The 70,729-nt window shown below is 50.3% G+C and overlaps 1 protein-coding gene and 1 pseudogene across 4 annotated transcripts; both read right to left on the reverse strand.

Moving 5' to 3' along the window:
* Positions 1-27,095: 27,095 nt before the first annotated feature.
* Positions 27,096-56,621, reverse strand: INCENP (inner centromere protein). Of its 4 annotated transcripts, none has more exons than XM_008274395.4 (19): positions 56,460-56,621; positions 53,365-53,515; positions 52,950-53,063; positions 51,474-52,234; positions 44,976-45,027; positions 44,173-44,227; positions 43,946-44,063; positions 42,845-42,896; positions 42,371-42,488; positions 42,168-42,302; positions 41,682-41,693; positions 35,655-35,764; positions 35,461-35,581; positions 34,989-35,111; positions 33,998-34,152; positions 32,242-32,320; positions 31,986-32,093; positions 29,478-29,628; positions 27,096-27,633 (listed from the first exon to the last, which is right to left on the reverse strand). In XM_008274395.4, the coding sequence occupies exons 2-19, from the start codon at positions 53,502-53,504 to the stop codon at positions 27,419-27,421; spliced, it is 2,619 nt and encodes an 872-aa protein (XP_008272617.3). In that variant the 5' UTR covers positions 53,505-53,515; positions 56,460-56,621; the 3' UTR covers positions 27,096-27,418. The 4 variants fall into 4 exon arrangements, with proteins under 4 accessions (XP_008272617.3, XP_069925711.1, XP_051689170.2 ...); XM_070069610.1 differs by having other exon boundaries at positions 53,365-53,511; positions 56,460-56,616; XM_051833210.2 differs by lacking the exon at positions 56,460-56,621 and adding an exon at positions 55,793-55,911.
* A 13,826-nt stretch (positions 56,622-70,447) lies between these two features.
* The window catches only part of LOC100341380 (heterogeneous nuclear ribonucleoprotein H3 pseudogene), a 972-nt pseudogene continuing 690 nt past the window's right edge, over positions 70,448-70,729 (reverse strand).

Consider the following 70,729-nt stretch of genomic DNA (forward strand, 5'->3'; position numbering starts at 1 on the left):
TATATTAGGGAGAAGTCACAGCCCTGGGCAGAATCTTCCAATCTTGGCTTTACAATAAAATCACTTGGGAATAGTTTTAAAAATACAGATTCCCTGGTCTCCCCCTCTGGAGATTCATCCAACAGGTCTGGAGTCCAGGGCCAGAAACCTGTGCTATTTAAATCTCCTCTAGTGATTGTGTTGGGCAGGAGAACTGAGCACCACTGATAAAGCTCTCTACTAACAAAGATAGTCTCATAATTCAAAGTATACATTTGATCGTTATGTGATGTGACACAAGAATTCAATACTAAAAATTACTTGCCTATTAAAAATTTTTGTAAACATATTTATAAATATGAGTATGCAAACTTTAAAAAGATATTTATTCTCAAATTAGCCTACGCATTTAAATAGCTCCAAACAGAATCTTAATTGAATGGTTGCATGCCTGTTTTGAATTTTTAAGTGCTGTTTGGATTTTTTAAAATTAGAATGCATTCATTGACTGAGGAGAGGGAAGGTGCCCAATCTGGGGGCAAGAGCACCTCGATTCAAGTTCAGTTCTAGTATTTTCCACTAGTAGAATCTTCAAGAAGTTGCCTAAAAAATATCCTACACAAAGGATCTCTGTGAGACCCCAGTGGAAAGAAGGGGCCATCAAAGAAGGATGTACTTTTCTCTGAAGGGAAGAGAGAACATCCACTTTGCTTATGACCATGTCCAAATACTGATGGAGTCTATGGTCACAAAAGGCTTCCATAGCCTTGGCAGCTCATGGCAAGAGCCTCAGGTAATCACTGACATCATAAATAAGAGTGTTATTTGTTAAATGAACAACAGAAGTCACTGTGCACTTACTCCCCCTGTAGAATCTCTGTCCTTAATGAGTTGTACTGTGAGAATTAACTGCAAAACTTGTTCTCAAACTGAACTTTATATGTTGGGGGGGCACAAACTGTTGAAATCTGTACTTAGCATAGAGTTGATCCTCTGTGTATAGTTAAACTAAAAATGAACCATAATGAAGAATGGGATGGGAGAGGGAGTAGGAGGTGGACGGGAGTTGGTGTGAGAGGGTGAGTACGGGAGAAAGAACCACTATATTCCTAAAGCTGTACCTATGAAAAATACATTCATTAAATAAAAGCTTTTAAAAATATATACAGTGACTCTAGAATGCAAAAATTTTTTGGAAAGTCTCATATATATTACATTTTACAATACAATAAGAAGGCGGTATTCTTTCTCTCTTATGCTACCTCTTGTCAAATTTGTTAACATGATTATCCTATTTTCAAAAGTATGGAGCTTAGATTTAAAGATTTCTTTTCAATTATAATATTTTAATGTAAGTCCAAGAACTATATATGACTATGTGTAAATTTCTACATAAATTTTATTCTCTTTCATTATCTATTAATTGCTTATGATTTTTGCATTCGCATCTTTTAAATCATTTTAGTGACATATTATTCAAATGTTAAAAATAAAGTGACTTTCGAGCCGGCGCCGTGGCTCAATAGGCTAATCCTCCACCTTGCGGCGCCGGCACACAGGGTTCTAGTCCCGGTTGGGGCGCCGGATTCTGTCCCAGTTGCCCCTCTTCCAGGCCAGCTCTCTGCTGTGGCCAGGGAGTGCAGTGGAGGATGGCCCAGGTGCTTGGGCCCTGCACCCCATGGGAGACCAGGAAAAGCACCTGGATCCTGGCTCCTGCCATCGGATCAGCGCAGTGCGCCGGCTGCAGCGGCGGCCATTGGAGGGTGAACCAACGGCAAAGGAAGACCTTTCTCTCTCTGTCTCTCTCTCTCTCACTGTCCACTCTGCCTGTCAAAAAAAAAATAAATAAATAAAGTGACTTTCAATCACTTAATCTGTATCTATATAACATGCAAAGCTGTGGTTAGAATATAAATACAGCCATTGGGGGGTGAACCAACGGAAAAAGGAAGACCTTTCTCTCTGTCTCTCTCTCTCACTGTCCACTCTGCCTGTCCAAAAAAAGAAAAAAAGAATATAGTTACATAAGAGTTGAAGGATTACATAAATAAAATAAAACCAGTTCATTTTCCACCTGTGGAAATTAAAGTTGCCTAACCTTGTAGTGTTTCCTCACCTGTGGAAAAAGAGATGATAATAATAGTTCCTGTCTCATAGAAATTGTGAAAGAAATAAACGCATTAACAGAAAAAATATTCAGCACAGTATCCGTCAGTAGAGGTCAATTACTACAATTTTGCAACAAAATGCAGGAGAAAGTCAAACAAAATAAATCACCTAAATCCCACAGTAAAATATGACACTGGATTTCACTGACTCAATCAACAAGGGATGTTTCTTTATACGGAACATTTATTTATACTAAATGTTAACGAAATATGCTTCAGACTCTGGCTCTCATACCACCGACATCCTGCACACTTAAGATGAGATGATAAATTTTTGATAACTTGATTTATTGCTTAAAGTCAAATATAAGGAATATTTTTAAAAGGTAGTCTCATAGAAGATAAAAGTATAGTGGTGGTTACCAGAAGCTGAGCAAGAAAGGGAAAAGTTTGATTACCGGGTACTATATTACAGTTAAATAGGAGTGAGACATTCTGGGGTTCTATTTCTCAACAGGGTGACTATAGACAACGTCAATGTATTGCGCCATTCTCTATTAAAACCTAGAAGGTATGATTTTGAATGTTTTCACCATAAAGAAATGCTGAATGTTTGAGTTGATATATTTACCCTGACTTAACATTATGCAATGTATTACATAAATATGTACAGTTTGTATGTGTTTGCCAAACACTTTAATAAAGGATTAAATATTTTGAAATAGACATCATAATGAATATTAAAACTCAGGATGCAGGCCGGCGCCGCAGCTCACTAGGCTAATCCTCCGCCTTGTGGCGCGGGCACACCGGGTTCTAGTTCCGGTCGGGGCGCCAGATACTGTCCCGCTTGCCCCTCTTCCAGGCCAGCTCTCTGCTGTGTCCAGGGAGTGCAGTGGAGGATGGCCCAAGCACTTGGGCCCTGCACCCCATGGGAGACCAGGATAAGTACCTGGCTCCTGCCATCGGATCAGCGTGGTGCACTGGCCGCAGCGTGCTGGCCGCGGCGGCCATTGGAGGGTGAACCAACGGCAAAAGGAAGACCTTTCTCTCTGTCTCTCTTTCTCACTGTCCACTCTGCCTGTCAAAAATAAAAAAAATTTAAAAATTAAAAAAAAAAACTCAGGATGCAAGTGGGAGATGAGGAAGGGTAGATACTGTTTCTTCCCAAGGAACACAAAGTCTCTGAACTCATGTTCTCAGCAGGATGTGCACAGTCTTGTTCTCTTTGGCTGAGAGTACAGTCCCAAGGGTTCTCTAAATATTGGTCTTCCAAGGGATAGACATGTTTGGCGGTTGCAGGGCCTAACGTCCACAGAGATCTTTAATACACATGAATCATGAGCTCACTTGGGTTCTTGTTGCCAGATCCACTTTTACATTCATTCTTGTTCCAATTTACCAAAGACAGAGGTACATACATTCTCCATTTGAATCTTGACACACAGCACTGGCTCTGCATGGAGAAATCTCTAGACTTCAGAGACAACTTAAAGTAATATTTTGTGATACACAAAATTTTTCTATATCAAGTGGTTTCTGTTTCCTTGCTTACAATAAAATCAAAGGAAGTTTGACTTCCAATGACTGAGAAATCATTGAGAATAATTTTTCCCAGAAACCTTTTATTGAAGGTATTCAAACTTCATGCATTTCATCAACACAAATTTAGGAACACAGTAATTCTTCCCACCCTATCCTCCCTCCTACTCACACTCCCACCCTTCTTCCTCCTCTCTCTCCTATTCCCATTCTTATTTTTTACTAAGATTTATTTTCAGTTAACTTTATACACACAGATAACCCTACACTAAGTACAGAGTTCAACAAACAGTATGGAAAAGAAATTGCTCCTCAACAGTCAAGACAAACAGTCTGTTCAAAGTCATCGCATCTTAAAGTAACAATTTCACTTCTATAGATTATCTTTAAGGTACTCTATTAGTTACCACAGATCAGGGAGAACATATGGAATTTGTCCTTTTTGGACTGGCTAAGTATGATGTTTTCCAATTGCATCCATTTTGTTGCAAATGATAGGACTTCATTTTTTTACCACTGTGTAGTATTTCATGGTGTACGTATCCCATAATTTCTTTATTCAGTTCAGTTGACAGGTATCTGGATTAATTCCATATCTTAGCTATTGTGAGTTGAGTTGCAGACAATAATTTTGAGGGACATATCCCAGTCATTTTTACCCTATAGCTCAGAGGAATTCAGAGTAGAGGATATCATGACCACAAAATTCATTCTTTTCTCACCTGCCTATTTATATGATAATTATCCTCAAAGTTTATGTATAAAGGAGAAAGCATGAATTTCACAATAAATAACATTAAATAAATTTATTTCACAATAAATAGCATTATTCATGGATATATAATTCAAAAATGCTTTATTGTGCTCATTATTAGATGTACTAACATTTTACTTATTTAATGCTTGTCAAATATGAAAATATATATGTCAAGTCAAAGTAGTCATAGTCAAAGCTGCGAGAATCTCTGGTGGGACCCAAATCACCAATTCACCTTACATTGCAAACTTCAGGATGTCACTTCATTACTTTTCCCTTTTACCACTGCCACCCTGATTCTACAAAAGTCATGCCATGAGGTTCACTGGAGAAATGTGTGAGTTGATACGGCCACTACCTACAGCTCTCACTGACCAGCTGCCAGCAACTCTAGCAGATCTAATGCCCTCTGAGGCCTTTCGCTGCAAGCTAAGGGCTGCAGAGTAAGGCCCATGGCCTTGTAAGGGTCATTAGACAACTGAGATTATTTCCTTCACCTATTCGCCAACTCTTGCTATGATCACGTGGTCTCTGAAGTCTGTTATGCCCAAGCAGCAAGAATGAGGCGGCAAAATCAGAAATGTCTGATTTTTCCCTTAATTTCCAGAATAAGTGCACTGCCCTACTTATTGTCGCTCCCCCTCTTCGTGGAGGAATGACACTAAACCCTGCCTAGGCTTCCTATCCGAGTCACGGCACCATTATGTCGCTCCCTGTCTTCGTGGAGGAACGACACAGGACCCTGCGCTGTTCTTTTGTCTGCTCGGCCCTCCCCGGGTTTGCTGCTGGTTCTTCCCAGGTTGACTACCGACCCTTCCACCTCCGTGGAAGGGCGGTTCCCCCTGCCACTTTCCCCACTTCCGCGGGGGAGCGGCACACCGCCGGCCGGCTCTCTCGGGGGCTGCTCAGGTGTTCCCTTTAGATGTTCCTGGTGCATGTTGTCTCTCTCCTCCTTTATAGTCCTCTTCCACCAATCCCAACTCTGCTACCCACACGCCGAGTACGCTGCTCTCCTCCAATCAGGAGCAGCATCAGCTCCTGCAGGTCATCACTCAAGTTGGCGAGAGGCAGCTGCGTAGAAGTTGTTACTCCCTTCTCAGCGCCATATTGTGGGAGAGCAGATGCATAGAATAAGTCTTAATTCCAGTAACAGTCTAGCCCGAGTTGCTCCCCACACTTATGCTGTTCATAACTCTGGGAGACAGTCCTACTTCCATTTGAGCCACACCTAGGATCTGGGAACATTCTATCCACCAGAAAATTGGCTTCATGCGTCATCTCCTACCATTCAGGTACCCTCAAGACCCAGCTGTAACTTGTATGTCTGGATGGCCTACGTAGTCTCAGCAAAACAGAAGCTTTCTCATCAGGATACATTTTGTCTCAATCATACAAATCTTGACTTTGTATTTGGAAATAATTTCATAGGAACATTGCAAGAATATGCATCGTTGAATACCTGTTACACCTTCACCCAAATTCATTTATTGCTAATGTGTTGTTCCTTTTACTTCAGCAATACAGTTTCCTTGGAGAAAATTCTACTCGACAAAGACCTGGGGCAAGGTTCTTAATTCACAAGAAAGATTTCCCAACAGGTACGCAAAGCCTTCAACATCAAGTTACAACCATATAATATCCCACACCATCCCTAGAGCTCTTGCAAAGTCATGCACCAATCCCATAGCCAAAGATGAAATAAACTGCAATGAACATGCCTCCCTGAAGCCTTCCCCATGTTATGATGGACCTGCAGACTGAATCCAGATGAGCTGTGGGGTTCTGATCGTGTGATACTGTCACCAGATCATGAGAGATCCAAGTAGCATCCCAGTGATCTTCCTTAACCACACGGAAGATACGTACATGTCAAGGACACTCCTTCCATACTAAATTCTTTTCCCACATGAGTCAAGACTGTCAGACTGATCTGAGCCTCTGTTTCAGCACACATTCTACCTGGGAGACCAAATTGCATAATAATTCCAGAGGGCAAACTGCATTTCCATGATCTGTTCCAATCCAGTTCCCTGCTAATGCACCTAGGAAAGCAGGTGGCTCAGGTCCTTGGATCCCTGCACCCACAGGGGAGACCCAGGTGAAGCTCCTGACTTTGGCCTGGTCTAGCCTGGGCCATTGCAGCCATTTGGGGAGTGAACCAGTGGATGGAATACCTCTCTATCTCTCCATCTCTCTTTCTCTGTAACTCTTCCTTTCAAATAAGTGAAATAAATCTTTAAAAAATAAGAAGAATGGGACCAGAACTGTAGGTTAATCCTCTGCCCGTGGCACTGGCATCCCATATGGATGCTGGTTCTAGTCCCAGCTGCTCCTCTTCCAATCCAGCTCTCTGCTGTGGCCTGGGAAAGCAGTGGAAGATGGCCCAAGCTCTTGGGCCCCTGCACCCATGTAGGAGACCCGGAAGAAGCTCCTGGCTCCTGGCTTTGGATCAACGCAGCTCCAGCCATTGCAGCCTTTTGGGGAGTGAACCAGTGGATGGAAGACCTTTCTCTCTGTCTCTCCCTCTCACTATCTGTAACTCTATCTCTCAGATAAATTTTTTTTAAATCTTTAAATAGTAATAACAATAACAACAAGGACAAAGTTTGAGGGTAAAGGAAAGAGAACATTTAATGTATTGATAGATAAGGACAATAGCAGACTTCCATCTCAAGAACTACTGTTCCCCTTAGGATTGTCTGGGGCTTTTAAGGAGGCTGCAAAGGATTTCAGGATACTGAGCCTGGTGCAGGTCTGATAACACGTATCTCAGGCATTAGTGCAGTTTCTTGGGAAACCTGATGGCTTGACTTTATCATGGGGCAGGAATGGCAGGATATTATATACAACTAAGCAGCTACAAATCATTATTTGGTTGAGGTCTGCAAGAAGCATAGTATTGTAGGGCCGGCACCGTGGCTCAGTAGGCTAATCCTCCACCTTGCGGCGCTGGCACACTGGGTTCTAGTCCCGGTCCGGGCGCCAGATTCTGTCCCGGTTGCCCCTCTTCCAGGCCAGCTCTCTGCTGTGGCCCGGGAGTGCAGTGGAGGATGGCCCAAGTTCTTGGACCCTGCACCCACATGGGAGACCAGGAGAAGCACCTGGCTCCTGGCTTCGGATCAGCATGATGCACCAGCCGCAGCGACCATTGGAGGGAAAACCAACAGCAAAAGGAAGACCTTTCTCTCTGTCTGTCTCTCTCTCTCTCACACACTGTCCACTCAGCATGTCAAAAAAAAAAAAAAGAAGAAGAAGAAGAAGAAGCATAGTATTGTATTAACATATTCCAGTGACTCCTGTGGAACTGTGGTTTGTCTACTTTTTACTTATTCAACATTATGGATAGTGGTGCATTAAGCCTGTCATCGTGGAGTGGATTGAAATTATTTTTTTGCAAAAATTACAAAACAAAAGGAAGGAAGGAAGAGGGGATTGAGGGAGGGAGAGAGAGAGAAAGAAAGAAATTCAGTTAGCTTCTTAGAATTGTATCTATGAAATACATGAAATCTGTTCTCTTTATATTAATAAAAAAAAAACTTTTTAAAAAGGCCAGCATTGTGGCACAGTGGGTAAAGCCACCAACTGTGATGTCAGCATCCAATATGGGTGCTGGTTCATGTTCCCACTGCTCCACTTCCAATCTAACTCCCTCCTGATGAGCTGGGGAAAGCAGCATAAGATTGCCCAAGTGGCTGGGCCCTTGCTACCCATGTGGGAGACCTGGAAGAAGCTCCTGGCTCCTGGCTCTTGGTTCCTGGCTCCTGGCTTCAGCCTAGCACAGTCCAAATCATTGCAGCCATCTGGAGAATGAACCAGCAGATGGAAGACCTCTTTCTGTTTCTCCCCCCAACTCTTTCTCTCTGTAGCTGACTTTCAGATAAACAAAATAAATATTTTTGGAAAAAATTAAATAGAACAGATTGCAGTGTTTTGTTAATCAGGATGAAGTCCACTCAGTCTAGAGCCCATGTCCTTAGTTATTCATACCTCTGCGTTTTGTCACAACAATTTCAAACATCAGGCCCTGCTAACCAGGGAGGGCCAGATTACCTTGTAACCATAGCTGGCTTTCTCAAGACCAGTGTCTGGAATTCACAAGCAAGCATTATTTATCTGTTTGAACAGACACTCTAGTCATCACAGATTCAGAAGTTTGCCTTTGTTCATCAGAATATGAAAAGGAAAAGAAACACATATATTGGTCCAGTTCCATTAAGACACCATGTCCCACATGACAGTGCCTGGGTCCAGTGCCTGGCTCTGGCTCCTAACTCCAGTTTCCTGTTAGTGCAGACCCTAGGAGGCAGCAGTGGTGGCTCAAGTAATCGGGTTCCTGCCACACACACAGGGGGAACTTTGATTGAGTTCCTGACTCCCAGCTTCAGCTGTGGGCATTTGGGGAGCAAACCAGTGTATGAGAGTTTGCTGTTTCTGTCTGTCTCTCTGCCTCCCAATTAAATAAACTTTTTAATGAAGTAAAGGAAGAATTCTGGGAAAAACTGCTCAGAGAAGCAGGCCAAATAACCTCAGAGCTTGAGATAGCAACAAAGAAACGTCTGAGCTGACACTCACTTTGAATCCTTGGTGCTGTCTGCTTTGATGAAGTGCACAGTTTGCTATCATTGACAAGAAAGACCTCTCTCCCCAGTGCTCCTTTGCTGTCGCTCCCCCTCTTCATGGAGGAACGACACTAAACCCTGCCTAGGCTTCCTATCCGAGTCACGGCACCATTATGTCGCTCCCCCTCTTCGTGGAGGAACGACACAGGACCCTGCGCTGTTCTTTTGTCTGCTCAGCCCTCCCCAGGTTTGCTGCTGGTTCTTCCCGGGTTGGCTACCGACCCTTCCACCTCCGTGGAAGGGCGGTTCCCCCTGCCACTTTCCCCACTTCCGCGGGGGAGCGGCACACCGCCGGCCAGCTCTCTCGGGGGCTGCACAGGTGTTCCTTCAGATAGATGTTCCCGGTGCATGTTGTCTCTCTCCTCCTTTATAGTCCTCTTCCACCAATCCCAACTCTGCTACCCACACGCCAAGTACGCTGCTCTCCTTCAATCAGGAGCAGGTCCTACAGTTTATTGGTTGAACTGGAGGCAGCTGTGTAGAAGCTGTTTCCTCCTCTCCCAGCGCCACATTGTGGGAGAGCAGATGCATAGAATAAGTCTTAATTCCAGTAACAGTCTAGTCCGAGTTGCTCCCAGTTGCTCCCCACACTTTGCACTGAAAAGGACCATAAAAGCCCTGTGTGAAAAATCACATATTGAGAAAGACATCAGGAATTAGAATTCATCATCAAAGACATCTGTTCATGTGTTTTTACTCTCATTCTTCCCCGTTTGCAGTTTCAATAATTATTCAAGTCCAAACCTAAATCACATTTTCTCTTTTCCACAAAAAGCTCTTGCTCTAAAGGTTTTTGTCTCTGCCACATCTGTATTCCAGTTTCCTCCACTCATTTCTCTGCAGGCTTCACGCCATCTGCACTCCGTCGTCATGAGGAACTTTGAACAATTCTGATTGAATTGTGGCACTTTCTTTCCACTACTCTCTAGAGCATACTGTTTTCTATTTTTGTTGTACTTTCGACTTCATTTTGAAAGTGTTTGAGATTTCAAAGGAGGTTGGGAGGGAGATCAAACTCAGGCTCACTCTGAGGGCCTGATCCACTTTCAGGTGAGGCACTGTTCCTGTTGATTTTCGTTGTGGACATGTGCTTGCACTGACAGGTGCTTTGACTGATGATCCTAGATTACGGTGGCGAAGGCACAAATTACCCCCCCTCCCCCGTAAATCTCCTTTTGACGCTTTCATCAGTACACAGAAACCCTGAGCTTCCTTGATCTGTGGTTTTGACAAAGAGGAAGACAACTCCAGGGGAAACCATTGCAGCAACTTCAGGGAAAGGTGTTCCAACACAGTTTACTAAAGACAATAAGCTCAGATTTCCATCATCCAATGCAGAATTTGTCTATCAGTAAGACACCACTAGCTGGGTGTCCTGATGCCTTCCAAGGTTAGCAGGGAAAAGGCAGGGAGGCCATCAGTACAGCCAAGGGTCTGGAATCTGGATGTAACTTTTCCTCACTGGGTTATGTGGAATATATGAGCTTGAAGAGCCATATATTTCTAAATCTTAGTAAATGAAGACTATACTCTCTTTACAGGAAATCTCTGGAGATTTAGTATCTGTGTCAGTCAGCATCCCTTTAACATGAACTTTCCAAATAAGGCACTTCTGGGGGCCGTGCTGTGGTGTAGCAGGTAAAGCCGCCACCCTGCATTGCCAGCATCCCATATGGGCACCGGCTCGAGTCCCACTGCTCCACTTCCAATCCAGCTCTCTGTTATGTTCTGGGAAAGCAGAAGATGGCCCAAGAGTTTGGGCTCCTGCACTCATGTGGGAGATCTGAAGGAAGCTCCTGACTCCTGGCTTCAGATCGGTGCAGCTCCAGCCATTGCAGCCAACTGGGGATTGAACCAATAGATGGAAGACCTCTTTCTCTCTCTCTCTCTCTCTCTCTGCGCCTCTCCTTTTCTTTGTGTGTAACTCTGACTTTCAAATAAATAAATTTAAAAAATAAGGCACTTCTGAGCTATCCTCATTCTCTTCCTTGTTTCATCTTTTAATTCCTACTTCCTCTACCTTCCACACAACACCAGCCATTTTCCCTCTATGTCCCCTTTGCCAACAAGGGCCAATCCTTACCATGGTCTCTATCAGTTTCTGTCTCACAATTTCATCAACCCCTGCTGCTTTTGATTTCTTATCTCTGCTTCGTGAAACCCAAGAACCATTATATACACCTGACATCATAATACAGAACTCTCTTCTGTCAAGAAAAAGTGTTCAGTTGCTTCTAACTGATGCAAGTTGACATTTCATTTTGGTCACTTTTAGCGTAGTCTCCAGAATTGGAACCTAAGAGCTCCCCCTAGTGTTCAATGGTGAATTGGAAATGCTCAGCTTCTCCCTGAAACAATGCCACCTTGTGGTTCAAATCTTACACACTTGTGTTTGGTTTATGAAAAAATGCGCACATTTCCTACTTTATGCCAATTCCTGTGCTAGGCTTTGGTGATTAAAATATGAAAATATCCATTCTTATGGGGGAAGCAGACATATAAATACACAAAGGGTCTTCAAAAAGTTCATGAAAATGTGTATTATGAAAAAACTACATATGAATTTAAGATTTTTATTAACAATACTGTACATACTATGGGATTCCTCAATAAAATGTAATCAGGGCTCTGTGCTGTGGTGTACCAGGTTAAGCCACCGCTTACAGTGCCAGCATCCCATACAAGTGCCAGTTCCAGTGCCATCTGCTCCACTTCCGATCCAGCTCCCTGATAATGAGCCTGGGAAAGCAGTGGAGGATGGCCCACATGCTTGGGCCCCTACACCCTTGTGGGAGACACAGCTAAAATTCCTAACTCCTGCCTTCAGCCTTGCCTAGCCTTGACCACTGTGGCCATTTGGGGAGTGAACCAGTGGATGGAAGATTCTCTCTCTGTAACTCAGCCTTTCAAATAAATAAAATGAATCTTTTTTTTTTTAAGAAAAAAAAAATGTTATGGGCCGGCGCCGCGGCTCACTAGGCTAATCCTCCGCCTAGCGGCGCCGGCACACCGGGTTCTAGTCCCGGTCGGGGTGCCGGATTCTGTCCCGGTTGCCCCTCTTCCAGGCCAGCCCTCTGCTGTGGCTAGGGAGTGCAGTGGAGGATGGCCCAGGTGCTTGGGCCCTGCACCCCATGGGAGACCAGGAAAAGCACCTGGCTCCTGGCTCCTGCCATCGGATCAGCGCGGTGCGCCGGCCGCAGCGCGCCGGCCGCAGCGGCCATTGGAGGGTGAACCAACGGCAAAGGAAGACCTTTCTCTCTGTCTCTCTCTCTCACTGTCCACTCTGCCTGTCAAAAATAAAAAAATAAAAATAAAAAAATAAAAAAATAAAAAAAAAAAGAAAAAAAAATGTTATGATAAAATCAGGATAAGTATTTCCTCCTCCTTGATACTGCTTCGGGATTAGAGCTGTGTAGCTCCTCTTTTCTTTTGCTTATAAAATAAATAATAGGTTATGATGAGCTATAGTCACCCCCACTGTGCTGTGTAACACCAGGAATTTATTCTTTTTACATAATCTGGTTTGGTACCCACCATCCAACCTTCCTCTATGCCCCTAGACTCTAGTAACTACTAGACCATACTCACATTGAAGCTTTTTTAAGCTTGCACATATGAAGGAGAACATGCAGCATTTGTCTATGTCTGGATTATTTCTCTTAGTGTAATGTACTCAGGTTCCAGCCAGTTTACTACAAATGATATTATTTCATTCTTTCAATGGATGAATAATATTCCATTGTGTACACAATACATTTTCTGCATCCACTCACCTGTTGATGGACACCTTTGTTGACTCCATATCTTGCCTATTGTGAACATTGCTGCTGTAAGCATAGTAGGGCAGCTAGCTAGCTCTTTGATAAAATGCCATGTCTATTGGATATGAAACCAGTAGTGAGATTGCTGGATCATATGGCAATGCTATGTACAGGCTTTTAAGGAAGCTCCACAACCTTTTCCATAGTAACTACCAATTTACATTCCCATCACCATTATATGAGTTCCTGTTTGTCTCCATCCTCGCCAGCATTTTTTAAAATGTTTTATTTCAATTTTCAATTAGTTTTTAACAGATTCAATGTGATTTGTAGATACAACTCTAAATTTTGACTGTGGCCTTGTCTAAATTAAGATTGGAGTTTGTGAACTCAAGAGGCTTCCATAGCCATGGCAGCCCATGACAAGAGCTTCGGGTGATTACTGACATCATAAATAAGAGTGTCAGTTGTTAAATCAACAACGGAAGTCACTGTGCACTGACTCCCCATGTAGGATCTCTGTCCTTAATGTGTTGTACTATGTGAATTAACTGTAAAACTACTACTCAAACAGTACTCTATATTTTGTGTGTCTGTGTGGGTGCAATCTGTTGAAATCTTTACTTAGTATATACTAAGTTGATCTTCTGTATATAGATAATTGAAAATGAATCGTGATGAAGAATGGGATGGGAGAGGGAGTGGGAGATGGGGTGGTTGCGGGTGGGAGGGAGGTTATGGGGGGAAAAGCCGCTATAATCCTGCTGCTCGTCATGGGGCAGCAGGTCCGATAGAGCTCCTCAGGGCCAGCCTGGGGAGCTCAGGGGCCGAACGGGATGATGAGTGTCGACGGCAAAGGAACCACACCAGAGCCGGGAGATCAGTCAACGCGCAGGGTGCAGCCGGGTTCTCAACTTTATTGGGAGGGAAGGAGCTTTTATAGACACAGAAAGGAGGCTGTCCGGGGCACAAGGGAACCGAGCCAACCAGCAGAAAGGTAAGGCAGGACACAAGCTGGGCACGCCCTCAAGGGCCTATCACAGCTGAGGACACATATTGTTTACGAATATGGAAGTCTCCTGTCAGGCTAGGTACCTCCCCCGGGGGCCATCTTAGATTGTTGGAAACGCTGAGTCACTGGAATGCGGAAGTGCAGCAAACTCGAGCAAAGGCTTAGCGGCCTTGTCGAGCGAAGATTTAGCAACTTTGTTTCCTTTTCGATTGGAGCCCCCACATAATACAAAATTTGTACTTTCGAAATTTATATTTATTAAATAAAAGTTGAAAAAAATAAAAACATAATGATATTCCCTTTCTCCCCCACTTCCTCTCTCCCTCCACGCCTTTTCCGTCTCCCTTTTTTTTTGTTTGTTTTTGAGAAAACATATTTAAAATTACATTACAGTAAAAAGGCTTAATATTTCACCAAATAATATTAACAAGTAAAAAAAAAAGCCATGGATCACTAAGCTAATCCTCCGCCTGCGGGGCCATTACCTCGGGTTCTAGTCATGGTCAGGGTGCCGGATTCTGTCTTGGTTGCTCTTCTTCCAGTCCAGCTCTCTGCTGTGGCCCAGGAGGGCAGTGGAGGATGGCCCAAGTGCTTAGGCCCTGCAGCTGCATGGGAGACCAGGAGGAAGCACCTGGCTCCTGGTTTCAGATCAGCGCAGTGCACCGGCCATAGCAGCCATTTGGGGAGTGAACCAACGGAAGTAAGACCTTTCTCTCTGTCTCTCTCTCACTGTCTATAACTCTCTGTCTCTCTCCCTCACTGACTAACTCTGCCTGGCCAAAAAAAAAAAAAAAAAAAAAAAAAAAAAAAAAAAAGCAAAAACCCTGGTTTAGTGGGAATAGAGACAGAACTATAAACAATAATTGAATGTAAAAATTAAAAATGATCATTTCACCCATGTACAGTAAATTTTAAAGTAACCACAAATCATTACAACTATAGTAGTATAACATTCTTAACCACTGATTTGACAGTTATTAAACAAAGTTTTACAAAACTATATTTGCAGCAACACTGATACACACAGATATCTCTTTCTTTTTTCTTTCTTTTGGGTTTGTTTTTTAAATTTTAGTTCCCACATAAAAGGGAGAACATTCTCATTCTGGGACCAGTTTATTTCATGTAACATGACGTCCTCCAGTGGTGTCCATTTTGCTGCAAATGGTAGAATTTCATTCTTTTTTGTAACTGAATATATACCACATTTTCTTTATCTTTTCATCTGATGATGGATACTTTGGTTGGTTCCAAACTTTGGTTATTGTGAACAGTGCTGCTATAAACATGGTGGTGCAGGTATCTCTTTGATACATTGCATTCAAGTCCTTTGGGTATATACTCAGTAGTGGGATTGTTGGATCATATGGCAAGTCTATTTCTAGTTTTTTAAGAAATCTCCATATTATTTTCCACAGTAGCTGCACTAATTTACATTCCTACCAACAGTATATAAGTGTTCCCTTTGTCCACATCCTCATCAGCATTTGTTTCTCTGTGTTTTGGATTTTAGCCATCCTGATAGGGGTGAGGTGATGTCTCATTGTGGTTTTGATTTGCATTTCCCTGATGGCTAGTGATGTTGAGTATTTTTTCATATATTTTCTTGCCATTTGTATTTCTTCTTTGAGAACTGTTTTTGATTGAAGTCATCTACCCATTTCTCAACTGGATTGGTTGTTTTGTTTTTTTGTTGTGGAATTTTTTGATAGTATCTCTTAAATCTCAAACGGTTCTTAATTTTTCTGATGTCTCTTTTCCTTTTTTTTTTTTTTTTTGGCCTGACAGATATTTCTAAAGGTTTGTGTTCTAGCTCAGATATTCTTTCTTCTGCCTCACCAAATCTGTTGTTAAGGCTTTCCACTGTATTTTTATTTGAAATATTAATTCCTCATTTATAATATTTCAGCTTATTTCCCTTAAAAATCTCAATCTCATGGGAAAATTTTTCATCCATGTCATGTATAATTTCTTTAACTCATGAATTTGTTTCTCATTGCCTCTGAATAATCCTATGATCATTTATTTGAATTCCTTTCAGGTATTTCATTAATCTCTTCATCTTCACATTATAATATTGAAGTGCTATTGTATCCCTTTGAGGGAGTCATATTGTCTTCTTTGCTCTTGATTCTTGTATTTCTGCGTTTATCTTGGGGCATTTGTGGTAATACTTGGTTTTCTCCTCTGATGGGTTTTATATTTAAACTATGCCTTGTGGCTTAATGGAGTGTCTGCTCTTTTAGTGAATGCCCAGAGGCATGTGCAGGGTGGGGCCAGGGAACTCTGGTCAGTGCTCAAGGGTGAGATGAGAATCCAGGGTAACACTCAAGTTGGTCATAGTAGACCTCTGTTGTCAGCAAGGGAGAGAATATCATCATGCCTGTTGGCATAATCACAGCCTCACCACCTCTCTTCCCAGGTGATCAATGACCAGCATTAGCCTAGAGTGGATACAGCTCCCATCCATGCTGGCACATGAACATCACAAAGTCTTCAGTGTGAGCAAAGAACCATCTGCAATGACACACTCCAAGCCGCCAGGGAGCCCTGAGCCTCTGACACCAGATAGAGTGATTGCCCAGAGACCCAGCAGCACCCTACGCCATACCATGCCATGACAGAATTCCCGCAATCACAGTTGCTGATGCATTTGGGATATTAATCCTTTGTCAGATATGTAGCTCACAAATATTTTTCCCCATTCTGTTGGATGTCTCTTCACTCTACTGATTGTTTCTTTTGCTATGTAAAAGCTTCTGGATGTGATATAGTCCAATTTGCTTTGTTCTGCTTTTGTTGCCTGTGCCTTGGAGGTCATGTCCAAGAAGTCATTCCTTACACCAACATTGTGAAGTGTTCCCGTACATTTTCTTCCAGTAACTTCATGGTCTTAGGTGTTTGATCCACCTTGAGTTGTTTTTTTCTTTTTAGTTGAGGATTAGCCTAGTGAGCCGCGGCGCCAGCCAATGTATCTTTATTGATGTTTTGTCTGGATGATCTGTCCATTGATGAGAGTGGGGTTTTGAAGTTACCCACTATTATTGTATTGGAGTCTATCTCTCCCTTTAGGTCTAATAGTATTTTCTGTATATATCTGAGTGATCTTGTGTTGGGTTATATATATTTATGATTGTTATGTCTTCTTGCTGAAATGAACCTTTTCTCAAAACATATGGTCCTTTTTAGTGTCTTGTAACAGTTTTTTATTTAAAGTATGTTTTATTTGCTATCAGGATAGCAATCCTGCTCAATATTTTTTCCAATTCTTCACTTTCAGTGTGTGTGTATCTTTGTGAAGTGAGTTTCTTGCAGGCAGCACATAGTGGGATCATGGTTTTTTATCCATTCAGCCAGCCTAAGTCTTTTGGTTCATGAATTTAATCCATTTACATTCAAGGTTAGTATTTATATATATGAACTAAGAAAGACCTGTCATTTTGTTGACTGGAAGATGATTCTACCTGCTCTGTTAGTGCATTTGGTCACATGTTTTCATGTCTACCACTAATGCAGGATGTGCTTCAGAACTTCTTGTAAGGTTGGTCTGGTGGAGGTGAATTCTCTCAGTTTTTGCTTATCTAGAAAATATTTTATTTTGGCTTCACTTTCAAGGAATAGCTTCACTGGATATAATATTCTTGGTTGGAAGTTTTTGTCTTTTAAGACCTTGGATATGTCATCCACTTTCTTCTGACCTGTAGGGTTTCCACTGAGAAGTCTGATGTTAATCTAATTGGTTTTCCTTTATATGTAGCTTGCTTTTCTCTTACTGTCTTTAGGATTCTCTCCTTGTCTTTAACTTTTGACAATTTGACAATATGCCTTGAAGAAGACCTTTATTGGTTGAGTCTTTTGCGGTTCTTTAAGCTTCTTGTATCTGGATGTTCATGTCTTTCAAGACCTGGAACATTTTCAACTATTATTTCATTTAGCAGGTTCAGTTCCTTCAGTTCAGGATCTAATTTGTTGGAGTAGTATTACGGCTTTTTGGAAACATCATTCTTCATGTCTCCTGTGTCCCTATGTTGATGTCTTCTCATCTGATATATTTGTCCCTTCTTCTTTATGCAATAGGTTTTATTGTAAAAGAGTTTATGGTTAGGGGTCAGCGCTGTGGTTTATCAGGTAAAGCCACAGTCTGCAGTGCTGGCATCGCATATGGGCACCAGTTCGAGTCCCTGCTCCACTTCCAATCCGACTCTCTGCTGGTGGCCTGGGAAAGCAGTAGAAGATAACCCAAGTGCTTGGACCCCTGCAACCATGTGAAAGACCTGGAGGAAACTCCTGGCTCCGGCTTCTAATCTGCCCAGCTCTGGCCATTGCAACCATTTGTGGAGTGAGCCAGCAGATGGAAGACTTTTTTCTGCCTCTCCCTCTCTTTCTGAAACTCTGCCTCAAATAAATAAATAAATCTTTTTTAAAAAATTTATGGGGCCAGTAATATTGTATAGCAGGTAAAGCTGCCCCTACAGTGCCAGCCACCCATATGGCTGCCAGTTCAAGTTCTGGCTGTGCCACTTCTAATCCAGCTCCCTGCTAATGCACCTGGGAAAGCAGTGGAAGATGGCCCAAATCCTTGGGTCCCTGCACCCACATGGGAGACCAGGAAGAACCTCCTGCCTCCTGACTTTGAATCTCTCTCCCTCTGCCTCGCTATAACTCTGTCTTTCAAACAAATAAATAAATCTTTTTTAAAAAAAAGTTTAGGGGCCGGCACCGTGGCTCACTAGGTTAATCCTCCACCTGTGGTGCCAGCATCCCATGTGGGTGCCGGGTTCTAGTCCCAGTTGTTCTTCTTCCAGTCCAGCTCTCTGCTGTGGCCCGGAGGGCAGTGGAGGATGGCCCAAGTGCTTGGGCCCCTGCACCCACATGGGAGACCAGGAGGAAGCTCCTGGCTCCTGGTTTCGGATTGGCATAGCTCTGGCCATAATGGCCATTTGGGGGTGAACCAATGGAAGGAAGACCTTTCTTTCTGTCTCTCCCACTGTCTAACTCTGTCTGTCAAATAAACAAATTTTTTTAAAAAATTTAAAAAAAAAAAAGTTCATGGTTTAGCTGGTATGTAGAGTAATACTGGGCTTGTTTCTTTGACTTTGGTTCTAGATGAGCCCAAGAGTGTAGTCTCTGAGTAGTTTCCTCTTCTTGATGGCCTTGTTCTTGTTGCTGAGGGAGACAGGGGTGGCTGCCCCCTTGTCCTACTGATAAGCATGGGTGAAAGTATGGCGTGTGGCACCAAGTGCTGTCAGACTAGGACTGTGTGATATGGATGGCCCCTTCCTCAGGTCCTGCTCAGGTGCTGTGGCTTAAAACACCCACATCCCTAGTCCCAGGACTAACAGACGTGAACTTGACCCTGTTCCAGTCCTATGGGGGGGGGGGATAAGGTACACAGGAGATTTTACTCTAGAGGATATGAGTTCAGAGAGGTGGAATGCAGGTAAGTTCTTTCCTATGTCCAGTGGATAGATTCCAGTGACACCAAGAAAGGTAGAATGAATTGTTACAGTCCTGGTGAGCAGGGTATAGTGGATTCGTCACCCAGATCATCCAGGGTGGAGCAGAGTTTTTTATAGGCTGCTTCTGGTATTAGTCCCCAGAAGCTAAGGTGAATCCCTCTTGCACACATAGAGTTCATGAGCATAGCTCTGGAGCTAATGCCCCAAGTGCCACAGTTGCATAATGCAGATCTGTCCTTTGCCCCTCACACTGTCTGACTCTGAGATGCTGGTAGAAATGGAGCATGCTGCACAACCTTTCCCTGCTGAGTAGGGCACTCTGCACGAGTCAGGAAGAGGAAGGAAGCCAGGAAGCTTCCCTGCTCCAAGCCCAGCTCTGACCCCAGTCAGCTCTTCAGACAAGTAAAAATCAGTGGTGACTGTGTAATTCCTTTTCAACTAAAGCTGTGAGCAGCAGGGCACACGGTGTGGTAAGACGGTGGCTCGGGCTGCAGTGGTGTCTGACTTCTCTCCTCTTGTCACAGGGAGCCTTCGTTGACTTTATCACTTCTTTTTATTACTTCTTCACTGAAAATTCCCATTGGTCAGATCCTGGAAACAGAGCCTCTTCCTTTGTTCTTTTCATATCCCAGAGCAGCATAAGTTAGTGTGGCAACACCCTATTTAGCTATCTTGGATCTCTCTACTTTTTATCTTTCTAATAACAGTCATTCGAACTGAGGTGAGGTGATATCTCATTGTGGTTTTCATTTGCATTTCCTTCACAGCTAGTGATCTTGAGTATTTCTTCATATATATATATTCCCCCACCAATAAATCCTCTCAGGACAGAGACAAAGCTGCAGGGAAAATAAACAGAGAACTAAAAAAGTATCAAAACACTCAATGTTATTGCCTCTTGTTCCTTTGTAGGTAACCACAAAAGGGTTAACCTGGAATCAATCTGATATTATCAAGTTTCCTATTTCTTAAAAGCAGAGAGATGGAGATTATTTTAAAAAACAAAGTGACAAAAGTAGGAGTGTGTGTGGATTTTTCTTTGTGTATAAAAGACTAAAGTTTCATGGATTTAGACAACTACATCTGAATCATGTCAGCCTTCATGTTTACTCTTTCAGGTTTACTAAACTGCAATAAAAGTACCCCTACTAAGTAGGTATGATTTTAAAACACCTTGAAATTTCTACCTTATAAGAGAGTTTGGGGCCAGCATTGTGATACAGTGGGTAAAGCAGCCACCTGCATCCCATATGGGAGCTGGTTCAAGTCTCAGCTGCTCCACTTCTGATTCGGTTCCCTGGTAAAGCAGCAGAAGATGGCCCAAGTGCTTGGGCACCTGCGCCTGAGTGGGAGACCCAGAAGAAGCTCCTGGCTCCTAGTTTCAGACTGGCCCAGCTCTGGCCATTGCAACCATTCGGGGAGTGAACCAGCACATGTTAGACCTCTCTCTCTCTCTCTAATAAATAATTTTTTTAAAAATTAAAAATAAAGTGAGTTCACTTCCTCACAGGACAGGGGATGTGGTTGAGGTTGGCCATGCAACTCATTTTCTACTTTGCTGGCTGGAGACACAAGCTCAATAAGAAATGCAAGCATGTGCTAGGCCTCTTTTTGATTCTTCAGATGTCTAGGAGAGCCTCAAAATTGAGCTTATGAAATCTCAGGTAAGACAGTAACCTGGATCTCTATAGTTTGCAGTCCCCTCGAAGTCACATTAGTGCCTTCTTCCCTTCCCATGCCTGCTCTCCTGTCCCTAAACCTTCAACAGAGATGTTTGCATCAAGGAAGCCCAGAGGGAGACAAACTGCTCTGGCTCTTGCTCAAGCAGAGTTTACCCAGCATTCACTGTTGCTCAGCAGACCCAGTGACAGGGAATGCCCATGGCTGATGGCCACAACCCCGCTGCAACACATGGATTTAGGCTTGTGCTGCTAAATGCCCAGAGCAGTCAGAAGGAGCTATGCTGTGGTCCACCTGATTAGACACAGGAAAAGCCTCACAGAGCAGGTCACCAGCTGTGGCTCAGGAAGAAGTGTGCAGGTGGATAAGGGCCTAGGGGAACCTGTTTCTTCCCCATTCTGAGCAGATGGTGAAGATGGGCCCAGTTCTATTCCTAGAAATACAGTAGGATAGGTTATTCCCTTCCATGGGAGAATACATGAAAGAAGCTGAATAACCGACTTTAATAGAGCCAAGTTTTTAACTTGATGAAGTCCAATCAAATTGGTTGACTTTCTATTATAAGTCACACTTTTTGAATCCTAAGAAATCTCTGCCAAATACAAACACACTAAAAATTTGGTCCTGTTTTCTTCTTCTTATAATTTTAGCTGTTAAATTTAATCCTATGATATTTTATGAATTAAATCTGAAATACAGTGTGAGGAAAGTTTGGAGATATTTTTAGACATACATATTTAATTGTTCCAGGACAATATGTTGAAAAAAAATCATGCTTTCCACGTTGAACTGCCTTTTGACCTTTGTCAAAAACCAAAGTGATGGTTTATTCCTGGACCCTAAAAATTTCAGGGGCTGGCATTGTGGCACAGTGAGCTAAGCTGCCACCTACAACACTAGCATCCCATATCAGAGCATAGGTTCGAGTCCCAGCTGCTCCACTTACAATCCAGCTCCCTGCTAATGTGCCTGGGAAAGCAGTGGAGAATGGTCCAGGTGCTTGGGTTCCTGCACCCACAAGGGAGACTTGGAAGAAGCCTCTGGCTCCTAGTTTCAGCTTGGCCTAGCCCTGGCCATTGTGGCCATCTGGGGAGTGAACCAAAAGATGGATGACCTGTCTCTCTCTCTCTCAGTAACTCTGGCTTTCAAATTTAAAAAAAAAAAAAAAAAAAAAAAAAAAAAAAAAAAAAAAAAAAAAACTTGGGGCCAGCGCTTGGCACAGCAGGTTAATGCCTGGCCTGAAGCACCAGCATCTCATATGGGCACCGGGTTCTAGTCCCGGTTGTTCCTCTTCCAGTCCAGCTCTCTGCTGTGGCCCGGGAAGGCAATGGAGGATGGCCCAGGTGCTTGGGCCCCTGCACCGGCGTGGGCGACCGGAAGAAGCTCCTGGCTCCTGGCTTCAGATCACCGCAGCTCCAGCCATTGAGGCCAATTGGGAAGTGAACCATCAGATGGAAGACCTCTCTCTCTTTCTGCCTCTCCTCTCTGTTTAACTCTTTCAAATAAAATAAATAAATCTTAAAAAATAAATAAACAAATCTTAAAGTTAAATCTTTCTGGGGGAGATTAACACCTTAAGAACATTATATCCGGGGCTAGCACTGTGGCTTAGCAAGCAAAGCCACACGGCCTATGATGGGTGCCACATGGGTGCCAGTTTGAGTCCGATTGGACGCTACTCCACTTCCAATCCAGCTCCCTGCTAATGGCCTGGGAAAAGCAGCAGAAGATGGCCCGAGGACTTGGGCCCCTGCCACCCATGTAAGAGACGCAGAAAAAGTTCCCGTATTCTTGGCCTCAGCCCTGGCATAGCCCTGGCTGTTGGGGCCATCTGGGGGTGAATCAGCAGATGGAAAATCAATCTCTCTCTCTCTCTCTCTCTCTCCCCCTATCTCTCTAATGCTTTCAAATAAATCTTTTAAAAAAACCATTAAATCCATGAACGTGGTATATATCCCATTTAAGTCTTGAATAATTTTCTAATCAATGTCTTGTGGTTTTTCTCCACACACATCTTTCAGACTGTAAAATTTACCACTAAAACTTTTTGCAATTGTCAACATCATCATAAATTATTTTGAGTGCACATGGCAAATACAAGTTTTTTTGTGAAAGTCTTACATACTACAGTCAAGCTAAACTGATTTATTTGTCCCAAACAGCTTTTTGGTAGCTATCAGATTTTCCAAAAATTATCTCTGAGTTTTAACTGTTCTTTTCCAGTGCTTTTTGTTTGCTTTTTGCCCTGCTGCACTGTCTTATACCCTCTGGTAAAATGTTCACAAGAGTGGGCATCCTTGCCCTGGAGCTGGTAGTAACAGGAATGCATCCACATGAAGTATCACGTTGAGATTTTTGTAGAAGTGCTTTATCAAACTGAGTGAATTTCCTTTGACCCCTACTCACTAAGGACTTTTTTTTTTGACAGGCAGAGTGGACAATGAGAAAGAAAGACAGAGAGAAAGGTCTTCCTTTGCCGTTGGTTCACCCTCCAATGGCCGCCGCGCTGTGGCCAGAGCACCGCGCTGATCCGATGGCAGGAGTACTTATCCTGGTCTCCCATGGGGTGCAGGGCCCAAGCACTTGGGCCATCCTCCACTGCCCTCCCTGGCCACAGCAGAGAGCTGGCCTGGAAGAGGGGCAACCGGGACAGAATCTGGCGCCCCGACTGAGACTAGAACCCAGTGTGCCGGCACAGCAAGGCAGAGGATTAGCCTAGTGAGCCGCAGAGCCGGCCCATTCACTTAGGACTTTCATTGTGAATTGTTAGTGTTGAACTGTCAGATTCCTGCCTCTGTTAACCATATTGTTTGTTTGCACAGTTAACATAGTGAATTATACTAATAAGCTTTCAAATGTTAAACACTTTGCATGCCTCGGGTAAACCTCATTTTGTCAAGATGGTCTTTTTTTATAAGGATAATTTATTAAGGATTGGATCTGCTAGAACTTTTGTGTTAATATTTCTGCAATGTTTGGTTGGGGGTCAGGGAAATGCTGGCCTCCCAGAATCGAGAACTATTCTTTCCACTTCAGTTGGCTGGCAGAACTTGTGTAGACGTGGTACCATTTTTTCAAATGTGTGGTAACATTTACCAGTACAGCCTTCTAGGCTTACAGCTTTCTTTGTGAGATTTTTAACTAAAACTTCTATTTCTTTCATTGATAGTAGTGTTTAGGTTTTCTATTTTTTTCTTGAATGACCTGAGATAATCTGTATCTTCCAAGGAACTTGTGAGTTCATTTCACCTAAACTGTCAAACATATTAACATAAATTGTTCAGAACAGTTTAACTCCTAAAAACTCTGTAGTTGATGCCCCCTCTCTCATTCCTGGCACTGGTAATTTTTATCTTGTGTTTTTCCCCTGATCAGTCTAGATACAGGTTTGCAAATTTCCCTAAGCTTCTCAGAGACCCAGCTTTTGGGTTATCCATTTCTACAACACCATTTATCTTTCCATTGTCACTGATTCCTGCTCTTTGCTATTTCTCTTGTCTTCCATTTTTTTAAATTTACTCTTCTTTTTCTAATTTCTTAGAGTAGAAGCTAAAAATCACTGATTTGAGACCCTTTGTTCTAAACCAGGCATTTAGTGCTATGCATTTCCCACGGAGTCCTGTTGTAGATGCATCAGAAGGCACATCAACACAAAAAAATCAATTGTTTTCTATATACCACCAATAAGCAAGTAGAAACCAAAGTCAGAAAAATAACACATTTACAACAGCTCCAAGAAAACAGCTATAAATCTAACAATGTATGTGTAGGATCTGTGTGCTGGAACTGCAAAATGCTGATGAAACTTGAGCTGTAAATAAACACCTTCTGTTCATGGATTAAAGGCTCCCTGTCATAAAAATGTGGATTCTTTCCAAATTTGACTTTAGATTTAATGCAATTCCAATCGAAATCTCAGGAGAAATTTTGTACAGATAAACTGATTCTAAAATTCACATGGAAAAGTAAAACCTGATAGAATAGCTGAAACAATACTGAAAAGGAAAAATAAAGTTGAAGAAATTTCACTACTAGGTTTTTAGACTTATTACAAAGCTACAGTAAACTTGACCACATGGCATTGACCAAAGGAGAGACACAGATCAATGGAAGAGAATAAGACATCCAGAAAACAGGCCCAACAATATGGCTAATTGGTTTTTGACAAAGAGGCAAAAGGGATTCAGTATCGAAAGGCCAGCCTTTTCAACAAGTGGTGCTGGACCAACTTAGACATCCACGCATATGCACTCAAACACAAACAAAAACCATAAACTTCACACTTTTAAAAATGCTAACTCAAAATAGATCATAAATCAAAATGCAACAAGTACAAAAATAAAACACTTACAGAGTCTTTGGTGGTAGACCAAGATTTTTTAGTCATGACACCAAAAAATCACAACCCATAAAGGAAAACAAAATTGATAAATTGAAATTCGCCAAATTAAAAGTTCTGCTCTGTGAAAGACACTGTTAAACAAAAAGATACACTGCAGACTGGGAGAAAATGCTACAAAGCACAAACCCAACAACAGACTTGTATTCATAATAAGAAAGATTCATAAACTCGACAGTGAGAAAGAAAACATCCCAATTTAAAAAGGTACAAAAGACTTGAGAACACTCTTCACCAAAGATACACAGACGGCAAATAAATACATGGGAAATCATTCACCCTCCCCAGCCATAGGGAAATGCAAATTAAAACCATGAGGAGTGATCACTACACACCTGCTAGAATGGCTAAACTAGGAGCACCTGGAATTACCTTTCTGCTGAGTAACAACCTTGTCTTGAACACACTGCATCAATATGCACACAAAAATATTTTGCTACTGGTTTTTAGACAAAAACACACTCACCAGCTTACACAACTATCCAATCAGAACATAAGGAACAAATGTAAATTGGATACCATATTCCAATCAACCATAAATGCTTTGCTTTGCATTGATAATGCTCCCAAGTCAGGAAGATGTTTAAACCCATCTCATATCAATGGCGTCAGAGGGGCAATGTGTGATCCAACTGAAGGCAAGGTCTTTGGGAAGTGACTGGATTGGATTAGTTGCTAGGGTGGAGTCCCCAGGATCAAATCACGGTGGCTTTATACAGACTCGTGGACATGGACAGATGAGTGAGCTCCAGGTCTCTGCTCACCGTGTGATGCTCCCTCTGCACTCACTCCACCATCCACCTCTGTTACCACCCACAAACCAGTGAGGCTGCCCACCTTGGACCATGAACCTCCAAAGCTGTCATCCAAAATACACCTTCTGCCTTCCTAAAAACTTCCTCTCAGGACAAAAGGCTTCCTAAAACAGGTAGAATCTTCCAGACTCCAGTCTACTGTTCTGTGTTCATTATTTTCTCACTTATTAAAGGCTCTGGTGTTTAGCCTTTATTTTGTCCTGAAGCAAGGGTCAGCATGCTTTTTCTGTAAAGGTTCAGATCATAAATGTTTTCAAGTCTGCAGGCCACCTGGCTTCAGCTGCATGACCCATCTGCCCTGGAAGCAGAGCATCTGACGTAACCAGTGAAGAAGGACAGAGTTCCCATTAAATGTGTTCCAAAAAACTCTGTTCAGAAAGCTGAATGCAACTTGACGTGGCCCATGGGTTCTGGCTTGCCAGGCCCTCTTCTACGGATAGAGCAGCAGAGGGTGTGCACCAAGAACGCAGCAGGCAGCTAGTGGGCAGGACCAGGGCCAGCCTACACTGCCACTAAGCACTGAGTTAGTGGCTGTCTGCTTTGGTTGGGGAAACCTCTCAGCCTGCAAGCACTGGTCCCAAGATGGTTCTGGGGGACCCCCCTTCCTAAGGTCAGCCATGTTTCAGCAGTACACACAGACTTCCTCAGGTTCCTTGACCACCATGCAGCGAGGGTGAAGCTTGGGGAACGACAGAGCTGTCAAGATCCAGGTCTTTCCCAGGGAACAAGCTCCTCTTGACAAACAAGGAGCACCAGAAATACAGGAAGCACCTTCACCTGCTCCATCGTGAAAGGAACTGGTGTGCTTTTCCCAGGGGTTGTCCAGGCACCAGGATTCCCACTACATCACTATCTCTGGGGGTAGGATCTCCCAACAGGCGATCTTGATGCCCAACCTCCAAGGGGCCCCCAGCTGCAGGGCATGGTGCTGAGGCCCCCCAGTTTTCACAATACCCACGCAGGCTTGAAGGAATACACTTTATTAATCTAGCTCTCAAGACACTAGAGACAAAAACTCAGCTGAATTACAACCTATTTACAGAGTGCTGCCTGTGGGCAGGCTGGGGCTCAGCCTGGTTCCTCCCCAACCACCCACCACACCCATCCTCCAAACAAGCCTGGAGCCACCTTCCACCTACAGCAGAAACATCTGGCACATGGAAAACGTTTATATAAAACTCACCAAGCCCTCAGCTTGGCACACCAGGCGGGCGGACACCAGACCGACACAGAGAGACAGACGGACAGCGACAGGAGCAGAGACTGCCAAGGAGGCCGTAGCCTGCCTCAGTGCTTCTTGAGGCTGTAGGTCAGGCTGCCAGGGGCCCTGGGGCCCTGCAGAGGAGGTGAGTTCCAGACAGCAGAGCTGGTGCGCTTGTGATAACGGGGCTTGCTCTTTTTGAAGATGTCCTCCAAGTCCAGTGGGAGAATGGTTCCAAAGAGCTCCAGAAGGTTTGGGGGGTGGTAGTACTGGTGGACGATGGCCTGGCTGAGCTGGGTGCCTGCAGGGGCAAGTGGAGGTCCAGGTCACTCTCCATTAGCCTCCTATCCCTTCCCTGCTACCCACAGTGCCCTGGCATCCTCTTCACCCCTGCCTACCCCAACCCCAAAAATCAGCTCGTCTTCCAGAGCCCTCCCCCGCCCACCCACACCAAGCACTGGTAATGCTCTTATTCACATCCTTACTGCCAGCTGCTTGCAGACAGACCACAAGAGCTCACATGAGCCAGGCTCTCGGCTGACCTCTCCACCACTTGAGGTCACTGTCCTCACCATGACTGGGGCGCAGGGGCTTTATTCTCCCCAGAGGCCAAGGCTAATAACTGCAGCCCCAGCAGGAAGATGAGTCCATCTCCAGAACTCGAGCATGAGAGGCTGCTCTCGACCTCCCTGTTTGCTGCTTCACATCACAGTGCAGCCTGACAGAGGCCCCAGGGCGGGGCCGTGGGAGGGCACTGCTCCACCAACGAGGCTGGGGAAGGACCTAGGGTGTGAGGGAGCGGGAACCTGCCCTCAGTGCTTGCTCTGCACCAGCCCTGTGCTAATTCAGTTCTTTCTCAATAACCCTTCCTGGCTAGGTCTCAGCACCCCCGTGCTGTTTCAGCAAAGCCACCCAAGGCCAGCCATGATTAGGTGCTGTTGCTGCTGGCCTGGCTCTGCAGTGACACCTGCTCATTGCCACTTCCCAAGTGACTTAACACTAGCACTAGGGACACCAAGCCGGAACCCAGTGACTGAGGGGCTCGAATGAGGTGAAACCCACACCAGCAAGCCGTCCGCTGTAGAATGTTGATCCCTATGGGAAGTCCAGGCCCTTCCCTCTGGGGAAGCTGCCTCCCACTGCAGCCTGTACCTCAGAAAATGCTGCAAGGCACCTACTGTGTGCACTGATGCCTACTCCCTCCAGCAGCACCTACTGTGTGCCAATGCCCCTGCTCCATTCAGCACACCCCACACCCAGGTCTGAGACAGCACAGTCTCACTCGCCCACACCCAGTTGTTTTTTTGGTTTTGGTTTTTGTTTTTTTGTTTTTTGTTTTGACAGGCAGAGTGGACAGTGAGAGAGAGAGACAGAGAGAAAGGTCTTCCTTTTGCCGTTGGTTTACCCCCCAATGGCCGCCGCAGCCAGTGCAATGCGGCTGGCGCACCACGCTGATCCGATGGCAGGAGCCAGGTACTTCTCCTGGTCTCCCATGGGGTGCAGGGCCCAAGCACCTGGGCCATCCTCCACTGCACTCCCTGGTCACAGCAGAGAGCTGGCCTGGAAGAGGGGCAACCGGGACAGAATCCGGCACCCCGACAGGGACTAGAACCCGGTGTGCCGGCGCCGCAAGGCGGAGGATTAGCCTAGTGAGCCGCGGCGCCGGCCCACACGCAGTTTTAATGCTGGGGTCTGTAAACTCCTGCATCAAATCCTGCTCAAGTGCCCCAGGCCCCTCCTCATCCTTGCTACTTCCCCAGCAGGATCCAGCTCTCAACATTCTGCCTACATCCAGTTACCACTCCCAGCTCTACTCCCACCCCAGGTGTTTATTTGGGTCCAAGTTTCAAGAGCCCTGCTGGGCAAGACTCCAAGGAAGGGCCTCAAGTCCATGTCAGAACACCCAGCAATGGATCTCACTTAGTCCACCCGCACAGGTCTCCTCCTCAGGTGAGCCCTCAGGCCACAGGACGCCACACCTTCCCCAAGGCCTGATGCAGGCTCACAGGCTGATGCCTCAAGCCACCAGCCCACAGCACAACAGCCTGCTGCCACCTGCAGTAGCTAAACCACCACCCTCAGGCCCCTAGAAGGCGAGGACGGTCAAGGATCAGAGTCTCCTGGGGAGCTTCGGGCCCTGCTCACCTCGGGCCCAGGTGGGGATGGGCTTCCGGGGATGCGCCTCGTCATCAGTGGAGTCATCGCTGTTGAGGTCCATCCCGTAGTTATCTGGGTTGATCTTGGGGGGAGCCCTGTGCCCTTGTGGAGTCATCTGATACGAGGTGCAAGCTGGAGACTGAAAAAAAACCAACACAGCCGTCATCTCCTCCTCTGTGCACCCCTGCAACTCTCACGGCTGAGGGGCACTGGGGCTCATGACCTCCCCTCATTTCACAGGAGACTAGAAGGTTCGGGAGCCAGCGCTGTGGTGTAGCAGGTGCTACCACCTGCAGCACCAACATCCCACATGGGCACCAGTCCAAGTCCTGGCTCTCCACTTCCAATCCAGCTCCCTGCTAATGTGCCTAGGAAAGCAGAAGATAGCCCAGGTCCTTCAGCCCCTGCCACCCGCATGGGAGACCTGGAAGAAGCTCCTGGCTTCAGCCTGGCCCAGCCTCAGCCATTGCAGCCATTTGGGGAGTGAACCAGTAGAGAGTCTCTCTCTCTTTCTCTCTATTTTTCTCTCTCTCAGTCTCTCACCTAACTCTGCCTTTCAAATAAATAAAATCTTAAAAAGAAAAAAAAGTAATACAGAAACTAGAGGTTCAGGGGTCACTCTTTCATTGTAAAAAAGTCACAGAACACACACTACTCAGTAGCTTCCTTTTTCACGTTACAATAGGTGGCAAATTTTCTTCCAGGGGCCAGCGCTGTAGCGTAAGCAGGTAAAGCTACTGTCTGTGGTACTGACATCCCATACGGGCATCAGTTTAAGTCCTGGCTGCTCCTCTTCCGATCCAGCTCTCTGATATGACCTGGGAAAGCAGTGGAGGATACCCCAAGTGTTTGGGCCCCTACACCCGCATGGGAGACCCAGAAGCTCCTGGCTCCTGGCTTCAGATCACCCAAGCTCCAGCCGTTGCAGCCATTTGGGGAGTGAGCCAGAGGATGAAAGATCTCTCTCCGTCTCTCCCTACTCCTCTCTGTCTATAACTGTACCACTCAAATAAATAAATAAATAAATCTTTTTAAAAAGTTTTTTTCTTCCAAGTCAGCAAGACAAGACTTACTTCCTTTGATACAACTCCGGGAGACTTCAGGAATCGCAATTTCATGTCCATCAGATGTGAGCATTCAGCAAACTCCCAAGTTTTCAACATCTTCTTTTTTTTTTAAGATATTATTTTATTTGAGAGTTAGTTACAGACAGCGAGAGGGAGAGACAGAGAGAAAGGTCTTTCTTCCGTTGGTTCACTCCCCAAATGGCCGCAACGGCCAGAGCCGTGCCGATCCGAAGCCAGGAGCCAGGAGTTTCTTCCCAGTCTCCCACGCGGGTGCAGGGGCCCAAGGACTTGGGCCATCCTCCACTGCCTTCCCAGGCCATAGCAGAGAGCTGGATTGGAAGAGGGGCAGCCGGGACTAAAACCGGCACCTATATGGGATGCCGGCACCACAGGCAGAGGATTAACCTACTGCGCCACTGCACCAGCCTCTCAACATGTTAGCTACATTGCCAGGAAAGCCCCTGCCCATTCCATGTTTTATTTGGTAATGGCACTGAACTAAAAATAGCAGAAATGATCATCAACAGGTGCTAATAACATCCCAGTACAATTAACTGGAACATAGCCACCAAAAAGTAGAAGTTTACACGTGCTGAAACAGAGAGACGTCTACAATACGCAAAGGAAAGAGAGCATCCAAGCTGCCAAGTGGTTTGTTTGGTCTGTGCCCATGTGTGCAAGTATCGGAGCCTGTGTAAACACTTAATGGTCATCCCCGCAAACAGACACTGAGCTTGGTAGTTTCTCCTGTGGGTACCTTTCCAGCTTTCTATACTCTTCTTATAACAGTTAGTTTGGAATTTTAACAAATTCTACCTTCAGAATAAGAATATACATGCACAACATATGTACAAAACATAGTACAGGGGCCAGTGCTGTGGCTAAGCGGGTAAAGCCACCGTCTTCAGTGCCAGCATCCCATGTGGGCACCCGTTTGAGCCCCGGTTGTTCCACTTCCGATCCAGCTCTCAGCTATGGCCTGGGAAAGCAGTAGAAGATGGTCCAAATCCTTGGGCCACTGAACCCATGTGGGAGACCTGGAAGAAGCTCCTGGCTCCTGGTTTCAGATCAGCACAGCTCTGGCTGTTGCAGCCAATTGAGGAGTGAGCCAGTGGATGGAAGACCTCTCTCTCTTTCTCTCTACCTCTCCTTTCTGTGTGTAACTCTGACTTTCAAATAAATAAATAAATCTTTTTTTAAAAATAGTATATATAAAAACTACAATATGTATAAAATACAGAAAAGTAGAAATTATACTAAAATATAGTATGTATAGAAAAATAGTAAAAACCCCCATTGGGCCAAGAGCAACCTTCGTATTTCTTAAGGCCCTAACACATACAGCTGGCGCCTGCAACTACTGGGAAGCTAACAAGCCAAGAGGGGCCCTCCCACCCCGAGTCCTTCTCATCAGAGGCCCAGGCCTCACCTGCACGTCCATGGTCACATTCAGGCCCTTGCTGGCCCCCGCGGCTTCCCTGGCTTTCTTCTCCTGCTCCTCCTGCAGCCTCCGCTCTGCCAGACGCTGCTGCTCTTCCTGGGACACAGCCAGCGCCGGTGGCAGAGGTGGGTGTGCCTCCCCTTCTCCCACTGCCACCCACACAAGGCAGGCCAGGCAGCCCCCCCCTTCCCAGGGCACGGCTCAGCGTGGAACCCGCCAGGACGGAACCCTCAGCGCTCCTCACCTTCTTCTTCTTCTCCTCCAGTTCCCTCTGCAGCCGCTCCTTCTGCAGCTGCAGGGCCTTCTCCCTCTCCTGCAGCTCCCTGAGGACCCAGAGAGAAACGTCACGGCAGGAGGCAGAGCCCTGGCCCTGTTCCCATCCCTGCCAGGGAAGCCAGGACCCACACGGCAAGGACAGCAGAATGGGCACATGGGCCAGAGGCAGCGTGCAGGGTGCACAAGCCGGACCGCGGCTTTGGAGGTGGCCAACACGCGGCCCCTGCTCTTCCACACAACCTAGGTCTCTGAGCCTCTCTCTTCTTTTTTCTTTTATGTGATGTGGACTACAGCACCTTTACTCCAAGACAGTCCTAAGAATCAAATGGGACAGTTCGTGCTGCCCCCTACAATACCCTGTCCCACAGGGCAGACACTTGGCTCCAAGCACGAAGCAGGACAGGGGCTGCCGACTTCCGAGCTCATGACCCTGAACAAGACATGGACCCGTCTGACTTGCTTCCCCACTGTCAGGGACAGCTGATGGCTCCCAGACTCCAGTGGGCTTCAAGCAAGGATTAAGCAAGGAAACGTGTATTAAGAATAAGCCAGTACCCACCAAAGCTGCCCATCACGACCATCACTCTGCTGACCCCCGGCCCCCACCCAGGCCCCCAGCACTGCCTGGCACCACCCACTGCTTTCAGCCCCCCTACTCTCCTTGCCAGACTCCTATCTCTGACTGCCCACAGGACCAGGGACACCCGGGTACCAACAGGCACAGGAGATGAGCTGACACAGCCCAGGCCTCTGGCTATGAGTCCTCTTTCTCCATGAAGCCTGTTTCCCGAGCGGGGCAGCACCAAGGACAGTGCTGGGCCTGCAGGTCTGCACACCCAGGGCACTCTGCTGTGTCTGCACTCACAGCCACAGGACCCAGGGGTCTCCTGGCCAACACTGAGTGTGGCTCCTGGATAAAGACTTCTAAAACCAACAGTGGGACTACTGTCTGCCCCACAAGGACCACTGTGCTGGAGAACTGCAGGTGCCAATCAGGGACCGCCTGGAAATGTGGGGGGCAGGAAGTACCGGGGCCATCATGGCCGGGGAGGTACACGTAGTCAGCAGTGGCCAAGGTTGCTGAGCCCCTGGCACAGCTCACAAAGCTTTCTCCTGCCAAAGCACCCATGTGGACCCTACTGAGAATGCGCTCCTGCTACCAGACCCCGCCCGTGTTGGCTGAGGAAGGCTCCAGGCAGTCAGCACACTCCACTGGAGGCAGAGCCCAGACAAGATCCTGAGGAACCCCACCCCCCATCCCTTGACTCCTGTAGCCAGTGTGCAACCCACTCAGAAGTCCATCAGCTGCCAGCAGCTGCGTCTGAGCTTGGAAAAAAGCCGGCAGACCCCCAGGTGAGGACGGGGCCTGCACGTAGGCAAGGGCCACATCTACCCACCGGCACACTCAGCGCGGCCGGCCAGCGGCCCGGCCAGCAGCCGCCCTCGCACAGTCGGGGGGGCCCGGCCAGCGGCAGCCCTCACACTCAGGGGGAGGCCCGGCCAGCGGCAGCCCTCACACTCAGGGGGAAGCCTGGCCTTGGCCGCCCTCGCACAGTCGGGGGAGCCCGGGCAGCGGCCGCCCTCGCACACTCAGGGGGGCCCGGCCGGCGGCCGCCCTCGCACACTCAGGGGGGGCCTGGTCTTGGCCGCCCTCGCACAGTCCGGGGATCCCGAGCAGCGGCCGCCCTCGCACTCAGCGCGGCCCGGCCGGCGGCCGCCCGCACCTCTCGGCCTGCAGCCGCTCCTGCTCCCTCCGGCGCTCCTGCTCGCGCTGCTCCGCCAGCCGCCTGGCCTCGGCCGCCTTGCGCAGCCGCTCCTGCTCCTCCTCCTCCTTCCTTTTCTTCTGCAGCAGCTCTTGGTGCCTCCGCTCCTCCTCCTCCTGAGATGGCAACAGGGCAAGGTCAGGACGCTCTGGCCAGGCCTGGCCGCAAAGGGAGGGACAAGAGGCCGGCAGGAGGCGCAGAGGGCCGGCTCCCACCCAGCAGCCGCCACTGCAGATGACGGCGGGGGCCGGGCTGCAGGACGCCCCAAGCCAGACGCTGCAGAATCCCCAGGGGCCAGCCTGACGCCTGCAGGCAGGGAACCGACCCGGAGTCAGACTCGAGCTGGGTGAGGCTGGGTGGGCCACTTAACTCCTCATGCAAACACAGGAACGCAGCACCCACACCCCGGGGGGCTGCCGGGGCTGCACACAGGACACACTTGGCACAGGGTAAACAATACACCCTAGTTATCAGTGGCAGAGCACTTGGAGTGGGACGGTTCCCCTACTCTCACAGGCGGAGCATCCTGGGACAGATCGTGCGGAGAACACAGCATTCGCCAGACAGTGCCCGACCACTACGCACACTTACACAGTTAGCCATCACAAGGACTCCATCGGGTTAATACCACTGCTACACGAAGTAACAGAGCACAGAGAGGTCGAGTGACCTGCCCAAGGTCACACAGCTAATAAATGGCAGAGCAGAAATGAGAAGCCTGGCTCCAAGCATGCACTTGACCCTCCAATTGCTGACTCTACAGAACACGAGAGGCAGGCTGTTGTCACTCTCCCTGCCCCCACACTTTGCTGGATCTCCTCTGGGCTTAAGGCAGCAAGAGCCACCAGGATCAGTCCTCACAGCAGGGTGTGCCGGCAGGGCTTCCTGGCACTTCCTGGACGGCCGCGGCCCTCCTGCTCCACCCCTACCTGATGGCCACCTGCATTCGCACCTGTTGCAGCCACCGGAGCCTGCGGGCCTCCTCCTCCTGTTTCCTGCGCGCCTCCACCTCCTCCATCTTCTTGGCTGCTGCCTTCCTTTTGGCTTTCTCCTCGGCCAGCCGCTCCTCCTTGGCCTGCAGGGCCCACCCACATGTGCTCAACGGGGCAGCCCCTCTAGGCTGGGGCCTGGAGCTCAACACGATGGGCACCCATTCCCTGGGCACCCTGCTCACCCCCCGCTGCCACAGCCCAGGGGGAGGGCACTGGAAGCCAGTTCTGCCCAGGAACACCTGACCCCACCTCCCTGCCAGGAGCAGCCAGGAGACCCACGGCAGAGACCCTCAACCCTCAGCGTGCCCACGGGGAAGGCAGCAAAAGGGTGCAGGGTCTCAAACTCTACGCGGCCCACTGGGTCCACTCTGAGTCTCTCTGGCCCAGGGGCACGGCCCCGACACCCTGGCCGCCAGCAGCCCAGGCTCTCACCTTCTCGGTCTTCTCGTCGATCTGAGCAAACTTCTGCTCAATCTGCTTCTTCTTCTCCTCCTTCATCTGCTCCACCCGCTCGCGGGCCTGCAGCACCTTGCGGAGGCGCTCCTCTCGCTTCCTGCGGGGCACAGGCCGGTCAGGGGAGCCCGGCTGCGGCAGTGCGGGCCGGGGGCCGGGGCCGGGCCACTTACAGCTTCACCTCCTCCAGCCGCCGCCGCTTGTCCTCCTCCACCTTCTGCCTGCGCAGCTGCTCGGCCTCCTCCTTCCGCCGCAGGTTCTCCAGGCGCTGCCGCTCCTTCTCCTTGGGGGGCAGAGGGCGTGGGGACGTGAGCGAGGACAGCGCTGTGACCCCAGCAGTGCCCCACGGCCCTCGGCCAGGCGGGCAGCAGCAGCAGAGCCCTTCCCACAGGCATCGCTCCTGCGAGCCCTCTGTGCCCACCTGGGCCAGGCCTGCGCCTTCAGCACCCCCCCCCCCAAGTGCCTCCAGAGGCCTGAGTCACCAGCACTCTCTGCTGGGCCCTGCAGAGCCATGGGCAGCACAGACACTCAGCTCAGAAGGACGTGCTGATCGTAACTCCACACACTGTACCACTGAGAAGAGAATGAAGAATGAGATTGGGAAGGGACGGCAGGGCAGCTTCAACCGTCCAGGATAATGCTCTGCTTAAGGAGGTTCTGGGTACCCAAGGGTGGGGCCAGCGCTGCGGTATAGCAGGATAAGCTGCCGTCCATGACACCAGCAGCCCATAGGAGCACCAGTTCGAGTCCTGGCTGTTCCACTTCTGCTACAGCTCCCTGACAATGCACATGCGAAGGTGGCAGAAGATGGCCCAAGTGCTTGGGATCTTGCCGCTCATGTGGGTGACCCAGATGGAGTTCCAGGCTCCTGGCTTCTGCCTGGCCCAGCCCCAGTCATTGTGGCCATTTGGGGAGTGAGCCACCAAATGGAAAACCTCGGTCTCCCACTCTCTCTGTAACTCTTTCATATAAATAAATAATAAGTCTTTAGAAAAATAATAATTAATATACTTCATACACAGAGTGAATGTCCCTTACCCCAAAGGCTAAGTCTCAAAGAGTTCAGATTTGGGGATAACTGCACAGACTACCAGTCAAGCATCCCTGATGTGAAAATCTGAAAACCCGAAATGCTGCAACTTGAGTACCACGTTGTGCTTAGATACACACAAACATACTCTTTTGTATATGTGCATTATTTCCTATGAGTTGAAAAAAAAAAATCAAATCAAATAGAGCCAAATGCTAACCAAGACTGCCATAGAGAGACTGACTTTATTTTGCAAACTTCCTGGGATACTGCTACTCTAATGCTAAACCCAGCTCTTTAACAACAGTAGCTGGTTGTATAGCAGACTGATGCTGGCACCCCCTCCTGGGCAAACTCACAAAGCCCTGAAGGGCAGGGCCACAGCAGCGAGCCAGCTGCAGGGACAGGCAGGGGTTCTGGTCAAGGACACCACATTTCGCCTGAATGATCTTGTGTGGGCAGTGGCAGCCTGGAGGCCTGCGCCCACCACGCCAACCTGGCTCTCACCTCTGGGCTCAGCCTCAAATAGCAGCCTCGCTCTCCCTATGGTGGTTACTAGGGATTTCTCCCTGGCGGCTGGCTCTTGGCCCCGACTTCAGGAGCATTCCCATCCAGAAATCTGGTCCCCCACCTGGAGATGGGGAGGACACTCGGTTACAGAGAGATGGAGCGGACGTTCCACCTGTCTCTCCATTGCACCTGTCCACACACCCTGGACAGATTCAAGGAACAGCTATTTGAGGCCTCTGAAAAGCAAATGCAGCAGGCAGACTGGAGAAGACCTGACTTTTAGACACCAGGGAGTTCGCCAGGTTTTTTTTCCTTGCAGCCTAAACTCAGAGCAGCCTGAAACCCCAAAGGGGTCAGCAGGGCACAGACAGAGAGAAGGCTGGGGAAAGCCCTCTGGTGCTGACTCAGGGAGTGGAAGGGAACATCTGTGCTCAGAGGGCCAAAACCTCGTTTCCGTATCTTTCTCTTTTCCTCTTTCCCTGGCGGCCTGGCCCACAAGCAGCCCCACGGCAACAGGGCAGCAGCAATCACAGGAAGCTGCAGAGGCGAGACTCTGAAGCAGAAGCTCCTCTCCAGACGCTGACGCTGTGACCCCCAAAGTCTGGGCCAAAGCCTGTTTGCTGCTCTCTTCCCTATCCCCTGCCAGGGGGCCCTGGACGTGGCAGTGAACACACGGCAGAGCAGGGTCACTACAGCCCCAGCCACAGGACACGAAAGGGAGCCCCCAGAAAACCACCAAGTCCTGGAGAGACCAGGAAGGGATCCCATAGGTTACCAGTGAACTCCTGAGCTCAGCTCCAAGCTGCGAAAGGAAGGACCTGACCCTAATTATGACACCAAAAACATGGAGAACCAAAGGAGCAGACCCCTGTGCAGGGCCCAGAGCAACTGCTGAGCAGCACACATACCAGAGACTGACCCAGTGCACAGCAAGGGTGTTGCTGTGGGAACCACACCCCCTAGAAGCCAGGTTGGAATCTACCCAGCTCAACTGCTATTCAACTGCAACGTGCATAAAAATATGAACATTCTCCACAAGATTTGAACAAGACCCAGGTCTCACAGCACAACAGCTCAAAAGTCAAGGACACAATCCAGAATGCACAGAACCAGGAAACCTCAACATGCATGGGAAAAGGCAATCAGCAGACAGAATGGCCGGGGGCAGAGATGCTGGAATTACCTGATAAAGACTTTAAAGCAGCTCCTACAAAAATGTCCTTCAGACATCTTAACACAACCAGGAAAAAATTTCAACACAGTAACTGAAGTTTTAAAACCCAATGCATGTAGGCAGATTACTGATGCCATAAACAGGAGTGTCAATTGGTAAAGTCAACAACAGGAGTCACTGTGCACTTACTCCCCATGTAGGATCTCTGTCCTTAATGTGCTGTACATTGAGATTTAATGCTATAACGAGTACTCAAACAATATATTTCACTTTGTGTTTCTATGTGGGTGCAAACTGTTGAAATCTTTACTTAATGTATACTAAACTGATCTTCTGTAAAAAAAAAAAAAAAGAAGAAGAAATTATCAATTCCCAACTTGACTCTCACTGGGATTAAACATGACAATAGGTCTGATCTGATTTCATCATCATTTAAAAAAAATCATCTATTATTTTTCACTTTATGTTTCTGTGTGGGAGCAAACTGTTGAAATCCTTACTTAAGGTATACTAAGCTGATCTTCTGTATATTAAGATAATCGAAAATGAATCTTGATGTGAATGGAAGGGGAGAGGGAGTGGGAAAGGGGAGGGTTGTGGGTGGGAGGGACGGTATGGGGGGGGAAGCCATTGTAACCCATGAGTCGTACTTTGGAAATTTATATTCATTAAATAAAAGATTAAAAAAAATAAAAAATAAAAATAAAAAAAAAAAAACCCAATGCATGGGGGCCGGCACCGTGGCACAGTAGGTTAATCCTTCACCTGCGGTGCCAGCATCCCATGTGGGCACCAGTTCTAGTCCCAGCTGCTCCACTTGCAATCCAGCTCTCTGCTATGGCCTGGGAAAGCAGTAGAAGATAGCCCAAGTCCTTGGGCCCCTACACCCATGTGGGACACTGGGAAGAAGCTCCTGGCTCCTGGCTTCAGATCAGCACAGCTCCAGCCATTGCAGCCATTTGGGGAGTGAACCAATGGAACAAAGACCTTTCTCTCTGTCTCTCCCTCTCACTGTAACTCTAACTCTCAAATAAAATAAATAAAATCTTAAAAAAAAAAAAATGCATGGTCTCAACAGTAGAATGGAAAGGACATTGCAAAGATACAGCAAGAAAGTGACTCAATCAGGCAGGTGTTCGGGTCTCCAGCACCCCATACTACAGTGACTGAGTTTGAGTTCCAGCACAGCTCCCACGCCAGCTTCCTGCTAATGCACACCCTGGCACGGAGCTGGTGACCACTCAAGTATTTGGGCTCCTGCTCCTCATCCATGTGAGAGATGCAGACAGAGGCTCCGGCCTGGCCCAGTCCCAGCTGTTGTGGGCATCTGAGGAATGAATCAGCAGATGGGAGATCTCTGGGCCTATTGTCCGTCTCCTCGCTTTTCGGATAAAATGAAAATAAAGCTAACACAGCCTCAGGAAACTGGGAGACACCACCAAAAGGTCTACACGCTTGGCACTGCATCCCAGAACAGGACAAAGGGTGATGCTGAAAAGAACATTTCAAGAAATAACAGCTAAAAAAGTCTCAATCTGATGAAACACAGAGACCTATGATTCAAGGTCAGCAAACCACAAACACAATAAACCCTAAGAAATCCAACACCAGACACATTAAAGACAAAGGAAAATGCCAAAAGCCACCAGAGAAAAAGGACAAGCAGCTCAGAGTAGATTTCCCATCAGAAATCACCGAGGCCAGGGGACTTTTTAAAGTGCGGAAAGAGGGGCCAGCACTGTGGCGCAGAGGGTTAACACCCTGGCCTGAAGCACTCCAGCTGCTCCACTTCCAATCCAGCTCTCTGCTGTGGCCTGGGAAAGCAGTAGAAGATGGCCCAAGTCCTTGGGCCCCTGTACCCCTGTGGGAGACCTGGAAGAAGCTCCTGGCTCCTGGCTTCAGATCGGCACAGCTTCGGCCTTTGCAGCCAAGTGGGAAGCAAACCAGTGGATGGAAGACCTCTCTCTCTCTCTCTCTCTCTCTCTCTCTCTCTCTCTCTCTCTCTCTCTCTCTCTCCCTGCCTCTCCTTCTCTCCTTGTGTAACTGACTTTCAAATAAGATAATAAATAAATCTTAAAAAAAAAAAAAACAAATAAATAAATAAAAATAAAGTGCAGAAACAAAAGAACTTTATATCCAGTGGCATATTCTGCGGAAAGAAAACGGGAACCAGCAATCTTCAGATGAAAGGAAACTAGAGAATCAGCTGCCAGCCAACCTGTTCCAAAAGAATTGCTACAGGAAGTGCCTCAGGGAGAAGAAAAACGATACCAGAAGGAAACGCTTAAAACACCAGGAACAAAGGCGGAGCGACAGAAGTGAAGACTTGAAGAAATATAATAGAGTAGCCTTGTACTCTTTTCCCTTTTTGTTCAATTGGTCATTAATTCAGGGGGGGGGTGGGGCAGACAGAGTTCTCATGTGCTGGTTGACTCCCCCAAATACCCACAACAGCCAGGATTCAGCCAGACTGAAGCCAAAACGGGGAGCCCGGGACACAGTCCAGGTCTGCCATCCAGAGGCAGGAGCACAGTCACTGGAGCCTCCCAGGGTGTGCATCAGCAGGACGCGGAGTCAGGAGCAGAGCCAAGTACTGAACCCAGGCGCTCTGACGTGAGTGAGGCATCCCAACCACTAGGCAAACGCCTGTGCCCTAATCGTTCTACAATTCTACAACTGAAAGAAAAATTACAACACGTCTAACATGGCAGTGACCATCGGTAGAAGTGATGTCTTAGACTATCACAGCACACAGTGGGGGACAGTAAAGGGGCAGGTGTGGTGCTGGGTTCTGCACTCCAGCTGAACAGCACGGACTCTCGATACCATGAAGGGCTGAGTATGGAACACTAGAACAACCACTAAATGACTCTAAAGTGCTAGATGTCATTTGGTCAAAATCACAACAGACAAGTTAGAATGGAACGGTGAAAATATTCACGAAAACCCCGGAAAGGACCAGGAGAAGTAGACAGGAGCAGACAGAGGCCCTGAGGTGTCTGAGAAGAGAGCAGCTTCTGCAGCCAGGTTTCCAGAAGCCACGGCTGACAGCTCCACTGCCACCCACACAGCAAGACCCAGACTCCAAGCACAGTGTAGTCAGACCTGCCCTGCCCTGCCCTGCCCTGCCCTGCCCCCTCCCTCTGCACCTCCGGGCTGCACTCAGGCCCAGTGGCTCTAGAAATCCCAGAAAGTTGTCTGTTCTCTTCACAGACCCCAGAGGGACCCAGTGCTAGAGAGGGGCAGGGAGGAAACACCGCAGGTCACACCCTTGCTCGCCTCCCTCTGGGAGCAGTGTTACAGGCAGAGGGGACGGGCTCTGCAGAGGGAGGACACGCGGCCCCCAAACTGCGGTATCTCCAGCCAGCCACCCCCACCTCCCAGCACGATGTTAGCGTTTCTACAGTGCATCAGTTATGTAACAGGGCTATGGCGGGAAAGCACCCGGTGGAGCTCAGTCACAGGACAGGAAGAGGCTTTACTTACGACAAAGCTGCTCTGTGGAGGAGAAGAGGAGACAAGGAGAAAGCCAAGAGTTAATGCCAGGCTGGGGGTCGTCCTGCAAGGCAGACCACACGCCAGCTGGGCCAGTGGGTCTGCCCGGGGCTCACACCCTCTCAGGACCTCCTTCCTCATCTCAGCTCACACACCCCCCCAAATTGTCCCCTAAAGTGAAGGCGAACACGTGTGCCTCTCTCCCCACTAAGACTGGGGGGATCGGTGGGCAATGCAGGGGGTCTGCTTAGCCAATCCTGCACCTTCCCAGCACAGGGCCTGAGACCCAGCTCACACCAACTGGCCCAGCCCCTGGGCTATGACTGCAGCCCAGGACAGTGTCCCCAAAATACAGGGCTGCCCGCGGCCACATGGCTAAAGCTGGCCCTTGACCAGGGCCAGGCCATGCCCTCCTCTACCCCAACCCATGCTATTCACAGCAGCCTCGTGCCAGCTGTGGGGCGGGGGCCCACTCACCTTGGGGTCCACACGCAGGGGAGTGTTGCGCTTGATGAAGGACTTCATGACGCTGCTGCGCGAGGCCGAGGTCGGGGTCATGAGCATCTGGTTCCTCTGCACTGTGTGCAGGAAGGTCCGGAGAGGCCGCACCACCTGCAGACCAGCAAGGTCAGGTCTCGGCAGGTGGGGCGGACCCTGAGTGGGGGAGAAGCCTGGCTCACCTTGCTGGCGGGGCAGGGCGGGGAAGGGGTCTTGCTCCTGGGGGGCTGCAGCTCCTCGTCCTCCAGGTGCTGCTCCTCATCCAGCTCACACATGGCCTGCTTGTAGCTGCGTTTCCTCCTGTCGAGGTGCAGGGAGCAGCAGCGTGGGGTCACAGGGCTGACCACTGCAGCCCAGCCACTCCCCAAAAAGCTGGCCCCGGTGAAGAACCAGGCCCAGGCCGTAGGGCTTGCTACTAAAAGGGGCTGCACCCGCTGCTGCCCAGGGGTAGGGAGGTGGCTGATCTGAGGTCACACAGCCAGCAGGTCAGAGGGATGTGGCCAACGCTCTGGTCACTGACTCCCACGCCAGCACTCACCTGCAGCATCAGCACCAGGCTACGCCCCAGCAAGAGGCCACAGAGCCTCAACCACACACCCGCCCTCCCTGAGCCAGGACCCAGGTTCGTGCCTGCATGCCCCCTCCCAGATGCAAACCTGACGCTCTGAGGTGGCTCTCTGGGTTCATCTGCTTGGTCAGCCGTGGCCTCTGTGGAGAGAGCAATTTCAGCGGGGCTGCAGGAATGGCGGTGGGGGGGGGGGGGGGGCCGTGGAGGAATTAGAGAGGTGCCCACCAGTGGCAGCAGCATTGGTGGGGGCGCAGCTCCCTTACTGGCAGCCCCCAGGGTAGCCAGCAGCAGACGCATCAGTCTCCGCACTGATGGCCTTGAGGAACCCAGGGGTGTTCAGAGCCCAGCACGCTCTCCCCAGCCCAGTCCCCTCACCCCGGAGCCTGGCTTTCTGCAGCAAGGACAGAGGAGCAGCCTCCGGAGCCAGCCCCAGGCCATGCTACCCACTCCAGCGCTGCGTGTACAGTTCACACCACTGCAGCCCCAACATCTCCCCACACAGATGCCGGTCCCACCCCTGGTCCTTTCTGCTGGTGCCGCCCTGACAGGAGGTGGGGAGAACTCCTGCTGCCGGGTCGCCATGTGGGGTGTGGCACGTTGGGTCAGTGCACTGTTTCACTATTAGGAAAAAGCACCCCTTCCTCCACAGGGCACTTGCATCAACCCTGAGGGCCATGGAGCTGGCATGACCACCGCACTTGACCCCACTATAAAGAGGAAGAAGCCATGTTCAAGTTCTCACAGCTCCAGCATTCTTCCTACCAGAGGGGGAAGCGCTCTTCCCAGGGAAGCGTGAATCAGCACACAGGACACCCCCACCCCCAGGCTGGGAAGCCGGGAGGGCTCCAGGCCAGCTCTCCTGCATCTCCCAAGAAGGGCCCACAATGACAGCAGTCAGCCTCCGGCAGAGACAAAGCAAGAGGCTGGGTGGGTGTTCAGTCCATGGTTCTTCCCACTCAAGGCCTTGATCCGCACCTTCACACAACTGTCTCAGTGCAGCCCTCCACCCCGCTTCCTGCTCCAGCCGGCCCTGGCCACTCCACATGGCACTCAGCAGCAGCTCCAGCCGAAACTCCCAAGTTCCTTGCACCTTTGGCCTGCTATCAGCCCAGGGAATCCTGCCCAGAGAGAGAGCCAGGCCGAGGCCAGTGCAGCTCTGGGTCTGCACACAACAGGTCAGGAGACTCACCTTGCTGCCCTTCAGAGGGCGTGTCCTGGCCACCAGCTGCAGGCTTCGAGCCTGGTGTACTGATGGTGATCTTGGTGGCACTGTGTGGCCACGAGGTAGTCCCGTCATTGCTGGGGACCTGCGGGAAGATCCAGGGTATCTGCGTCCCCACCTGGAACCTGAGCTCAGGACGGCCATGGGGCGCAATAGGGCCCAGAGTCATCCCACCCTAGGCCTGCCCACCTTACCTCCGGCTCAGCTGCCTCCAGGGGCTCGGCCTCCTTGCTGGGCTCCTGTGTGGGGCTGAAAGCAGACCAGGGGCACTATGGGGACTGGCTAGAAAGCTCCAGCCCTCTCCACAGGGGCAACATGAGAGGCCCCGGCCTGGGCCGCTAACCCACGGCCGCAGGCAGGAGGCAGGATGGCAGCTGCAGCCAGGGGCTCCCTGGGCTTCCACAGCTGGCTCCCTGTCACCCCCGTCAGAGCTCTGATTCAGGATGGAAACACCATCCCCACTCTACCTCAACCTCTTGGGCCCCGATGAGTCTCTTTTGAGGTCTGCCCTCTACTTCCCATGGCGCAGCAAAGCCAGGGCTGCCCAGTCACCATCCCCCAGCCTAGGTGCTGACCCACTGCTCCAAAGCCAGGAGGGAGAGGCCAGCTTAGTGCTGGCAGCACATGGCCCCAGGGGAAGGAGCCATAACCCTGCCCTCAGCAGCACCGGGTGCCATCCTGGAGCAGGGAGCACCCCCACCCCTGGGCAGCCCCCTTTCTGCCCCACTCCCATCTGAACGTGGCCCCTCATGGCTGCTCTTCGTCGTCCACAACCCATGGAGCTCCCCGCTCATGCCCAAAGGTCCAGGCCAGCCAGAGCTGACCAGCACTGCAGGAAGATCTGAAACCCACAGCACCACCTGGCCGGTCAGCCCAGAAGGCAGACAGCAGAAGGCCGGGTGGCCAGGCTGGACAAAGGCTCCGCCAGGAAGTGCCTCCACACTGAATTTCACCCGGACTCCCTGGGAAGGCCCCCAAGGCCTAGGACGGAACTCACCTGACTTTCTGGGGCACCTCGACATTCAGGAGCCTCTCCAGGTAACTGTGGCCTGCGGGGAAACAAGGAAACAAAGCAGGCATCAGAGAGCAGTCAGGGGCCACTCCAGGAGACGCGGGCAATCGGTGGCTAGGCTGTGGCTCCCTTCACCGGCCTGGGGCTCACCCTCAGCATTCATGCGCCATCCCCAGTGGCTCTGGTAGGTCTCCTGCTGTCTCCTGGCTGGGAGCATGGTCCTCTCAGGACAGAAATATACAAAAGCATCCAAAAAAAAAAAAAAAAAAAACTAAAATATCTTGGGAAGAAGGCCAATGATACAGCTCCAGGTCCCCAGCTCCCAGCACTGGGCCCAACACAAAGCAAGCTGTTCATTCAGGAATCCTCACCGAGTGCCTACCATGCACTGAGCCCTGGCCCAGCCTCTAGGGACCGGTGGTGAGCAAAACGTCAGGGCTGCCTTTCAGTCCTGATGACCGGCGTCAGTCCCAGAAACCACACTGCGACACGTGCAGTGACAGAAAAGGGCAGAGGACAGCGGGAGTCAGCCCGGAGGACCGACACACAGACCAGGAATCCACAGACAAGACGGGAGGAGGCAGCAGTTCCCAAAATGCCTTCTCCAACCCCTTGCAAGATCCAGGAGACGGACACTACTTTCATCACAATATTAATATGCTATTTTCCTTCTCACTGCAAAGACACCAGCCTTCACAATGCGGACGACGAGAGCAAATGCCCTGGTGTGAGTCAAGGGCGAGGCATCCAACGCTGTGTCAGACATGGTTAAGGCGCTGACACAAAGACAGCAGCTGTCCTGTCTCACGCTCACAGCGAAGCACTGTCTAGCTTCATCTGAGAATGTCCTTGACGAAGAAGTAAAATATTTATTAAATCCAGACTCAAGTGCATGGCTCATTAATATCCTGAGAGATTAAGTGGACAGTGTGCAAAAATGCCCTGATGCCACAGATCCGAGTCTCCAAGGGCGCGGTGTGAGTAGCCAACTGAACTAGCCACTCTTCCTGGGCCTCATGCTTAATCAAGAGAACCCACAAGCCCTGGCGATTCCATCTTCGGTATCAGAAAACATTTTGTTAACAATGAATGGAGTGATGCTCTCACTTAAAACAATAGTATTTGTGGGGCCGGTGTCGTGGCACAGTGGGTTAAGCTGTCTGAGAGGCTGGCATGCCATACAGACACCAGTTCAAGCCCCAGCTGCTCCACTTCTGATCCAGCTTCCTACTGTATTTTCCTAGAAAGGTAGCAAGATGGCCCAAGTGCTTGGGCCCTGCCACCCACATGGGAGACCCAGATGGAGTTCCCTGATGCACTTCAGCCTGGTCCAGCCCTGGTTGTTACAGCCATTTGGGGAGTTAACCAGCAGACAGAAAATCAATCTCTCTTTCTGCCTCTTCCTCTCCCTCTGTAATTAACTCTGCCTTTCAAATAAGTCTTTTTAAAAAAAAAAAAGCATTTGCTTTAAAATTGTTGTTATTATTGGCAATAAAAAAACTGAACCAAAAAAAGTCAAAGGCAGACTGTTGGGAGATGTGTATCCACCAGCAGAGGCTTCACAGCTCCTGCTATCAAACGACTTTTCTGATGAAATCAGAAATGTGCTTTTTATTTTTTATATTATACAATGAAGTATGTTGACATTTAAAAGACATGAGGCCGGTGCCGCGGCTCAGTAGGCTAATCCTCCACCTAGCGGCGCTGGCACACCGGGTTCTAGTCCCAGTCGGGGCGCTGGATTCTGTCCCAGTTGCCCCTCTTCCAGGCCAGCTCTCTGCTGTGGCCCGGGAGTGCAGTGGACGATGGCCCAAGTGCTTGGGCCCTGCACCCCATGGGAGACCAGGATAAGCACCTGGCTCCTGGCTCCAGATCAGCGTGGTGCGCCAGCCGCAGCGCACCGGCCACTGGAGGGTGAACCAACGGCAAAAGGAAGACCTATCTCTCTGTCTCTCTCTCTCACTGTCCACTCTGCCTGTCCAAAAAAAAAAAAGGACATGCACAACTTGGTAAAATAATATTTTCCAAATAACCATACTGGAGGTTATAAAAATCACACATGGCTAAAAGACACATTGCAGGTGTGCGGTGGACCAGTGTGGGACCAGCAGAGTGCGCCCTGCCGTGAGCCTCGCAGAAGGACCCCTGTGCTGGTGGGTGTGGGGACAGTGAATACGCAGTTCCTGAAAGTGCTACCATGAAGCTCCCGCTCTCCCAGCTGCCCCTGTGTGAGGGGTCAGGCGTTCCCCACTTCAACCCCAACATCGCAGCACAGACCTGTCTGCCTTCCGCCAGGCCACAACAGAGGGGTTACGGAGTGCAGAGTAACAAGAGGCTCCTCACTACATCTTTACTCTGGAGAAGTCATTTTTCTGAGAAATCTGAGGTTAGCAGGCAGCAGGCCTGGTAGCGCTCCTCTTGGTGCTGTGCTCCATGGCTGTGCAGCACGATGTCCACCAGGGAACCTCGCGGCAGGGTTGGCTGCGCAAAGGAAGAGCTGGGCCCGAGCTCTGAACGAGCAAACACAGCTCAGCCCCGACCCGCTCAGCAGAGCTGCCTCGCCTGTGCACCCACAGTGACGTCATCAATCTCCCCAATAATCAGCACACAGAATGGGGGCGCCGGTAGCCAAAGGGGATCACAAGGAGCCTTTTCTAGAGCCTTCCTGCCCTCTGTAAACATGACCCGGCCGGGGTAAAGACAACTGGGCTTCTCAAAGGCCAGCAGGGGTCCATAACAGTCACATGTTCTACACGATTCTCCGGGGCCCTAGGTGTTCTCCTTTTTCAGAATAAAATAGTAAAGAATGCTTTAAAATCTTCTAATACTAAAGAATTAACTAATATTCAATAAGTCTTAAATAATATTTAAAGGGCCGGTGCTGTGGTGTAGCAGGTAAAGCCACCACCGGCAGTGCCAGCATCCTATATGGGTGCCAGTTTGTGTCCCGGCTGCTCCACTTCCCATCCAGCTCTCTGCTATGGCCTGGGAAAGCAGTAGAAGATGGTCCAAGCCCTTGCTCCCCTGCACCCGTGTGGGAGACCCAGAAGAAGCTCCCGGTTCTTGGCTTTGGATTGGCACAGCTCCAGCCATTGTGGCCAGTTGGAAAGTGAACCAGCGGATAGAAGACCTCTCTCTCTCTCTGCCTCTCCTTCTCTCTGTAACTCTTTCAAATAAATAAATAAATCTTTAAAAAATAATAATAATATTAAGAAATTTTTTAATTCCTCAGTTTTCATTTCTAATACAGTAACTATCAGTACATAAAAACTCATTATCAAAAGCTTTTCGGGGGCCGGCGCCGTAGCTCACTTGGTTAATCCTCTGCCTGTGGCACCGGCATCCCATATGGGCACCGGTTCTAGTCCTGGTTGCTCCTCTTCCAGTCCAACTCTCTGCTGTGGCCCAGGAGGGCAGTGGAGGATGGCCCAAGTGCTTGGGCCACTGTACCCGCATGTGAGACCAGGAAGAGGCACCTGGCTCCTGGCTTCGGATCGGTGCAGCTCCGGCCATTGTGGCAATTTGGGGAGTGAACCAGCGGAAGAAAGACCTTTCTCTCTGTGTCTCTCTCACTGCCTGTAACCCTACCTGTCAAATAAATTTAAAAAAAAAAAAAAAAGCTTTTCTATCTCCTTGGTTATTTTTAAAACAGGAAGCAGGTGCTGAGACCAAAACGTGAGAGCCACTATTCTAGAAACAAAGAAAAGCATCTGGCAAAGACATGAGGCATGGGCCTGGCGCTGTGGTGCAGCGGGTTAAGCTGCCACCTGCAACACCGACATGCCACATGGGCACCAGTTCCTATCCAGGCTGCTCCACTTCTGATCCAGCTACCTGCTGGCAGCCCAGGAAGGCAGCAGAGGATGGCCCCTGCACCCACGTGGGAGACCTATAAAAAGCTCCTAGTCTTGGCCCAGCGCAGCACCAATCATTGTGTTTTCTCTCTCTAACTCTGCCTTTCAAATAAACAAATCTTTACCAAAAAAAGAGCAAAAAAAAAAAAAAAAGCCACACGAGGCAGGAAAAGTTGTTTTCGGAGGACGTCTGAGTCAGAAGAGTGACAGGCAAGGCTGAGAGGCAGCCACGGTCAGAGCAGAAGCCAGCAGGAGGGAGCAGCTGCGAGACTGGGACGTGGCCCAGGCCCTCCCCACACAGCCCCAGTGCTCCTGCACAATTCTGCACCTGCACCAGGACTTCTCTGGAATGGTAAGTGCCATCTGCACGCTATTCAGGCTTCCAGGGCAGGTCTGGAGGCAGGGAAATGGCCCAAGGCAGGGGTGAGGAATGTCCGGCCCTTAGGCCAGTGAAATCACAAGGTCTGGCCCTGCCAAGTCCTAATGCAGGCAGGATTCGAAATTCAATAAATCTACAGCAGGTTAAGGTTATAAATATCCAATGGCCCTTGCTAGAAAAATGGTTCCCACACCCGGCCAAAGGCCTGAGGCCTGAGGGGCTGTTCCCCAATGCAGAGGCAGCTGGGGAGCTCCAAATAGGAGCCTGGCCCTTCGGAAACCTAAAACAGCAGCCCCAGGCCTCTGCCCAACCCCCTCAGAGCCCACCTGCCAGTCAAAGACAGCCCAGTGGCCCTCTCTGGCTGATGCATGGAGCAGTCCTCGCCCAGTCCCCACACTGGCTCCCAAGGTCCCCACACCCACCTTTACCACAGTCTTTCCCTGCCTGACTTCCCCACGCCCCTGCTCCAGGTGTTTCCTTTGCCAGAAAATTCACAGGTTGTACCCAGGGGCTGCTTGCAGGGGGACTGAAACAACATCCCATCTGACTTGCCCTCCCAGCCACACAGCAGAGCCGCTCCCCTAGGGACCCACATCCAGACTCCCTTGCAGTTCCTCATTCAGGACCCCCTGGCCATACCTACAGTGAGCTGCAGGGGCACAGCCCTTACAAAACAGTCACTGAGCACACACCATACCCAAGCACTGAGGTGGGTCTCTTTACCCCAGGCAAGAGGTGTTGCTACCATTTCACGGATGGAAAAACAGAGGTTGGGAGAAGGGGTGAGCAAAAGGTCAGTCAGCGAGCCCGTGTGACTCCAGATGCTGGACCCTGCCTCCTCCTCTCCCTCTTTCTTCTGCTGGGGGGAGCACTGGGCTTAGAGTCAGACAGATCTGGAATCAGAAGCAGCCCAGACAAGGACGTCTGCTCCGCATACACGGGTGTTCCAGAGTCCATCTCTCCCCCGCCATCTGGCCCTCTCTCTGTTGGGGAGGAAGTCAGAAATGAGCCTTCGTGTATGAGAGGGGCCGAAGGAGAACGCATCACCCACAGAAGCGCACCTTGGGGGTAGCCCAGGATTTTACACAAGCTAACAGTGCTGCGGCAAGGACCAAATGAGATGATGTTTTCTTTCATAAATGTTAAAGACGCCAGCTGCTGTGTAACACACACTGATATAAAACCCAGCCCATCCTCCACCTGCCCTCCCTCCCACCTTTCCCCTTGGCCAGAATCCTGTAACAACCATCACCAGGCCACTTCCACTCCAGTGGGGTCCAGCCCATGCTCCTGGACATGAGCCCGCCTGTCATTCACCTCAAGGCTGCACCAGCTGTCTCCCCTGCCGGGGCTGCCCACCCCCAAATTTCCTTCCACCTGGCAAAAGCCCAGCCCACCTTCAAGGCCCTCCTATCTCAGGCTCCGCCTCCTCACTCAGCCAACCCTGGCTCTGAGGTGCCTGTCTCTGCTCTGGGGCTCACAACACCTGCTCCCACCAGGGCAATGTTGGGCTGAGGTTGGTTTTGATGATGACAAAAGCAGCGAATGTTACCCATCGATTCTACGTGCCAGGCATGGTTCTAAACACCCTCATGGGCTAATCACAGAAAACCACACAACCATCGTGGCAAAGGAGTCTAGTAGTAGCCCAGAGGGATACGAGCAAGAACTGAGGCCCGAGGGTGCAGGTGGGTGACCGGCACCCAGCTCAAGAACCTTTGCTGCACCCCCTCCGGCTTCCCCACGACACTCAGCCACGGGTTCCCACAGGAGCCGGCTGTGCTGAGTTGCCAGGGCAAACAGGTTTGCTCAGATGAGGTAGCACGCACCAGCACAGTGATGCCACCGCAGCTCCTGCCCGACCGGGGAGCAGGGCGCAGGCTGGCCCTGGAGAAGGGCTCAGGTCCCAGCCCCCAGGTGCCTGCTACCCAAAAGGCACTGGGGCCAAGCCCCTGGGCCTCAAGTTTTCTCACTTGCTTAACAACAAGGCTGCACTAGGTCTGCTTCCTTCACTATTGTAGCCACTGGCTCTATGCGGCTGTTATCTAAGATTCAGTTGTCAGACCAGCCACGTTCCAAAGGCTCAACAGCCAGACAGGGCTCGCTAGTGGTCACGGGGTAGGACAGTCCAGAGAGGGACTGCAGGAGTGTCCTAGGCCAGCCCCTGGAGGCACGGTTCTCAGAAATTCTGCTCAGCAGCCAGGGTCAGCCACCAGCCACCGCCTCCCTCACCCCCGGCCCCAGACTCACAGATGATGCGGGCAGAGGCAGCTGGTTCCTGGGCAGCTTTCTTGGTAATCCTGCTTGACCTGCGGAGGTTGCTTTCCTGTTTGGCCACCAGGGAGTACTTCTGGGCCAGGGAAACGCGGGCACGCGGGGAGGTGGAGGCGATGAGGCTGCGCCGCACCGGCCGAGTCTCTGCACGCTGGCCCGTGGGCGTGGAGCAATTACCAGGCAGGATGGGAGCCAGCACCCGCTCCCGCCACGGAGAATCCCGAGAGTCTGGAGAGCCCGGGGAGGCCCGCGCGATCCTCAGCTTGGAGGCCGACCGCCCTGCCCCAGCCCCTCGGCTCCTGGGGTCCTGGGGGGTGGCCACCAGGGAGCTCACTGTGACCAACTCCAGTCTCCCGGCCTCAGCCTTCTTGGGTGTGGCTTCCTCATCGGATGTCGGGATGGCCTGGGAGGCCGGTGTCCTGGCCGGAGACCCAGACCGCGCCTGGACGGCCAGGACCTGCTGCAGGTGCTGCTCCGCGCTGCGGCGCTCGCTGGCGCTGATCTCCACCAGGGGCACGGCAGGCTTCCTGGTGGGCTCTGTGGGAGACTCGGCGAGCGGCGAGGGGGCCGCAGACGGCGCCGTGGAGGCGGCAGCTGCGGCTGCGGCGGCGCGGGTGACCCGCCGCAGCACGGGCGAGCAGTTCTCCCCGACCACCGTGGCCAGCTTCTCCACCTTGTCCTTGCTGCGCAGGTGCCGGGAGCTCCGCAGGCTGCTCCGTGTCCTTCTGCGCGACAACCTGCAGGGGGCAGCAAAGCAGCGGCTGAGCTGGTTCAGCATGGGAAGGGGACAGTCCAGCTTCGCCAGGAGCCCCTGGAATGGCCGGTGTACAATTCAGAGAGCTTGGAGGCAAAAGACCCGGGGTCCAGGCCAGGCTCTGCTCCCTCCAGCCGTGAGACCCTGGGCTGCTCCTCTTCCAGCCTCAGTCTCCCTAAGGGAAACCGGGGACAAAGCTACAGAACTCACAGAAGTGCTGAAAAAATGAAATTCCCATGAGACCGCCTGCAGAGAAGGCTCTTCACACAGGCTCTCTCTCAGTCCACAGAATAGCCCCGCGGGGCAGGCATGGGCATTCCCACTTTAGAAGTGCGCACTTAACCCGGGAACACACAGCTGCCAAGGGCCAGGCCAGGGTTCACGGCCAGGACCACCCGACCCCAAGACCCTGCAGCCTGACATCCCTATGGGGAATTACAACAAGCGTGGCAACAGGCTTGGTCATGCTCCCCGGAAGAGCAGCGGCTTCTCTCTCCTCCCCACCTCCGGCTCAACACACACTGACACACCCCACTCTGACCTCCACAGTCTGGGCTAAGGCTTCATCTCCCCATGGCATTCACCCACGGCTTCTCCTGCAGGCTGCTGCCCCCGTGAACACCTTCAGAATCAAACTCTCCCAGGACCCACCAGCCCAGCCCAGCCCAGCCCAGCCCAGCCTCCCCGGCCACTCCTACCTTTTCCTAATGGGGTCTCTGTTTTCATCCTGAACATAAGAAATCCGTCTCTTCTTCCGTCTGTTCTTCTGAGAAGGTGTTTTGGGCATCAGCTCCGGCTCTTTGCTGAACTCTCTACTTGGAACAGGGAGGGTGACACTCAGGGCTGCCTGGGAACCCCCAGCCCCCTCTGCCAGCTGGCTTGGCACCTGCCCATCTGTTGGCAGCAACAGATCAAGCCGCGGTGACCAGCACCAAGCAAGGACTGGGACCCGCCTGGCTGTGCAGAGCCAGGCAAAGTAGGCTCCCGGCACCCAGAGGGAATGGAACTTGGTGGGGAGCCCAGACAGGGATGGCAGGCAAGGAAGTCCCCCATGCCACAGCGGCAGCCCAGGAAGCTCTGTGCTCCCCACTGCACCACACAGCCCGGCATCACCTGGTAAACATGCGTTCAGCCTCCTCCTCGATCTCCCTGAGCCACACCAGGTCCTTATTGTCCATGTTGCACACGAAGTCCATGAGCTTCTGGTCACAGAGCTCCAGCAGGTGAATGGGGCCCGGGGCTGTGGTCCCCATGGTGGCTCTGGCTGGTGGACAAGAGGCATAAGGGCTCAGGGTTGGGGACCAAGGCCTTCTCCAGGGAGAGCCTGCCAGGCTGCCACTCCCACACATAAATCACCACAAAACATCCAGCACCCGGCCCAGGGGTCCCCCATGCTCACAGCCATGCCCCGGGGATGTTAAATTCCAAATGCCAATCCACTGGCTGCATTCCTACAGAGAGAAGGGCATGCTCCTCCCACGTCCCCTGCACCACACACACAGTATGGCCGTCCAACCTGAATGGTCTTCCTTACAATCGGCCCTTCGGGTTGTATGATGCAGGACACTGTCCCCTACCTCCCCGGACCAGGGAGAAACAGCAGCCACCCCAAGACCTCTCCCACCCTCGCCCAAACACAGGCCTGCTCCTCCTCTGTGGGTGACTAGGCCAGGGCTAAGACACAGGCACCCTGCCCTGTACACTGGGTGACCTCAGACACGAAAAACATGGAACTGCCTCTAGAAGAGGTTCTGCCTCCCACAGGCGAGCACAGACAAGGGTGGGGCCAGAGACAACTCTCCCCCTCCACACCTCTCCCTGGAGCTAGAATGTGCTATAAACGGATGAAAGAGCATGAGCGCTGAAAACCAGCAAGGCCTTGCTTTAAAAAGAAAGCAGGCTACAATATCAGGCGAGGGAAAACACAACAGCAGCTTGTTACTTTTTGCAAAATAACCAGAAGCTGTGCTGTCTTCCTTAAGATTTGGCTATAGAGCCGGCGCCGCAGCTCACTAGGCTAATCCTCCACCTGCGGCGCCGGCACACCGGGTTCTAGTCCCGGTCGGGGTGCCTGATTCTGTCCCGGTTGCTCCTCTTCCAGTCCATCTCTCTGCTGTGGCCCGGGAGTGCAGTGGAGGATGGCCCAGGTCCTTGGGCCCTGCACCCGCATGGGAGACCAGGAGAAGCACCTGGCTCCTGGCTTCAGATCAGCGCGGTGCGCCAGCCATGGCGACCATTTGGGGGGGTGAACCAACGGCAAAGGAAGACCTTTCTCTCTGTCTCTCTCTCTCTCACTAACTCTGCCTGTCAAAAAATTAAAATAAATAAATAAATAAAATCATTTCAAAAGTCCCAAGCAAAGAAGCAACCACAGTAGAGATCAACAGATTCTTCCTGGTGAATCAAACAGCAAATAAACACAGGATCCATGCTCTGACCGTGGTGGCGATCCGTCACCTTGACCTACACCTCAGAACCAAGAAGAACCAGCTCAGTCTCCCATAGAGGACGGGAGGTCCAGGAAGGAGGGGTCACACGGCTAACCCTTTGACCCCTTATGTATGGAACTTCCCCAGGCTGGATTTCGGGGGCACCCCAGTCTCTGCTCCCTGAATAAACTCTGCCCTCCGGCTGAGCCTGACAGTTGGGTGACTGGTCTCTGCCCAAGGTCAAGCCCACATCTGTAGCGCTCACTGCTGACAGCCCAGAGCCCTGCATGGCGTCAGCAGAGGAGCAGTACCTGTCACATGAACTAATCCGTCCACACACAGAGACACCCAGTGAACTCACTCTGCACAGGCTGGGACAGGCCCACAGCCCTGCTCCCAGCTGCCAGGGGCAGCACTAACCTGGGCAGGGCCAAACAGGCAGAAATCACACAGGCTTGGGCACAGACCTCTGCCCTGCAGCCAGCAAGTCACGGGCCTGGCCTCTCGACAGCCATCCGTCACTCCCCGGAGCCCACCTGCACCCAGACCACAGCCCTGGCGAAGTGCAAGACCCAGTTCAAGGCCAGCTAAAAGAAAACTGCTTCAGGGAGAGACAACGGTTTGCAGAGGCACTACAGAGAGCAAGAACTGGCTGACTTTTCTAATATTTGTGCAAATCGGCAAGGTGGGTGAGAACTTCTTTGACAAAGTCCAAAGCAGCATTTGGACTTCTTCCGCAGGGAAGTGTATACTGGGCCGTTTAAAAGAGGTCCCCACATGTAAGAACACAGGTGCATGTCCCGGAAAGGCGAGTGGGGCCTGCGTACAAAGAATCAGACCCCAGGGAAGAGCAGCAAAAACCTCATCTTCAACCCGGGTAACAACCCGTGCAGACACACAGCACCGACACTCCTCCAAGGAAGAAGGGAGCCCCGCTGCCTCTCCACAGTCTCCCTTCCACTCCAAACCCAGCCTGCACGCCCCACAGGCCTTCCCGGGCCCTCCTCCCCGCTCCTGCTCCATTTAGAGCTGCAAAACGGTGGCCATAGCTCCACCGCAATGGTCCTGGTAGCTGCTCCCTGAGCCCCGGCATCGCCTCTCGCACTGCTCACCACACTCTGCAGCACACGCATGTGCAGATGAGAACCAGGCGAAGAGAAGCGAAGTCACAGACGCCCAGCAAATCAGGAGCAGAGCCCGGATTTAAACTCCGCTCTTAACCACCTGCTAGACCAACCCCCCGGATATCAGCTTCCGCAGGCCGGCGCCCAGGCCGGCTCTGGACGCCCCGGGGACAGCCCACGGGGGCCGGATGGAACGCAACGCGCCGGGCAGGGACACATCAGGGGCCGCACGGGCGGTTTAAAATGCTGCCCGGCGGGGCGCGGAGAGGGGCGGGCGACCAGGGGTCTGACGGCGATAAAACGCCGAGTGGCGTGCATCCGCCCAACAAGCCGGTCGGCTTCGGGCTTCCTGCGGCCCTAAGTCAACACAGAGCCTCCGAGGCAAGCGACGAGGTCCTGGGCACCCGGTGGGGGAGGGGACGGGGTTATTCTCGGGGGCCCCGGGGGCCCCGGGAGGAAGTGGAAGCGGGCGGCGGCATCTCGGACCGCCGGACCAACGCAGGTCACCTCGCCGCTCGGAAGAGATGACCCCTGCATGCCCAGGCCACTTGGGATCGGGGGTCACGCCCCTGACCCGGAGCGGGCAGTGAGGAGCCCAAGAGGCTGGGAACCAATGCCAACCTCCCCGGCGCCGGCGGCGGCCGCGCGCACTCACCTGACTGCACCGCGTCTCCCGAAGCTGCTATCCACGTCCGGCGGTCTTCCTAGCCGGGAAGCCGCCTGCCCAGACCCACGCAGCTCCCGGTCTTCAGGGTTCGCCGCACCAGAGAAGCAACCGAGCCGTGCAGCGCGGGCGAAATCTACGATTTTCAAAACTGAAGGCTCAACCAATCGTCGGCAAGTTTATCCGGGCGGTTGCAAAAATCTAAGCCAATCAGGTAGCAAGAATTACCACTCTGGCTTTCTATTGGCTGTCTGAGATGGCAATCTCCGGGACTAAGAGGCGGGGAAAGGAAGCGTAGACGCTTTAAGCCTCCTCCACTTCCGGGAGCCGGCTGGTGTCGGACTGAGCCGGTAGCGCTGGGTCCGCTGAACGGGCGCAGCCTCGCAGGCTCGGAACTACAAGCCCCAGCGTGCACTGCGAAGGCGCCCGGCGGCATGGGGAAGGGGGATGGAGGGGGAACCCAGCGGCTGGGCGCAGCGCTGTGCTGGCTTTGTGTCCAAAGTTGTTCCCCCGAGCGTGATGACAGCCTCGCGACATCTGTCACTCGCTTTGTAAAGCCTCCCGGAGCTTGAGACTAGAGGGCGCCTTCTGTCGCCTCCGGGGACAGTCACCTGCGTCCCCCCGGGCTGGCCTCCAAAGGCGGGCTTGCGTGCACGCACACACCTTGTGCACAAGGGGCAGAGGCCAGGGACGCCTCTGCGAGGAGAGCAGGGCAGCCCGGCTCAGCAAAGGGCTGGCTGTGGGGCCCCAAACGCAGGGGACTGTCCTGCCGTCTGGAAACCCCGATTTAGACGACCCTTTTCCTCTGTGCGTCGGCGTTGCCGGTCCTTGGGAAATAAGGCAGTTAAATCCGGGAGAGAGTTGCACAGCTGCGTTTTTTGCAGCTTTATTCACGATAGCCAAGAGGTGGAAGTAGCCTAATGTCTGTCAACAGATAATGGAATATTATTCAGCCCTTAAAAAGGAAGGAAAAACACACCATATGCTACAGCATGGATGAACCTTGAGGGTATTCTTCTTTTTTTTTTTTTTTTTTTTTTTTTTTTTTTTTTTTTGACAGAGTTATAGATAGTGAGAAAGAGACAGAGAGAAAGGTCTTCCTTCCGTTGGTTCACTCCCCAAATGGCCGCTACGGCCGGTGCTGCGCCAATCTGAAGCCAGGAGCCAGGTGCTTCCTCCTGGTCTCCCATGCGGGTGCAGGGCCCAAGCACTTGGGCCATCCTCCACTGCCTTCCCAAGCCACAGCAGAGAGCTGGACTGGAAGAGGAGCAGCCGGGACTAGAACCCAGCACCTATATGGGATGCCGGCGCTGCAAGGCGGAGGATTAACCAGGTGACCCACGGCACCGGCCCGCCTTGAGGGTATTTCACTAAAGGAAATGAGCCAGTCGCAAATAGATGTTGCATGATTTCCATTTACCTGAGATGTCAACAGTAGCTAACTTTTTTTTTTTAAGATATAATTATTTATCTGAAAGAGAGAGAGATGTCTTCCACTCGCTCACTCCCCAGATGGTCACAAGAGCCAGGGCTGGACCAAGCAGAAGCCAAGAGCCTGGAACTCCATCCTAACCTCCCTCGTGGGTGCAGCGGCCCAAGCCCTTGCGCCGTCGTCCGCTGCTTTCTCAGGCGCATGAGCAAGGAGCTGGATGGGAAGTGGAGCTGCCTGGGAGGCATCGGCACCTGTGTGGGATGCTGGCGCTGCAGGTGGCGGCTTACTGGCTGTGCTGCCAGTGTGGCCCTGCGAGTAGCTAGCTTTGGTGAGCATGTAGAGCTGTGTTTCTGCTTCCAGAGGCTGGAGGTGGTAGAAAGTGGAGTTGTTCAAGGGACAGAGTTTCAGTTTTGCAGGGTGGCAAAGTCCCAGAGATCTGTTGCACAGCACAGTGGGCACAGTGAATGCTACTGTGCTGAACTCTTAAACATGGTTACGGGGCGGGTATCTGTCCTAGCAGTTAGACAGTGGTGAGATGCCCCCATCCCATGTCAGAGTGCCTGGTTTGAGTCCTGGCTCCACTTCCAAAACCCTGGGAGGCAGCAGTGATGGCCCAAATAGCTGGGTCCCTGCCACCCACATGGCAGACTCCGATGGAGTTCCCGGTTGCCAGCTTCAGCCTGACCCAGCCCCAGCAGTTGCAGCCATTTGGGGAGTGATAGGAGATAAGTAAGTTTTTTGAATGGTTACAGTGACAAATTTCCTGGTTTTGGCTGCACAGCTCCCCCAGGGGGCAGTCTCCTCCGGAGATGTCCTAGACTGCTGGCGTGCCAGCCTCTTCATGGTTGCCAAGGTAGTCAGTGACTTTAAAGCCAGCTGGGGGGCATGACGAGGGAAGCAAACAGCTGCACCAAAGGGGTGCACCTTGCCCTGCACTGGAGCCCAGGTCTGTCCTGCAGGCTGGGCACTGAAGCACAGCCTGGGACGGTGTAACCAGGACAGTAAGGGGCAGAGGCCTTGTGTCCAAGCCAGCACCGCCAGAGGGCCCGCCTGGTGGCAGACTTGGTGCCCTTGCAGTATCTCCTCGCTGCAAGGTGTAAAGGCGGTATCGCCACGTCATCTGATGAGCTAACCATAGCTACAAGTTGTGGAGACCTGGGACCAAGCCATGCCTCCAGAGGAAGAATTGTGTAAGGGACCAGGGAAGCTATATGGAGGCAACGGGGCTGATTTAACTTCCTCCAAGTAACAGAAAGGCCACCTCCCTGAACGTGAACCCATGAGACCTGAGTGACCACCCATGTCGCCAGCCCTGCCTGTCCAACACCAACAACTTCGCCTGGGCTCAGGATGCAGCAGGGAGCCTCAGCACATGTGACCCTGCCCTCATGGAGATCATAGTCAGGGGGCTCTGGGTACAGAACTGGGGTGTTGGGATATTAGAGAGGGGGTCCTGGCAGGGACACAGGGGCAGAGGGGTGACCAGGAGGAAGATGGCCATGGGAGAGTCTACTTGAAAACAATGAGGACACCCCCTGTCGGATGGGCACTGTAGCCCTCCAGTGCCAGATCCCTTGGTGACAGAGCTGGGGACCGGAAATGTGGATTCCCCATGAGATCAGGGGACTTTTCCCATGTGTCTGCCCCAAGGAGAAGCTGGTATCTAAGGGTCTCTGGAGCAAAACAGAAGTCCAGATTTCTATACAAGTGGTCTTCAGAATCATTTTCCTCTACCATTCAGTTAGAAAATTTTAAAATGGGGACCAGCACTGTGGCGAAGTAGGCTAAGTCTCCGCCTGCAGAGCCGGCATCCCATATGGGCACTAGTTCAAGTCCCAGCTGCTCCTCTTCCATCCAGCTCTCTGCTATGGCCTGGGAAAGCAGTGGAAGATGGCCTAAGTGATTGGGCCCCTGCACCCACGTGGAGACCCAGAGGAAGCTCCTGGCTCCTGGCTTTGGATCAGCGTAGCTCCAGCCATTGCGGCCAATTGGAGAGTGAACCATAGGATAGAAGACCCCTCTCTCTCTCTCTGCCTCTCCTCTCTCTATGTAACTCTGATTTTCAAATAAATAAATAAATCTTTTAAAAAATAAACAAAATATAAAACATTTTTAAAGTAAAAAATGGAAATGAATCTCAATGGTCTAAATAGGCCTTTTTAAAATGTTTTCATATTTGTATTAATGGTGCATTAATGTTACTGATTGATAGAATGAGACCAGGCTCAGCATAAGACGTACTTCTGGCTGGCGCCGCGGCTCACTAGGCTAATCCTCCGCCTGCGGCACCGGCACACCAGGTTCTAGTCCCGGTCAGGGCGCTGGATTCTGTCCCAGTTGCCCCTCTTCCAGGCCAGCTCTCTGCTGTGGCCTGGGGAGTGCAGTGGAGGATGGCCCAAGTGCTTGGGCCCTGCACCCCATGGGAGACCAGGAGAAGCACCTGGCTCCTGGCTTCAGATTGGCACGGTACTCCGGCACCAGCGGCCATTGTGGGGTATTGGGGGTACTTCCATCTTTCCCCTTTTCCTTGTTTCTGTTTTGTTTTTGTCCCTGGAGGAGCAGGAGGCTGTCTCCACCCCGTCCAGCTGTTGGTGCTGACTCTCAGGTGACTCACTCACAGGAAGCAGGAAACGGAGCCGCAGACGCTGGCGCAGGGGTTAAGAGACCTCTTGGGACACCGACATTCCACAAGGAGCCCAGACTCCACTCCCAATTCCAGCTTCCTGCTGATGTGCACCCTGGGAGGCAGCAAGGGGTAGTTCCAATACATGGGTCCCTGCCATGCACTTGGGGGCCTGGATGGAGTTACCTGTTCCTCAGAAGAGCAGGTGCGGGCTGCCAGGTTCCTCTCCTGGGGCATCTGTGTTTTTTGTTTGGTTGGTCGGTCGGTTGGTTGTTTTTTTTTGTTTTTGTTTTTGTTTTTTTGGTTTTTTGGTTTTTTTTGACAGGCAGAGTGGACAGTGAGAGAGAAAGAGAGAGAGAGAGAAAGGTCTTCCTTCCATTGGTTCACCCCCCAAATGGCTGCTGCGGCTGGTACACGCACCGCGCTGATCTGAAGCCAGGAGCCAGGTGCCTCTCCTGGTCTCCCATGCGGGTGCAGGGCCCAAGCACTTGGGCCATCCTCCACTGCCCTCCCGTGCCACAGCAGAGAGCTGGCCTGGAAGAGGGGCAACCGGGACAGAATCCGGCGCCCCAACCGGGATTAGAACCCGGTGTGCCAGTGCCACAGGTGGAGGATTAGCCTAGTGAGCCGCGGTGCCAGCCTGGGGTATCTGGAGGCTCTGTCTTAGACAAGGGAGATGCAGAGAAAGCCCCTCCCTGAGTTTGTGGAAATCAGCCCGGTCGTTCCAAATTCTCACACTTTCTTTTGCTGCCCACAGAAAGAGAGTAACTCAGGAAAGTCTAAAGAAACAGTCGGAGAGGGGCCAGTGTTGTAGCACGGTGGGTTAAGCTGCCACCTCTGATTCCGGCAGCCTATATCACAGCACATTTCAAATCCTGGATATTCCGTTTCCCAATGAGATCCCTGCTAATGTGCCTGGAAAAGCAGCAGAAGATGGCCCAACGTGGGCCCCTGCCACCTGTGGAGGAGGCCAAGCTTTGGCCTGGCCCAGACCTGGCCATTATGGTCATTTGAGGAGTGAACCAGGCAATGGAATATATCTCTCCCTCATGCATACCTGCATGGGCACTTGCTCTCTCCCTCTCCCCCTCTCTCTCCTTCTCTCTGCCTAATAAATAAAATAAGTTAATTAAATTAAATAAATCTTACTACTAACAGAAATACTTGGAGAACAAGAAGCCTAAGGAAGCTGTGTTGTGAGGTAGTGGCATGGACCCCAGACTTAGAATCATAAACCCTGGGCCCAATTTTTTGACTTAAAAAGCCTGGGTCTCCACGTGGAAAATGCAGGCGTTGAAACAGCTGTCTTCTGAGATTCCTCCTACTGTAAAGATGAATTCTCTCTGCCGGGAAGCCAAGCATTCAATCTCTGGGTTCAGGACTGCACCCATGCTGGAAGTCCACTAGGGGGCAGTAACTGTCTGCATTTGGATCCATGGCCCTCGAAATCAGTGACGCCTTTGTGGGAGAAAAAAGGAGGGTGCATAGGATAAGGAATCTCTTTGGTTTTCTCCTGAATACCAAGTTACTGGACACTAAAGGCTTGGAAGTCAGGGCCATTTAGGGCAATGAGAAAAAATGAGATTACTTTCTGCATCCACCTTTATTTCCCTACCCTTGACCCTTGACCCTCGACCTAAAGGAACCCTTTTTCCCTAATGTGATTAAGTTGGAGCGGGAAGGCTTGCAGCTGGGAACTGCAGTTGGAGAACAAAGACGGCACAGCGGAGTTTCCTGGCTGTGTGGTGACAGTGATCTCTGACGTTCCTCCCGGCAGCAGGGTCTGACTCCTGTCCTGCTTACCCAGCCAGGGAGCCAGGGGCTTCTGCTGCCCCGTGCTGGTCCCAGCCAAGCATTCAGACATGCTGGTGGGTTGACTTTAAATCGATCTGTCCTGCTTACCCAGCCAGGGAACCAGGGGCTTCTGCTGCCCCGTGCTGGTCCCAGCCAAGCATTCAGGCTTGCTGGTGGGTTGACTTTAAATCGATCTGTCCTGCTTACCCAACCAGGGAGCCAGGGGCTTCTGCTGCCCCGTGCTGGTCCCAGCCAAGGATTCAGGCTTGCTGGTGGGTTGATTTTAAATCGATGGAGCTGAATTCTTCAAAACCTTCTGCCCTGGAATGAGGTTGAGTTACAGCTCATTAAATCCGTGAATTACATCTCAGGTTGAGTCCCTTAAAGCAGCATGTGTCAGCTTATTGACGCTATAACAAAATACTAAAGGCAGCATAACTATAGGGAAAGAGGTTTACCTGGGCTGGCGGTTTTAGAGGTTCAAAGGCCGGGATCAGGTAGGCTCCCCTGGTTCAGCCCCTTCTCACTGGCAGAGTCCGGTAGCAGCAGAACATGGCTTGCCAAGAGAGTGAGTTTGTACCTGCCTTTGTCTCTGACCTCATAAAAGCACCAGGATTTGGCCTAATCCAATCTGATCACTTCCCAAAGACCTCACCTGTAAATACCATCATCATATTTAGCTTCCACCCTCTTTTGGGGTTAAGTTCCCAAAAGCATTCAATCTAGAGCCTTCTGCCCCTGCCTCCACACCAAAATACATGTGCTTCTTGCACACAGCACACAATCATCGCACCCCAACAGCTCCAAAGTCAGCATTCAGCTCAGCATTCATTCGGAAGTCCAAGGTCTGATCTGAGACCCCAGGCAAATTCCTTGAGCCGTGAGCCTTTAAAAGTCCAAGTTACACACTCCCAAGATGTAACAGCAGGATAGACACAGAGCACATTTGTCTAATCCAAAGAAGGGGATGGAAATAATTGAGCCAAAGCAAGACCAAAACCCAGCAGGACAAACATTGAATTTTGTAAAATATTTATTTATTTATTTATTTATTTGAAAGGCAGAGTTACAGAAAGAGAGGGAGAGACATAGAGAAATATTCCATCCACTGGTTCATTCCCCTAATGGTCACATGGGCTGGGGCTGGGCCAGGCTGAAGCCAGGAGCCAGGAGCTTCTTCTGAGTCTCCCATGTGGGTACAGGGACCTAAGCACTTGCGCCATCCTCCACTGCTTTCCCAGGCCATTAGCAGAGAGCCGGATGGAAAGTGGAGCAGCCGGGACTTGAACCAGTGTCCATATGGGATGCTGCACTGCAGACTGCAATTTAACTCACTGTGCTATAGCACTGGCACCCACATTGAATCTTTTTGATTTTTTTTATCTTTTTTTTTTTATTTGACAGGTAAAGTTATAGACAGTGAGAGAGAGGGAGACAGAGAGAAAGGTCTTCCTTCCTTCCATTCTGCCTCAGAATGAGGTTGAGTTACAGCTCATTAAATCCGTGAATTACATCTCAGGTTGAGTCCCTTAAAGCAGCATGTGTCAGCTTATTGACGCTATAACAAAATACTAAAGGTAGCGTAACTATAGGGAAAGAGGTTTACCTGGGCTGGCCACTATGGGGGCCACATAGTGGCCCCAAATGGCCACTATGGCCAGTAATGTGCCAATCTGAAGCCAGGAGCCAGGTGCTTCCTCCTGGTCTCCCATGCGGGTGCAGAGGCCCAAGCACTTGGGGTCCATCAGAAAAAGCACCACGCTGGGACAGTCTGGGGAAACAGACCAGCAAGAGGCATGAAAGGCGATGCAAAGATCCCACTGGGAGCAGCACCTGCCTGTCTGTGGGACAAAGGGGACAGTCCCAGGCTAAAGGATTAAGCAAAAATGAGCAAAGAAAGCGGGAAAGTGGGCAATTCTTCCACCCAAAGGTTGTACCAAGGGAAAAACAGAAACGTTAAAAAAGGGAGGGGGAAGAAGAAAGTGCAGACAAGGGTGGTCTCTGGTAGCAGGTTCGTTGACGACGCCTGTTTGCAAAAACTACCTGCGTAGCAAAGCTCTTCCAAGTCAGCAGGCTTACGTTTCCAGGAGGCTCCTGCCTCCGTCTGGTCTGTGTTGCCGGTGAGCAATCCCTAAGGCAGAGCACGCTATACAGAAAAGATGACTACGGGGCTCCTGATGCCGGTGCCAGAACCTGTACAAGGGCCGCTGCCTGAGTCCCAGCACAGCAGCGAAGGGGCCAAGAAACAGGCCATGGACAGAAGGGGCCACGCATGTGGATGACCCCATTCTGTTACAACCCACCCTTGTGGAAACTCTCCCACTCCTGGGAAATGGACCTGAAGCCCCTCCAAGCACGGTAACCCCTGACCCAGTCACCTCCCACTGAACTCCACCCCTTAGGTCAGCACCATGACCTTGGGGACCAAGGTCTGTGTGTGTGTGTGTGTGTGTGTGTCCATCAGCAGACAGACCACAGCCAAACCACGGCCATCCACGCAACACACACTGACCCCAACGCCACCTCTTGCCTATGCATGTTTGGTGTCAAGAGAACACTGGGTGTGATCGCTGAAATGAAACTGAGTGAGTTGGGACTTGTGATGCAAGGAAGCAGGCTGATCTGGGGAAAATAAGGCTAGATCGCCGGCGATCCTGGAAATTCGGGATAGCAGTATTCTATAAGTAATTACACATAATTAGGGAAGACAATACAGCAAGCAGGGAACACACTGTCCTTGTGTTGTTTCTGGACACAGCAAACAGCCTCACACGTCTGCTATCATCCACAGACTGTGAAAGACATTAAAATGGCCAGTTTTATAAATTTGGTCTCCATTTGGGGATCTGCTTAGGGGTTAGAAGTTCATAAAATCAGAGGCCGGCACTATGGCAAATAGGTTAAGCCTCCACCTACAGTGCCATCTTGTGTCCCACTGCTCCTCTGCCAATGGCCTGGGAAAGCAGTAGAAGATGGCCCAAGTGCTTGGGCCCCTGCACCCACGTGGGAGACCTGGAAGAAGCTCCTGTCTCCTGGCTTTGGGCAGGCTCAGCTCTGGGCATTGTAGCCATCTGGGGAGTGAACCAGTGGATGAAGACCTCTCTGTAACTCTGCCTCTCAAATAAATAAATAAATCTTTTTTTAAAAAAAGAAGGATTAAAGAAGCAGTTATATAAATCTCCTGCTTTGTCAGTATCTATATTAATGAACAGATAACTGAGCAATGCATCATTACTGAAAAAACTGCCAGTGTAGTTGAACACATCTCTTTTCTACAAGTTAATGTACATTTCAACATGGGGCCTAGGCTAGGAAACTGTCATGTCTGAGATCTTCCCTGAAATCTATTCCACCTTATTTTTCATCATTAAATCTTCTTTTCTCTTAAGATTGATTGATTTATTTGAAAGGCAGAGTTACAGAGAGAGTTAGAGAAAGACAGATCTTCGATCTGCTGGTTCACTCCACAGTTGGCTGAAACAGCCATTGCTGAGCCAGGTCAAAGCCAGGAGCCTGGAACTCCGTCTGGGTCTCCCACATGGGTGCAGGGGCCCATGTTCCACTGCTTTCCCAGGTTTGTTAGCAGGGAGCTGGATCAGAAGTAGAGCAGCCAGGACTTGATCTGGTACTCAAATGGGGTGCCAACCTTGCAAACAGTGGCTTAAACTGCTGCACCGAAGTGCCAGTCTCTGGTCATCATTATTTCTAAGAAATGGTAATATTTGGAAAGTTTGTAACGCATTTACACTAAAAGTATTGAGAGAAGGCACACCACACTAAACAGAGATGCAATGCAGAAGAACTTCCCATCTCTGTGATTACCCTAAACTTCTTCATCAATAAGTTGGGAAATTAGTATTGTAAATATTTCCCCTCTCATTCATCATATATAGTAATACCTACTGGTGCTATATTTTCTACCTGACACATGAATAAGAAATATACAAACATATTTAATACATTTAATATTTTAACATGTTTAGTATTTTCTTTAATTTTTAATTTTTAATTTTTTTATTGTTTTGAAAGGCAGAGAGACAGAGACAGACAGAGATTTGCCATCCCCTGGTTCATTCCCCAAAATGCCCAGCACAGCTGGGGCTGGGCCAGGCTAAAGTTAGGACTCCGGGACTCAATCCAGGGCTCCCATGTGGTTGGCAGAGACCCAGCATGCACTAACATTGGCAGGAAGCTGGATAAGAAGCAGAGAAGTGGAACTCAAACCTTCTACACTGATATGGGGTGCAGGTATCCAAGCGGCATATTAATCATCAAGCCAAATACCTGTCCCACCTTTAGCATTTTCTAGATTTAAAACACAGAAGAGTGTATTTATTCTTTCCGAATGAAATCAAAATTTGCTTATGGGGCCAGTGTTGTGGCACAGAGGGTTAAGCCACTGTTTATGACACTAGCATCTCATATCAGAGTGCTGATTGGAGTCCCAGCTGCTCTGCCTCCAATCCAGTTACCTACTAAGGTGTGTGGGAAAGCAACAGAAGATGGTCCAGTATTGGGTCCTTGCCACCCACCGCAGGAGACCCAGAGGTCCTGACTCCTGGCTTCAGCTTGACCCAGGCCTGGATGTTGCAGCCATTTGGGGAATCAGCAGATGAAAAATCAATCTCTCCTCTCCTCTCTCTCTCTGCCTTTCGAATAAAAATAAGTAAATCATTTTTAAACTGGTTTAAATAACTCCAGCTTAGTTTTTTTAAAATGGGATGAGGTGGGCTTCTCTCTTTTTTAAATTTATTTACTTATTTGAAAGAGAGGCAGAGGCAAAGAAAGGGGTCTTCCATTCACTGGTTCACTCCCCAAATGGCCACAACAGCCAGAGTTAGGTCAATCTGAAACCAGGAGCCAAGAGCTTCCTACAGGTCTTCCCACCTTGGTGCAGGGGCCCAAGGACTTGGGTCATCCTCTACTGCTTTCCCAGGCCATAGCGGAGAGCTGGATAGGAAGTGGAGCAGCTGGAACTGGAATCAGCGCCCACCTGGGATGCTGGCACTGCAGACCGGGGCTTTAACCCACTGCGCCACAGCACAGGCCCCTCCAGCCTAGTTTTAAAAAGAAAAAGACTGTACTGATGCCCTTTACAGAAATGTATTTGCAATTCTATATAAAAGCTTATGCTTCAGGCTTGCAAGTTTGCCAAAGCACTTTTTGGTCTGAATTATGTTTATGAAATTGTGCTTTAAGATCTCTACATAGAACACTAATCCATAATCAAAAACTAAAAATAAAAGCACCCTGTTTATTTTTGCCCTTTTTGAGAGGAATTGTGGTGGAAGAGTTCTTCTCCCTGCCCCCTCCAACAGTGTCCATGGTCTACCCACAGGAACCTGGGACTGTGACGCCCTACATAGCAAAGGGAAATTGGGGCTCCACAAAGAATAAAGGCTGATAATCAACTGGGTATAAACAGGAAGATAAGGTGGGCATTTGGCTTAGCAGTAAAGACGCCAAGTAGGATACCCACACCCATATTTGAGTGCCTGGGTTTGAGTCCGGGCTCTGCTCCCAATTCTGGCTTCCTGCTGGTGTGAGCTCTGGGAGGTAGCAGGTGATGGCTCAAGTAGCTGAATGCCTACCACCCATGTAGGAGACCCAGATGGAGTTCCTGGCCCAGGCTTTTTCCTGGTCCAGTCGGCCATTGCAGGCGTTTAGGGAGTGAACTAGCAGGTGGAAACTTACTTTCTTACCCTCTCTCAAATAAATAAATTAAATTAAAATAGATGTCTGATATTATCCGGGCATTTTTTAATTAATTAATTAATTTGTTTGAAAGTCAGAGTTACACAGAGAGAGGAAGAAAAAAGTGAGATCTTCCACCCACTGGTTCACCCCCCCCAGATGGCAGCAATGTTCAGGGTGGGGACAGGCCAAAGCCAGGAGCCAGGAGCTTCTTCCAGATCTCCCAAGTGGGCGCAGGGGCCCAAGCACCTGAGCCATCCTTCTCTGCTTTCCCTGGCACATTAGCAGGGAGCCAGATGGGAAGTGGAGCAGCCAGGTCTCGAACTTGCACCCATATGGGATGCCAGCATCACAGGCAGCGGCTTTACCCATTTCGCCACAGTGCCAGCCCCATCTTTATTTGCTTAACTGACTACTTTCCTTTTTAGAAATATATCTGTATTGATTTATCTTTATTTTGTTTAAAATGATCTTCCATCTGCTGTCACTTCCCAAATGCCCACAACAGCCAGGGCTGGGCCAGGAGCTCAGAACTCACTCCAAGTTTCCCACGTGAGTGGCAAAGATTCGAGCACTTGGGCCATCATCTGCTGCCTCCCAGCCACATTGGCAGAAAGCTGGACCAGAGGCAGAGAAGCGGGGACCAAACCAGCCACTGCAATACGGGATGAGGCCAAACGCCCGCCCATCACAGTCGGCCGAGAATGTGAAAAAGGGAGGCTGGAACAATCAGACTCAGCCCACCAGTGCCGGCTTTGAAACGGCAGGTGCCCCCACCAGGGAACACGGACTGGGAATAGCCATGAGGATGTGGATTCTTCACTAGGATCCCAGGAAGAATTTCCCAGAAAGGAACACAGCCCTGAGACGCCCAGGTTAGCCAGGGAAGACTTCCAACCCACAGGGCTGTAAAATAATAAACACGTTCTGAAGCCACCATGTGCGTGGTAACTTGTTGTAGCAGCAAAAGGAAACACTCAGGAATGAAAAACACGGAGGGCGCTAGGCAGGGACATGGTATAGGGCATTGATTGTCCCTCTATCCAGGCTTGCACCTCGTTGGCTGCTGGGGTCTGAGTGTTTTCCCCAAAGCTCTGTGTGCTGGAAGTTTGATTCCAGGCAGTGCTGTTGAGGGGGTGGAATCCTTGAGAGGTGGGGCAAAGAGGTCATGGGGTCACGGGCACCCTGTACTCCCAAGAAATTCATGCAGCCAGTTCCCTTCCCTTTCCTCCACCACGTTGTGACACAGCCAGGGGGCCCTCACCAGGACCCTGGTGCTGTGTGCTTTGGATCCTCCAGCTATAAGAACCCAGAGTCAAATAAATCTCTCCATAAAAGTACCCAGCCTTGGGGATTTTGTTACTGCAACAGAATTCGGACTTTCCTACATGATTCCTCCTCTTACCTATAGGATACCACATTCACCTTCATCCCAGAGGGTTAAAAAAATGGAACCTTCTAGAACATAGAAGATCTGCAACTGCCTCCATCCTGACTTGAAAGATAGGAGAAATCACTACCCATTCATGGACACGACTCAGTGGAGCCAATCTTGGGGACAGAGGAGCAGTGGGGGAGTGCCTTAGCTTGATCGGCCAACTCCAACAAGATGCCTTAAACTGAGTGTTTATAATTAATGGAAATCTATTTCTCAAAGTTCTAGAGGCTGGCAAGCCCAAGGTCAAGGTGCCGGCAGACTTGGTGTCTGATGGGGGTTCATGCTCTGCTCCCCCCTCGTTGCGTCCTTGCCCAGTGGAAGAGGGCGGGGCTGCTCCCCTGCAGTCTCCTTTGTGAAGCCACTAACCCCACTGCACGACTTAGTCACGTCCCCAGAGGCCCCACATCTCCACAATGTCACACCAGGGGTACCCAAACACCCAGACCACAGTGGGGAGGAAATGGACGGCACTCTCAGTCCACTGCTCAACGCAGGACAATGACCCAGGGAAAGCCAGACGCCTAGCCAGATTATAACTTACCTACGTGACCGTTCCTCCTCCCTGAAGGGTCTCCCATTCGGCTTCACCCTGCAGTGTGATAACAAGGGGACCACCCAGTAAAGAGCAGGCCCTTGAGGCAGGCTGAGTGGTTAAGACGCTGCAGGGGACCTCACATCCTTCACAGGGCTGCCTGGGCTCCAGTCCCAGCTCCACTCCTGATTCCAGCTTCCTGTGTGTGCAGGCCTGAAGAGGCAGCAGGCAGTGGCTCAGGCGCGGGTCCCTGCCATCCATGTGGAGACCAAGACTGAGTTCTGGGCTCCCAGCTTCAGCCTGGCCCAGTCCTTGCTGTTGTGGGCATTTGGAGAGTGAAACAGCAGAGGGATCTCTCTCTCGATCTCTCTCTCTCTCTCTCTCTCTCCCCCCCCCCCGCCTTTCTAATAAATACATTTTAAAAAAAGAAAAAGACATGATCTCAATCCTGAGTTAAATCTGTTAATTTAATCATTGGAGACTCCCCAGGCCAAGGTCTCTCCCCCTCCCGCTCTCTTCCCACTGTCTGCAGAGCTCTGAGGTTTGAGTCTTAGCTCTTCTAGGGTTTCAGATGGAGACATCAGATGCTCTTCGTCCGTCCTTCAGCCGAATGTCTCTTTCCATAACGGACTCTCCTGTGCACCAGAGGACGGGGCTCTTCAGGTTAGTGTCAAAAGGATTTGTGTGTGTGGTTTGAATATGGAATGTATTTTTAAGTCAAAGTATGCAACCAATAAAACCTACAGAA

The sequence above is a fragment of the Oryctolagus cuniculus genome, chromosome 1, assembly GCF_964237555.1.
Source record: "Oryctolagus cuniculus chromosome 1, mOryCun1.1, whole genome shotgun sequence".
Lineage (NCBI taxonomy): Eukaryota > Metazoa > Chordata > Mammalia > Lagomorpha > Leporidae > Oryctolagus > Oryctolagus cuniculus.

What these genes read in the sequence shown, in the direction of transcription:
- INCENP (XM_008274395.4), bottom strand. Translation starts at nt 53,504, where the DNA reads ATGGGGACCACAGCCCCGGGCCCCATTCACCTGCTGGAGCTCTGTGAC. An exon ending in TGCCTCTGCCCGCATCATCT is followed by an intron (nt 45,028 to 51,473) that starts GTGAGTCTGGGG and finishes GTTTCCCCGCAG; the next exon opens with GCCACAGTTACCTGGAGAGG. An exon ending in GCCCTCTGAAGGGCAGCAAG is followed by an intron (nt 42,897 to 43,945) that starts GTGAGTCTCCTG and finishes CTCTCTCCACAG; the next exon opens with AGGCCACGGCTGACCAAGCA.